Source organism: Drosophila rhopaloa, unplaced genomic scaffold, assembly GCF_018152115.1.
Source record: "Drosophila rhopaloa isolate 14029-0021.01 unplaced genomic scaffold, ASM1815211v1 contig_155, whole genome shotgun sequence".
NCBI lineage: Eukaryota > Metazoa > Arthropoda > Insecta > Diptera > Drosophilidae > Drosophila > Drosophila rhopaloa.
In genome coordinates this window covers 1-64883 of record NW_025335034.1, presented here as the reverse complement: position 1 = coordinate 64883, position 64883 = coordinate 1, and the positions used below count along the sequence as shown (strand labels likewise).

General features: G+C 40.3%; 5 protein-coding genes across 6 annotated transcripts in view; 2 read left to right on the top strand and 3 right to left on the bottom strand.

Moving 5' to 3' along the window:
* Nucleotides 1-440, top strand: part of LOC108050218 — a 1047-nt gene extending 607 nt beyond the window's left edge. The window contains exons 3-4 of one of the 2 annotated variants that reach the window (XR_001769578.2): nt 1-184; nt 252-440. The exon at nt 1-184 is cut by the window's left edge and continues 202 nt beyond it. Coding sequence is in view for 1 of the 2 variants with exons in the window: in XM_017131781.2 (XP_016987270.1) it covers nt 1-74 (74 nt within the window). In the remaining variant the exon portion in view is untranslated. The other variant, XM_017131781.2, reaches the window with a different exon arrangement.
* Nucleotides 441-2712: 2272 nt separating this feature from the next.
* LOC108050217 lies at nt 2713-3762 on the top strand. The gene is made up of 2 exons (XM_044457202.1): nt 2713-2905; nt 2967-3762. Exons 1-2 carry the CDS (start codon nt 2770-2772, stop codon nt 3635-3637), a joined length of 807 nt encoding a protein of 268 aa, XP_044313137.1. The 5' UTR covers nt 2713-2769; the 3' UTR covers nt 3638-3762.
* Nucleotides 3763-22302: 18540 nt separating this feature from the next.
* LOC108050216 (scoloptoxin SSD552) lies at nt 22303-28101 on the bottom strand. The gene is made up of 4 exons (XM_017131779.2): nt 27732-28101; nt 24534-24734; nt 23676-23934; nt 22303-23314 (listed from the first exon to the last, which is right to left on the bottom strand). The coding sequence occupies exons 1-4, from the start codon at nt 27814-27816 to the stop codon at nt 22681-22683; spliced, it is 1179 nt and encodes a 392-aa protein (XP_016987268.1). The 5' UTR covers nt 27817-28101; the 3' UTR covers nt 22303-22680.
* A 5663-nt stretch (nt 28102-33764) lies between these two features.
* LOC108050219 (chaperone protein DnaJ 2) lies at nt 33765-34696 on the bottom strand. The gene has a single exon (XM_017131782.1). It carries the CDS (start codon nt 34580-34582, stop codon nt 33887-33889), a length of 696 nt encoding a protein of 231 aa, XP_016987271.1. The 5' UTR covers nt 34583-34696; the 3' UTR covers nt 33765-33886.
* A 4313-nt stretch (nt 34697-39009) lies between these two features.
* LOC108050215 (acetylcholinesterase) lies at nt 39010-63529 on the bottom strand. Its single transcript, XM_044457316.1, has 7 exons — nt 62988-63529; nt 60220-60427; nt 54224-54366; nt 53102-53251; nt 47333-47496; nt 47049-47212; nt 39010-44144 (listed from the first exon to the last, which is right to left on the bottom strand). Exons 1-7 carry the CDS (start codon nt 63423-63425, stop codon nt 44035-44037), a joined length of 1377 nt encoding a protein of 458 aa, XP_044313251.1. The 5' UTR covers nt 63426-63529; the 3' UTR covers nt 39010-44034.
* Nucleotides 63530-64883: the final 1354 nt, after the last annotated feature.

The following is a 64883-nucleotide window of genomic DNA, read 5'->3' as shown; positions in this document are numbered from 1 at the left end:
TACTAACCATCTTCCGGAAACGCAAACAGCACAATCTCGAGGATAAACTGCAGAATATCGAGTCGCAGAAGTAATAAGCTCACCGTCGTGGGAGGGCACATTAAGTTTGGTTTTCATGCAACGCCAAACATTTCATGTCGCTGCAATGTGGCGCCGCAGTTGCAATAATATAAATATTATACTCGTACGTCGTTTGGCCCAGACAAACACGAACTGCTCACCTCCTTTTTATTTTCACCCATGACACACAGATTCTGCCTGGGTGCTTTCTTCGCAGGTGATATAAAAAAATATATAAAAGGACCTCTTCCATTGATTTTCAAGTCGCACTCTGCAGGCTCTTTTCGTTCGAAAACTTGTTAAATACTTTATATACTTTATGTAACAAATTTTATGTAAATTACTAAATAAAATTCTAGAGATTATCAGTTGAACACATATATATATTTAAAAGGTTTTCTTTTTTCTTAGTATTATTCGTACGGGATAGGTACAAAATTGTGACTACTTCTTCCTTGAAGAGTATGGAAAATGCCATCAGACGGATGCAGTTGATGTGTGAGTGCTTGGGCACCTTCTGAGCCCGAAAAAAGCAATCCGCCCAGGGTAAGTCTGAGCAGTGAAACTCATAAGGAAGACAAGCAGCCTCTTCACTTCGTCGTGTGTACTATTGCATTTTGCATAATGAAACCGGCAGACAGTGCAATTTTCAGCGGCAGACAAACGAAGTTAAACAACAACTTAAAGGCTTGGCAGCAGCAACTTGCCAAGCGTAAAAGTTAAAGTTAGCTTTTCAAGAAGGACTTCTGGGAAATGGACTTTCGGCATGGTTTGTAAGGGGTGTGCGTAGTAGCCTAATTACGCTCCAATGGGTGCCCATCAAAAGTGACAGTTGGCAAGGCAGGGGCTTACAATAAAATTTCCAGTTAAGTTATTGCCGCGCCGCTGCCAAAAGCAACGCAGAATACTCAGTTAAAAGTAATTCCAAATTTAATTGCGCACAATTTAGAATGGCGAAATGTTGGCGTGCGTTTAATTAACTGAAAAATAACATAAAAAGCAAAACGAAAACAAAGCAGAGTGACAGCCGCGGCGCCAGTGGAAATGCTTAATGTTAAATGCCAACTAATTAAATTTCGGGCATGCCAACGGAGTCGACGGAAACTGAACTGCCGAATTTATTGTTGCATTTAATGGCCAGCGCAGGCGGTTGTCCCATTCGCTTTGGCCATCTCTTGCCTTTACCACTTTTTATTGCGTATACGCAACGCAGTCGCCAACGCGTATACGCAGTGTATTACGCCCCCAATGCAAATAGCCATAGTAAAGGCAAAGGCAAAGGCTTCGCTTTGTGGACAGGGATATAGGATGCCAAATGACGCAGAACCACAGGCATTGCGATTGTAATTCCGATTGGGCAAACGTCAGTTCCTCTGCGGTCCGTCGCCAAATGAAGCCAATAAAATGGCCTTGTTCGCACGCAAACGTGCGAAAGTGATTCATGTAAACTGATAAAAATTTAATCATATTTCACGTATTAACACGTAATTATTAATGCCTGATAAATGTCGGCAGTTGGTAAAACGTGAAAAAGTCGCAATTAATATGCATTATTTCCCCCTTAGTTGTCAAGTTACTGGCCAAATTAAATGTGACCTGGTGAGTCCACCAGTTTAAGAGCAAGTTTATTTCTCCTAACCAATTGCAATATATACGTTTAATACAAACCTTTTCTTATGGTATTTTATAAAGCCTTTTATTAAGTATTTTACTACAAAAACTACGACACATTTTAAAGCCATACAGGGTATTTTACATCTCCATCAACACTTAATCATAATTTATTTAATAGTGAACAAGCATGTTATTCCGCTGTGAAGCTTCACTTTTATTATTATTATCATTGTCAAGTGTGCGAACGCCTGTCTGTGGGTTTATTTGGTTCGGCTCGCGCTTTATTTTCTTTTAATTATGTACTCCGATCACAAATGTGGGTCAATTAACAAGCAGCCATCGGCCCCCATCGATGTCGAAAAATCGGGATTAAACAATGCCGCAGACGTGCTGCCAGGACAATGCAAACAATTGTCAGAATTTAAATGCAGCAGCACCGGACCGCAAAGTTTCCACTCGCTATCCGGTTCAATGTTCGCATAAATTATGCCGCCATATGTCCGACATCTGGCGAATGAACGCGCTTGCTCCGAATTTCGAATTTCTCCAGTTTTTTTCGGTAAATTGTCGCTATTTCACTATTCTGGGCGGGTTGCAACAGCTTACGTCTAATTGCCGTTGGCATTAAGCCAAGTGCAGGGCTAAATTTAATTCTTCTCACCCAACTGCTGCTGCACCCAACGAAATCAGGCATAAACTACGACGGAATAGTGTCATCAATCATTTTACCAGAAAGTGTCAATCACTGAAAATGTCTTGCCATATGACTTTGATTTAAGATTAATTTATTGAAGAGAACATTAAAATTTAAGCTTAAACTTTGTTATTGCAACACTGTTAGGTATGTTTAAGTCATAGCAAAAAGTCATTGATAAAAATTGTTGGATTGGATCAACCATAGGAAAAGATAAAATCACTCTGTTAATTAATTTAGTTTATTTTAGTTTGCCAGACTCTATCGATCGAAAAAAATAACTAAGGAACCTCTGGAAATAATTCTAAGTTGATGTAAGGTTTGCAAAGAAATCTCTGTCATAATCAGTTATCAGTCAGTCACTGAGATTTGTTTTTAATGTTCGATAAATTCAAGGATAAATGGAGAGTGTTGCTTTAAAAAATACAATTCCTAATCAACGCAAAATGAATAAAGACGAAAATGGCAGTGAGAACCAAGGCCATGGAGACACTAGTGCAGCAGCAGAATTTCAACACAATGAGGTTCCAGATCACGGTATTAATGGTGGAAGATCGGGGAGTAATTGTTTATACAAATTATTTATCTTAAATTTTAGAAGTGGAGCAGAAAGTGGTTAAACATATTTCGAGGGGTTCCCAAGTAAATGTTTCCGACTTGGGACTGCGCAGTCTGATGAATTTGAGCCACCGATCGATCGATGGCGCAGTTAACGAAGACAGCTATGATGACTTTATGGCAGCTCGAATTAACGCTCGTCGTCATCGCAGGAATAGATTCCTGCTGCCCTATGTGTGCAATGAGTGCCGAAACCTTGTGCGCGAAGGTGTGATCACCATCTGCGGTCACCTATTTTGCTGGACCTGCTTGTGGCCCCGCCTTAGTGATAATTTCTATCCGAAGTGCCCTCGCTGTCATCACCGTTTGATCCTGCACGAGGATATCGTGCCCTTCCACGGCGAAGGACCCAATGCCAACCCCAATGACGATAACTTCCTGGCCCAGCCGGGTTCGGTGCCCCGGCCCACGGGCCTGTATCTCTGCGACCAGCAGTATCCGGGCTGGTTCATGGTCAACGAGCCCACCGAGGTGCGCCGTGGCCAACTGGCCCTGCAGGAACTGACCCGGGAGCGGGATCTCTTCTCCGTGGTGTCTCGTCTGCCCGTTCAGCATCCGCGGGTGGGCACTCAGCTCCGCTTCCTCAAGGGCTTCCAACTGGGCTGCGCCATCCTGATGTGCCTCCTCTGGGGCATGGTCTCACTGACCTAAGATTTTGCTGTATTGAATTTTTTGAATTGTTTGATTTACTTCGTTGTTTACGGGAGGCCAAGATAATACTAAATCGATGTCGGGACAAACTCGGCAAGGCCGCAATAAATTTCTGTAACTATTAATAGGTTGAGAATTACCAAGTGGTTTTTATATCCGTGACTGTAGAGTTAAGGCGAAAAGTATGTAACAGGTGATATTGTAATTTATTTAAGGAAGCGTTTCTATAATTTTTATGACCATAGAGATATTAAAAACTTTACGATTTACCATGCAGCTATGCCTACGCAGCTCAAGTCTGTTTCAAAATTTAGCCCCGCCTTTAACGCCATAAAATCTTAAGTGACATGGTTGATAAATGATAAATTTGTTAACGAATTCAACGAGGTATGACATTCTAACATTTGACCAATATTTACCAGCGTTTTGATCAAAAAGCCGAAAACTAAGTTTATTTTATAGGTATTTTTACCATTTTTTTATGGTTTTTGTTCGATTTTAGCCAAAAATTAAAATAATGTCTGTTTTGTGCAGCTGAGGACTTTTCTATCAGTTTCATGTTTATTTAAAAGAAAGGTCTTTTTTTTATAATGGGTTACATTATAAAATTTGGTAAAAATTGGCCGACGATGAAATTCTTCAGAAATGAATACCAAAGGATTGGACATTTTATAGCAAATTCAACTATGTATAATATTCCAACATTTTATTGTTATTTCCCAGAATTTTTTATTTGGATGCCATTTAATTTAAAATAATTTGTATTTTTGTATATAAATTTTCACATCATAGTTTTAACTTTTCCAATAAAAAAGATTATCGCAATTTATATTATATTTTATGACTTGGGTCTATCCTACGAAAATTGTGTATAATTATTGCTATTATTCGACAGAAAGAAACTTTCAAGATAGTTTGCTGCTAAGCCATTTTCCTCAGACTCGCTTTGCAACTTGGAAAAAACACGGAAATATTTTATGAACTCTCCGGCCAAGTCAAAGTTGTTGCATGCAACATCGCAGCAAAGTCCCGGAGCGTCCTGCCAGCTGAAACAAAACATTCCAGAGGCAGTTGGGAGTCCAGACAAACTATGGCTGAGAGTAAGCAGCTTTAAAGTCGAAATTTAAAGAGCTTATACCTGAGAAGATTCCAAAGAGCCGAACCGAACACTTTGGCTAATGAACCCCGGTCAACCGAATATTCCGGGGATTGGGTTAGCAGCCCAATTGAGTTGTTATCCGGCTTTTGTCGGGACGAGCAGTCGATGACAGCTCCGTGGGGTATTGCGTGGCTTGGCTCGAAGCAATATTTATCATTAATTAAGCGAGTGCCGAGAAATCCGTAAGGATATGCGTATATGCGAAAGCCAAGCGTCAGAAGTTAATGCCACGGCTATGAGGAGAAAGCGACACGGGCATCGAAAGCAAGCGGATGCAGATGCATCCTGTGATTCAGCTTTATTATTGCAGCTTAAATGGCATTTGCCGGCAGAATGTGTGCTCGTGGGGATATTTTCATTCTCCGCCTTTGCCAGGACATGGCAGTGTCCGCTGCAGCAACACAGAAAATTGATGCGTTTTAAATTGCATTAAATTCCATGGAACGTAATCCCAGCCACTGGCACACAGACACGCTCACGAAAGCCAGCACTGTGTGCAAATTAAATTAATTTTGTTTGCCTTGTTCTCGGGGCGTCTGGCGTTATGACGCTAGCCCGGAGTTACGTGTATCGATTTCCAGACAACTTTCGGCTCTAGTCTGTGCCGTTCTGGTCGATTTTAGCGGCGTCTGCGATCGCCGACTGCAGCCAGAGCAAATATTTAGTAGTAATTAATTTAAATCAGCAATGGCTGCAGGAAACGCCAAATGCCGGCGACTCCTGCCTCTGGTGGCATCATTAAAATCTTCCGCCTGCTGAACAACAAAACGCTAGTAAATTGCTCGTCACGAGCGCTACTTTGTTCCCTTTCGCCTTGCGCCTTTCACCGAAATACTACCGAGCTTTGGCAGACATTTCAACTTAAATTATGCCGCCATGTAACACATGACGTATACGTAATTACGTATACGGACTAACCAGTGCACTTCACTCGGCTATTTTATATCGAAATCTAGCTATTTTGTTAGTTTTTAACAAATATATTTTGAATATATGAAAGTGAATTGCTAATTTAAAAGTAATTCAATAAATAGGTACACTGAACATTGTACAATTTTGTATGTCATTCACAAAGGACTTAAATGAAAAAATACTACAGTTTTTGATTAAATCATTGTTGTTAAGTTTAATATACATCAGCACGCATGATTAAATCAATATTTTTTCTTCTTTACCAATATTTTTTAAGTGGGTTAATAATATTTTTTAAATAATATTTTAGCTTGGTTATTTCAAAAAATTGTTCATTCTCCAATTGGTAGTTCTGAAGGGTGGTGAGACCATAACACCATAATTTCCATTGCAATTACAGTATCTGGCGCCTAGGCATTTGAAAAGAACGGCACACACGACAAGCGCCATTTAGGGACCTCGCCACATCCCTCTGCCAGGATGCAACGGTGAATGTGGCTTTTATTCATTGCATAATTACTGTTGTGTTTGCACTGTGGCAAGCAGCAGTCGCCCCTGGGGCAAAGGTTAGTGCAACCAGCAGTGATTATGAGTAATTGTCAAGGTTAGTTGGGAATGTCGTTAGCCGGGGGATTACTATTGCATTTAAATGGTATGTGTTGAGGTTCGGACGGGTTTTAAAACGGTTACCTATTATTCCATTCACTGCTAAAGGCGAAAAACTGGGTTTAAATTGAAAAAAAATGGATTTTTTTTAAGGGTTTTCATGGGTAAATATTTTAGATACATGAACATTAAAAGTGAACATCGAGAAAAATCGAATTGAATTAATTTAAGGCAAACTTACTTGATAAAAAACAATTCCTTTTAAACCACTTAATTCAAGTAGTTAAATATGTTATAATCTCGTTCCTTATTTCACCTGTTCCGTTCTTTTAATTAGTGTAGGTAACTTTTATTATTTAAGTTAATTTTTATTTTTTTGCCCAAATCAACTTCTTATTCTGTTGACCAAAGATACAAGCTGAGGAGGGCCCTGAACCTCGAGGGCGCAACTACTTCCAAGTAGCCATAAATAAATGCTCTTCACAATAACAACTACCTAGCAGACACAATACATAATGGTGGTAGTGGCAGTGGCGGCCCAGACGATTCCCCCCGCCCCTGCGCACATTTGTGCAAATAGCATGCACTATGCACGTTTCCGTTTCCGCTCTTTCGGGCTTTACAGGCGTTGCAATTGTCGCTTGTTGCAACGACAGCCTCCGCCATTTTGTCTCCGTGTGGGTGTGGGTGTAACGGTGTGGGTGTGCCACAGTCTGGCGCACATGGCGCATACTTTATGCATAACAAATGGCTGCTTAGTATATTGTTTAATTTATCAAGCATGAATTATTTATGTCGATCTGCGTGTCATGCAATGATATAAAGTGCAATGCAAAACTTGAACTTTGCTGCAGAGTTTGCCAACAGTAGCTTTTATCGTGCACAGTAAAATACTAAGTAAAGTAATTTGTAAAAGAAAATAAATGTATAAGGTAGAATTTGGTCTATAGAATTAAATATTTTAAAAATGGACCTTAGTATCTCAAAAACATCGAATAAGGACTACTTTAGTAAAGTTTACCAAATAAACTACACTTAAATAATTAATTTTTTTAGGAATAAGTACATTTTTTTTTAATGTGTAGCATCTACTATTTTCGTTGTAGGCTTGTCGAACAAATCAAATTTATGTGTTACGAAATACAGAGGCATGCATTCCCAGTTGTATTTTCTGTTCAGGTAAACTTCCCTTTGGCAATAAAATATTGCATTGTTGTGGCCGCCCAGGACCAACTTATTTCAACTTGTTGAAATGAAAATTTCAATTGAATTCGGTGCGTTGTGCTGGTGTCAAGAGCTCTAATTTAGATTTATTTCGGTTGATTAATTTGCATTCGAGTAGGTGAGTGTGGGAATTTGGCAGTTGATAATTGCCGGCAAAGCTCAAGCGGCCGAAAGTTTCAGGCACTTCTGAACAAATGGGAAATGGCTTTGCCAGATATTGTGTGAGCACAATGGCACGTCTTCGGCAGAGACACAAAATGGGAACTGAAAAACACAAAAGAAGTGCCCGACATTGTGTTAAGCTCCATGGGGTTGGGGTGCAGTCGGTGGGGAGTATCATTCAAACGTGCCTTCGCCGAGCTCACTTTAAGCCATATTGTGTATAGATAACGTGTCTATTCAGACGAGAACTGATACGGAGCCACAACACCGATGGCGGCAGCCAGGAGCAGCAAACTTGACTTCCTTGTGGCTTGAGTAACAAGTTGGGCATAATGCGGAAGCTAAAAACTGTTGCATACTTTTATGCGCTGCCACAAGGCATCGGCGTCGGGACCTCAGAAATACCACCACCACCAGCTCCATCTCCACCAGCCCGAAAGGACGACGCTTATCACCGCAAAACTTTTTACCACTTTTAAGAGTCGATGTCTGCAGCCGAGAGACACTTTGCCGTCGAGCTGTCAACGCTCGAACTTTGCAGCCGGAGCGGAACTCGAGCTTTAAAAACTACCCATCAAATTACATACAGGGCAGACAGTCCAACATTTGTTGGACCAAGCTTTTATCAGTTTTAATTGCTATTATCACTAATTACAACTGCCACACATCAAAGAGTCATATTCCATACATCCTGTGCGTCTTCGAGTTCCTGACTGAAAACTGATGGACAAACATGTGGCTGTTGATAGTTATTATTTTTCATACATCCTGGTTGAAAGATGGCTAACATAAGATAGTGTAGAATATAGGTAGACAATACAAATTTGTTCAATTAAAAATATTGTGCTTTGTAATACAGATTTTAATATTAATATGATAAGAGCGCTTTGTCTTAACTTTACAATCAAATTGTATGAATTTGACTTATTTTTGCAGCTGTTTAAGACAACTTTTAATGAGTTGAAACAAAATTGAGCTCAGATTAGGTGCCATGCTGCAGAAATCAGTGAATCGAAAGCCCGGCCATAGCCGCTAATTTTGCATGAAACTTTTTCAGTTTTTATTCGCTGTGCAATTGAACAGCCAGTGACTGGAAAATGTAAAATCTCCCGCGGGGCTCTCGGCGCAACCATTTAACTTTTAATCCATCAAAATGCTTTCGACAGCGCTGCAGCGCCCGTCGATTTCAATGAGAATGGGAAAATTGTTTTAGCAAACGGACAAAAAAAAACTCTCAAACCGAAAGCAGGCAAATAACAAAAAAGGAAAATCCAGACAGTCTGTCTGCGGCATCCCATCGAATCCCGAATGCTTTTCATTATTCTTTATACGTTTCACATTTTAAGCAAATGAATACTGGTTCCCCAGAGACAAAGAACGGCGCGACTTGCTGAAATGTTATAAATCTACGCGTAATTGTGTAAAGATCCCCACTCGTTGGACCCTTTTTTCGAATAAATTGGATTATAATTTATTTTAATTGGCAAAGGCCAAATGCAGGCATAAAACAAACAAACAGACGAGGGCAACCCAAACGAAAATTAGCCACAAAATTACGCAGTCTGATGCCGCTTTCATTAGTCTAATTGTGACTCTTGGGCGGGCGTGCGTTCATTTCGACCCATCTCAGTGATTAGGCCTGGCCTTTACCTTTTGGCCAGAAGTCGGCACGAAACCATGCGTGACAGTGTTAAACTGGGAGCCAAGTCTCCGTTTTGGCCCCATATGTGTGGCTTTTAATTAGAGGCAAACAATGCCAGGCGCCCACCTTTCCACCTTTCGCCCCGCATATTAACATATGAACGGCAACTAAAATTTCAGTGGGCCGACTGCAAAGTCGGTGACAAAATCCACGAACCCCGCACAGCCAATGTCCAAGGATACACGTGGGCCCCCGAAATCCTGGCCACAATTAAGCAACTCAGCCAGGTGCTTTTGTGCCGTTGTGGTGCCACTTGCAGCCCAACCCACTCCGCTTAACCCATTCAAGAAGGCAAACAACCAGGGCAGCCAGTGGGCAAACAAACTTACGAGTTTCCCCAAAGTTCCTGTTGCTTTTCAGCGCGACTGGGTGTGTACATACATGTCTGCGAGGAAAGTGCCCACGTTTGACTCCTGACCTCCGCCCACATTTGTTTTCCTTGTGTGCGAGTACGTAAATTGTGGTGCTCTGTTATTTTTGCTAACGATTTGTTGGCCAGTTATGTGTGCGACTCAGGAGTGCTATAATCCATCATTTCAATGGTCAGCTAAGAATAAAGAGGGCGAACTTTTGCTCTGCGAAATCATCATTTATCTTTTCCACTACTTGTGAGTTGGTAAGAAAATTGGAGTGATTTCTATCATCTTTGAATTAAAAATCTGTTGATGGTGTGTGAGATTTGGAACCTTTGCAAATCAATAATCACACATAATAATTCATAATAATTACCTAATTTCTTTAATAAATAATATAACTTCTTGTTACCTGCAAAACAGATTCAGCAGAATAATTGCTTGAAGTTAAGACGTGAGTATTTTTCAATCATTGTCTTATTATTTAGCAATACTATTCTGTAATATCAATTTTACTTTTACCGATTTTTTTCCTTGAGCTATATTTAATAACTGATAAAAATAATCCTGATTTAGAACGTCATTCCACAGAGCATTGTCGTTATCTTTAAGTACAAGTCAGCCATTCCCCCATATCATGAACATTTAATTAACAGCACACACACTTGCCATAACATCATGGCTTATGGGGTTCTTAAGAACATTCATATGCTCCTCCAAGATTCGGGCAAAATGCTCAGGCAACCACACTGAATTTCTTACGACCATTCTGCATTCCCCAAGCCCTGCAAATATTACTCTCAAAACGCATACTGAATCTTTTAAAACTGAAGCCTTTTGCCATATTATTTATTTTAAATTGTCACACAATAATTTCACTGCTGATTGCTGACATAAATAATAAGTACATAAAAAGCTATTTATTGTGCTATTTCAATATTTATTCAAAAACGTAAATACAAGACCAAATTAAGCAGAGAAATAAATAAAATTCACTCTTCTGCATAAATTCGTATAATTTTACAATTGACTTATAAAGTTTATTATATTGAAATTCGGTTATAAAATAGCTGAAGTTTTCGAGTAGTTATACCAAATTTATTCAATAGCAGCCAAGTAAGTTAATTATTCATATCAATATATTTGTATAGCTTGCCAACAGTCACTTGTACCCACTGAGCATCTGAAAGCACTCATTCGCCCCATTGCGAATATCATGAGCCCTAATTGAAAATCTTTCTCCCCTCGCAGGCGAATCTGCTGGAATCAATTAAAAATTCAACATTTATGCGTGCATATGCCACTTAAATAACAAAGTCGAGCCAACCCACAGCGACACACCCTCGCCCTTATATTTTCATAAATTTATGCACCCCTTGAACTAATTTCTGCCAATACGAGTACATGATGGGGTGTGTTTTTCCCAGAGCATTTCTGTTATTTTTTGCATATTCTGTGGGCGATGCTTGACCCGAAAGTGGATAGAGTGACCTCGACCAATATTTTTGCCCTTTTCTGGAAAAGAGAGAGAGACAGAGGGCTTGAGTTTTCCCAGCTGGCATTTAAATGCTGCAGACAGCATTTCTCCCTGCCACCTTACATGTGGGCCAGGTATTGAGCCTGGAGTTGGCGCCATAAATTCCGAGAGTTGCCATTAAAAATTACAAGTGCTGACAACGTCACGTTTTCCATCAGTGTGTGAGGGAAAATGCTCTTTATTTTCCCGTAGCTCAGCGTGTGTAGGACTCAGTGTTTGCTTTGTCATACGTGCGCACAAATAAATATTTGCAATTACATATCGTATTTATAAAAAAATGTGTGTCATCAAAGGCGTCCCGTCAGGCTTTCGATTTAGCCGTGCCTCATAATTGTTTGCTCTCAACTTGGCCCAAACCCAAGCCCAAACACCATACCAAAACCTGGCCCACATGAATGCAAATAAATCTGCGCAAATTCCGCGACGTCTGCCTGCAATATCTCAGCACTCGCACAATACATTATTTGATTTGGAGTACATTTGCATTTTCATTCCAAAACACATGGCGAATTGATTGCTGTTACGGCTCATTTTGCCGACGTACTTCAGTGCCGCTCTCGGCTCGTTAAGATATTTATTTCACCTTTACTGCCACATAAAGATAGCGTCCCTTCATCCGCGAATCGCAAATAGAATATGGCAGCCCGAGGAGTTTATACATTTGTTGGAGGTTGATGGCCTGTTTGTGTTTCCTGTCTGTCAGATAAGTGTTGTTCGCGATGCTCAATGGTGGGTAACTTTAAATTTACGGACTCATAAAGATTGTTTTTTTTATAAATTTCTGGATATGAAATGTTCGCACAGTATGATTTAAAACCAGGTTCGTTAGATTCCATTTCACCTGTTCAAGTACTCTGAAAAGTTTGGATTTCGGATACAGCCGTGAAGTGTTTTAAATCGATAATTATCTGACACAGTCGTTAGAAAGAATCGAATGAATGTATTAAAGTAAAATATCTTATAGTATTATTGTTTTAATTTATTAAAATAATTCAATCAACCTTCTATTTATTTAATATTATTGATATTTATTTTATTTTAGAAGGCTCTGATGTGTAAGTTCTATGGCAGTTATGGCCTAACTCATAACCATTAAACTTGCATAAAATTGTGTCAATTTAAATTTAAATCTGTCATGTAACTCTTGGGATGCCCACAATTGAACCAGCGGAACACACAACCCCATTGAGAACATATCAACCTATTTAGTTCCATTGTTGGGCTCAAGAAATCAAATCAGGACTAAACTGTTCACACCTTCCGTCTCCACTTCCAAGGAAAGGTGTGCGTGAGTCATAAATTGATTTTCCACACTGCGCCCGACGGCGTCTTTTGTGCGGTGCTTCGCTCGACTTAATCGCGCCTTTTGTCGCCTCGTTAATGCCCTCCACCGCGGGGCTTCCACCACCTCTCGAGAATCCGGTGCCATTGCACTTGGGCCGCAGTGGCCACTCCTCCGTGTTCCACCCCCACACCCGACCCTCGAGTTGCGTGTGGTGCGCAATTTATTGCACCGCTGTAAACACCTTTTCGACATGCCCTTCCATTTCGCAGAGCCCAACCACTCATCAGCACACTTTGTAGTTCAATTTCAATTGCAAAGCACACGCACATAGCAGTGCGTTTCGGGGCAAAGGTGGCAAAGGGCGGCAAACATCAAATTAGTTTACATGTTCTTTTTGTACGAATGCACTGTGCAAAACAATGTAATTTGAAAAGTATAAAAAAGGGTTTTATTTATTACAAACCCTTTTTATAAATATTTATAATGATTTATATACAAAATAGAGCATTCATTGCATTATTTATAGATCGTAACATAGTAGAAGAATTAATTTTAGCAAAGCACATAGACTACAAAATATGTTTTTGAATGTTGTATAATAATTTGATTTTTTTTAATATTTTACCTGAGATTCTGATGCTCTGCTTCCATCCGCGTAGATAGCTGCTGAGTCTGAAAATTTAGCTATGTCCTTTCATAGTCGGCTTTATTAAATGTGATGTATAAGTAATTAAATCGATGTGTTATAGAATTAAAATATTACCAACTTTCCTCGAGTAATTCAATAACACTACAATTACCTGAGGTATAAATATAAAAATCAATTAGTTTGTCTTCAAATATAATTGGTTTTAGAATCAAAAGAAATGATTTGAAAGTCCTATTTAATAGCAATTGACAAATAATTTAGACTAATTGTCTTCTGCTTTTATTTAATGAAAACATTTACTTAGAATACATAACCTTCATGAAAAACCTTTTTTTGGACTAAGCAGTTTTGAATATAAGGTGTCCTCAGTAGTTTTTCCGCCAAGTGTAGTTGCGCCCTGAAAAGTATGCAGCAAACGAGGCAGAAGCGCAAAGAACAGAAAAGCAGACGAGCACACGCCCCGAAAACCAATCCTGGTCAGGAATTTCCTTTGCGGGGTTGCTGCCTTTGCCCTTTCATCCGCACGCAGCGCACACGAAAATGATTTAATGGCCGTAATGTTAGTTGAATGGTTAATTCACTTACGTTTATGGGCACCGAACCCAGGACGCAGGGCGCAGAGCCCAAAACCCGAGTCCCGGACACGGAAACGGACATGAATACGGCGGGGCAGCTCCTCCCGGGAGCCATCGCCGGAACATATGCTGTGCTGCAGTCGCATGTGTAATTATTGTTTAGATTTTATGCTGCCACCGCGGCGGCGTCGTCTTTAATGTGTTTATAACGTATGAGTAATGTGGCTCTTTGGGCCCGCTTCATTTGAGGCCCTTGTGCTTTTTAATTAGACACGAAAGCCTCGGGCTGATGATGCTCCGCCTTGGGCGGGAATTTGAAGAGTGTCATCAATCTCCGGGCGGCGAATACATCTCAGGTCCTGGCCACGCCCTAGGCGCTTCATTTATTATTCGAGGTCGTCCCTCATAGTTTTCGCCGGCACATTTCTTATGCGCGTATGTGTCTCTGACGTGGCAATAAAAACTTTTTCATTAAGTCACAGAAAGCGAGCAGTTTTGCCAGTAGGGATGGCAATTCTCAACGCCAGGCCACATCCGCTTGGAGGAATGGCCTCCGGCAGCTGCCCACAAATTCCGGAGCGTAGTTTATGAAAAACATTTCACGTCAGTGTCAGTCAACAAAAGTGACAATTGGCAATGCATACATCACTCGTCCTTCCCCCAGATATATCTTTGTCTGTATCCGACGTACCGGCGGTGTTGATGTGACAAACGCTTCGTGCATGACAAATCAACTTCCAATACGGACAGATTACGAGTGTATGCAACCACTTGAGACTTGCGGTCTGTCTGCGGCCATATCCTCGAAAAGGTCCTTGTGTTGAGACTAAATATACATTTTTAAGCTTTATATCAAAATTCATAGGACTTTATTGTCTTTTAAAATTGTTAAGAGAGTCTTTTCAACCCTTTCTGCCCAATAATTCGTGGATTAATTATTTATTTTTGTTTTCAATGGCTTGTAATGTGTATTATTTCACTCGTTTTATTATGTTCATTACAATCTGTTTTCATGTAAATCCGTGTTGAGTCCATATGGAGCTTAAAAACATACACGTATAGGTTGAATATCGGGTAAATAATTCGGTCCTCCCGCTGGCATATTGCAAATTCAATAAGACTTTTATTAGGCACAATTTACATGCCTTGCCATATTTTTGCCATTTTTTTATTGAATTTTAAACAGCTGCCGTGGCAAGTGACATCAGAGAGTATGCAAACTGACGGCAAAAATGGTTCTGTGTCAGCTGTATAAAATGGCGGCAATATAAGTACGAATGTTTAAACGTTGCCCCAGAAAATTGAGAAATAATGCAAATATTGCGAGCAATAAAGTTGCTTAAATGCGCACTGAAAACGGTTCTATTTAAATCCGAGTGTGTTTAAGTTTTTGCCAGCAGATTTGCGATTTTGTTGAATTTTTTTAATTGACATGCCACAATGCCGGCCATTATTTGGGGGCATTTTTGGGGAATTTCGCATCACCGGATGCGGATGCGCACAATTAGCATATGGATGAGGGGCATCTGGCGGGGGCAGAAGCATCCGCTTTCGGCGCCGCTTCAAATTAATTACGCCAATGCACACGAACAAGAACTGAGACAACAAATGCGGCACATGTGTCACTTTTTCAATTGAGCCCGATTCAAGCATACAACCAGTGGCAAAAGTTTGCTTGCCGCCTGGCTAAACTGAAGAATCTTGTCCGTTGTTCTGGCATTTGCAACATCCGCTGCAGACTTGCGGCAACACCAACCACACAGCAACACCAGCTAGAATAAGGATATTTCAAAAGTTGGAAGACACCCTTGCAGACAAATAAATTAACTACAGATATATTTATTTTAAACTTATAGTTATATTTCTATATTACTTTAAATAAATAACTATAAATGTAGTTCATTTGAATTTTAAGAGAAGTACATATGATTATTAACTAGAAATCGATTGTCGGACGTCTTGACAATGTTATGATTATGTTATTTAACTTGTGTTATCCGATTTAAATTTAAAGTGCATTGCTTGGACTTAATAATGTCGAAAAATTGCATAATTATAACGTCATAAATTTATCACAAACGAAGGAACCCAACCAAACAGCAAGTGTCACATAGCTATGAAATGCACCTTATCAACCAAAGCAGAATCAAACTTTAAGGTCGGTCTTAGCCAGAGAAATGTAATTATTTACTGTTCAACAAGTCTGTCGGGTCTCAATAAACTGCCAAGTGGAAAGTAAAAGGTCCGGCATTAGCCAAACACATTGCGAACAGGCAATTAATGCTAAAATAATGTTTCCATCTGACCCAGAGTCAACAGTTTTTGGGCGAATGGCGATGCAGCATCGAAGATATTCGTATATATACATATGTATGTAATGAAAATGTTGGATAAAAGACGCATTCCTTGGGGCAGAGCACATAATTCAGGAATTAATTAATCAACTTGATATGTGGCAGTCTCTGTGAGTGTGTGCTAAAGTGGAAAAAGCAATAAGCCAAGAAACCATGGTATTTAGCAATAAAACAAATATGCAATCTATATCGGTAAATTGTGTTGGCGGCAAAGGAGGAGGTCAGTCAGATTTCAACTGAATCGGTTGCATTAAACGAATCAGCATGGAGCAAATGTGTGGGATACTTCATCGCCAGTTCCCCAGCCCCGTTAATGAGTCATTGATGCGCACACAGGATAAATACCAACAGCCAGGACCCCGGGAATCCGGGATTCGAGGGATCGGGAATCGGAGAAGGTTGGAGTAATCGCAGTGAGCTACTCCTAGATGAAAACGAGCAAAGCCGCACAACAGCCATACATATGCAATAAATTGCTCCATGGCACGTTGCATGTTTTCATTTTAATTGGTTTTTCTTGTACAAGTCAATGCCTGATCCGAAGGATGAGCTCCTTCCTGGGGCCAATACCGTTTCTCAATACCAAGTGCAAATGGCTGTAACAATGATACAGGGAGGAGGCAGTTACACTGGGAGAAAATATGTAAATATATGTACGTGCGTTAAAATTTAAAAGAAAATTTAAGAATAATTTTATAGCTTTTAACAATTCGATGAATATTGCTCGAAGTTAGAGAGATAAGATTGGAGTACATATCTTAAGTTTTGAACTATTTAAAAACGTAAAATGAATTTTAAAATATCGGTTTACTAAATGAAAGTGTTAATGAGAATATGTTATGTAAATAGAATAAAACCTATAAATAAGAAATTCAAATAAATAGGTTATTTTCAGTGAGCATACTTAAAAATACAATCCAAATTTACTTTCCACTTCCCCAACTGATTAAAAATTGAATTTTTCCAAGTGCAGGCGTAACTCAGAGACTTTCAGAAAAGTGCCAGATTAAACAATTAATTGATGGAATCTGTGAATACTGGCTTGCATCACAAACCGCTTTAAGCAGCAAAAACCTGCCACTGAAAGTCCAATCTAAAATCGCATTCTAATTGATGAAGGATTTCCCCAGCCGAGCTGGCAGTTGCACTCGGCTCTGTCATAAATCCTCAAAAATCAACGCACTGATTAACGGACGACAAATGCGTCGACTACGTGTTGCGAATGCGGATGTGGATGAGGATGAGGATGAGGATGTGGATGCGGATGATGGAAGGCTGCCATCCAGCCATCGGGCAGGAGCGGCGGAGCTAAATGAGAAATGAGATTTGGCCGGAACGAGAATGAACGGATGCTGGCCACAAAACTAGCCAAAACTCTGTTTCGTTACAATCCGTGCGGTTGACCTTTGATTAGCAACAATAAAAGTGCTGATTGCCGGACTGATTGAACCACCTACCATTCTGTGGGTCGAATTATGTAGATTTGATGAACAAATTTTAGATTGAAAACGGACACCCGCAACAATATTTTGTGCAATCAAGGCGCCCGTAACAGGGCAATGGAATGGGCTTGCCCAGGTAGCACGGCCCACCAATCTGGCCAGCAAACATAACTAACCTGCGGGACCAGCAACGGCAGCTTGTTGTGCAATTTTGATGGCCCATAAAGCTGACTTTGTTCGGTTTAGTGGCCGTTGCTATGCGTTACTCTCCACAGTTTTCCGACTCTGACTCTGGGTTTTATGTGTGATTTAACGGCAGTTCGAAGCTGTCGTTTCGTGTTTGCTTTCCATTTGGCCCGGTTGCCAGGCAGGGACAGTTCATCCGATACGATACTATTCGGTGCCAAGAATCCCACTCCGCCCACAGTCACAGTCCAATCTACAACGCTCGCCCAGAAGTGTGCTGCGAATTTTTCAAAGTAAACGTTTTCCTTCGCACTGGGAAAATAAAGATTTATGTAAAATTTGACGCGTAAAGTTCAACAAAAGCAGACCGTATTCCCACCAGTTCTTCCAGCAAATTTCGTATATTTATTTACCTTTTTTTTCTGCCATGTGCTTTGTGTTCCCGAAAATATGCAAATTCATGCAGGATTTTTACAGCGTGGACCGCACATAAATTCCCACTCATGTGGGTAAATTTCTTGCTACCAAGGCTGGTCAAAAGCGAAATCTGATGGCTTCCATCGAATCTGAGGGCGAGTGCCATAGATTGCCTGACATTTGTCAGGAGTCAAGGGCAGGAAAGTGAAAGGACTTAACATTTATATAAATGCCAGAGTTTCCTTCAATTCTTGTGAAAATCACACTCAACAGTTGTCTGGCTAAAAATGAGACTTCTTTCCGGCAATGCATCAGGGCTAAAAGTTGAAATGGCTAATGGCATTGTCCATGTCTGATGACTGCACTGCAAAAAATAAACAACATTTTAAATCTCATCAAAATTCACCACTCATGACAATTTCTTGAATTGAAAATTTGCTTACTTTAGACATTTTGTTTAAAAACCTATCTGTATAATTAAGTTTCTGACTAGAGTGCCTTTTTAGTACAGAGAAAATATATTTAACTTATTTTAATGTTTTTTAAAATATCAAATCCTAACCTTTTAAGGGTTTTTAAAGGATTGGATACAAAAAATGCATCTTGTAAAAGAAATTTAATGCTTTCTCTCGTGATACATGCTGCTCTATTTTTTGCCTGTGCTTTTGGTCAAAGTGTTTCGCATGAATTATTCGCATGCTGCCAATTTACAGAGCCAGGTCCGAATTAAAAATGATTTACAGGCTGGCAGCACTCCAGATTCAATGTGTATTTAACGACAGTCGCAGAGATCGGCCCTTAAGGTCCAGGGCCTAATTAAAGAGTGGGAGGTGGAAAGCCCTCGGTGGCAACTGGGTGGGAAAACGGCGCTTAGTCACCGCAGACGTTCATAAATAAAGGAGCAACTCTATAACACGCTTCGTCTGCGCGAGTTTTGCTCTTTTGATTCTATTTCCCGGATACGGATACGGGGTTTTTCGGTAATTTTCAGCTTATGCTGGCCTTCGTTTTCCATTTCATGGCCAACTGCGTTGCGGCATGCAAAATTCCACTCCCAACTGCATAACGAGTACAAATACCAGTGCCGATGAGAATGGGGAATGGAAATGGATATGCGAATGGAAATGGAGATGAAGATGGAGATGGGATAATGGGGGAAGGGCAAGTGGAGGGGGCGTGGATACGGGGGAGTTGGCCACCAATAATACTCGGAAAATGCTTTTTCGGTTTGATTTCGCTTTCCTCTCGTTGGCCATTCATGAGTTTTCATTTCATTTTCGCTTATTGCTTACATTTTGCGTTCTGTTGCTGGGTTTCCCATTTCTAATTTTGTATTTTCTATGGGGATGTGTGAGGATTTCTCTTTCACAACAAAATAGTTTTGGTTTACCCGCCTGCACTTGGCCCCAATGGAGATAAGAGGAGGGAGACGGGAAAACGATTTTCCGAGGTGCAAGTGTGTGAGTGCGGGATCTTTGCATGTAAAATAAAAGCTTTGCTGAAATTGAAAAACTTTTCCAATATCAGCTTTTTCTTGCTTTCGTTACCCATTTTATTATTGCATTATATTCGTATGGGAATGCAGCTTTGCGGATATTTTTATTGTTTCATTCCAGTGGCTCCTTGTGGGCGGGGGGCGTGTCATTTATGATTTGCAGCTGCACTCCTAATCCCTATTCAAATTGAAACTCAACGATTTTTGCCAATCCTGTCAAGTCAGGTGAGACGTATGCAAATTGAAAATAAAGTCCTACATGTCACCCAAAATCAGAGAACTTAAAACAGAGAAGTGCAATTTTCGGGGAAATCCATTTAGCCAGTCGGAAATCCGATAATGGCACGTTTTAATGGCCACTTTTTGCCAGCCGAGTCAAAAGCTGGCCAAAGTTTTTCGCTAATTATCCCAAAGGCAAGAGTGTAATTCCCTTTTTTTTTGGCAACAATCAAAACTGACACTTGGCAGCGGAAAAGTGGCCACATTGGGGATAAACAAAGGAGGAAAAAAAGAAGGCCGCATAAAGGGTACGAAAATTAAGGGAAATAAAATTAATGCGTGGAAATTCATAAGCCCCGGACGTTTTTCTGGCCCAAGCGAGTTGGCAATTTGAGGCACATTAAGCGACTTAATTACATGCGGCCATTTAATTTTATTTTTCTTGGCCATGGAAATGGCCCTGGAAATGGCTTTTGCACGCATTTAACTCGCAGATTGCACTTCCGCTGCAGTGACAGCTGCATCAAATTGACGTTTGTATGAAAAACCATAAATCAGCCCGGACAAACGCGAAGTCCTCCGAGCTGCGGGTCAAGTCCCGACTCATATACAGATACTGCTACGGATTCCGGTCCAGATTCAGAAATCAGGACATCTTCTTGGCCTGACAGCGAAAAAGGACACTCGCCGCCTCTCGGGCCTTGCGTCATATTTAAATGTATGACTGCGTATAAATAAAAAGTTGTCCTGCCAAGGACTCTGTCAGTTAATTTCACGCTGCCAGGATCTGCGAGTAGGCCGGGATGATGAAGTGTGACTGCCCACGGGGAGGCATTATATAAATGCACAGCGAAAATTTACTTTGCCTCATTGCACGTTTAGTTGTACATAGATGTCGCCGGTACATAAATTTTTATTTAACCGATATATTTTTTATCAACAAACATTTAAAGTTTACATTGTTTTATTGATATCTTTTATAAAAGCAATGTTAAATAAATTAAATGATGTGAATGAAATTTGAATTTCGAAGTTACAGTATCCTTTCTGCACAAAATAATGTTCCGTGCATGAACGGAGAAATATAAACCGAACATATTGCGACGTAGAGCTCAAACATAACTGCAAGTTAACCCTTTGGCATATGCGTATATGTTTTACGACTGTCATAGGGGCGGCCCAACACCAATTGACAGCCATATTTGCCTATCTTAATTCCTTGTCACAAGCGAAATTGGCACTTCCAGTGCGAGCTGTGGGTGGGAGTGTTACTTTGGGGACAGCTAACTGGCCGATAACAGGGAACAATTAAAACCGGAAACAAAGTCACCGCATGCGGCGAAAATCACCACATTCCGCAGAAGGTTTATCGCCAAGTACTTCTTCGGCAGGAAAAGGAAGTAAATGGGCAGCTATCTGAGGGAAACTTTCTGCTGTGCAGCCCAACAAAGTGGGTGGGTGGGCGAGAGACACCTGGACGACCTTGAGCGGGTGCAAGGTTCCCAAAATTCTGCGCAGCAAACACACACACACACAGATACATTCGCCCCAAATCGCAATCTAAATTGGCCAAAACACTTGAATTCGATACATCACCAATTGTAGCTCATTAGCTCATTGTTGGTTTGCTCTTTTGATATCCGGCTTTAATTGTGAGTTGGCATTGTTGCATTTAACGCATTAGGCGAACAGGCTGCCCATTTCCCCTTCATTTTCCTGAAATTTCGCATAAAAGCTCTCTTTAATTCAGCGGAGCACCCTATTCGCAACGCCTGCGCTCTCTTAAGAGCTGCTCTTAGTTAATTTTGATTAAAAAACAAGTTCTCTTTGGTTTAGCATGAAGATTCGGGTTATAAAGCAACCAGCTGTTGTCAGTAGAGATACAACTCGATTTCAAAAAGCTTTTGTCACTCAACTATAATTTCAGCTCACGTTATGATTAAGCCATCTTTTCTTTTAGAACGAATTTAGATGCCACTGTAATCTTATTTTAAGTATAATAAGATTTATTGAGAAGCCATAAGTTTTACTCAAAAGTCGTTGCTTATTTCTTGTGATTGACTCACTAACTTAAAATAATAAAGCTATTGGGAATACAAAACCATTATATAAAATAGAAAAAGTTTACTCGTTCCTATCAAATTTTCTTGGATGAGAGACCTTTATATTTTTTGATGCTATAATATTTTTGTAGCTCTTTTAGTCTTTTTAAGAGCCATTAGGTTGCTCGCATTGTCACAAAACATATCTTCTTGTATGCCTTCAATAAACCACAGACATAAATTTGAATCGTCCTAATGGGAATGTATGGCTTAAAACAAAATTTCATTCAAGTGCCTACCATAATTAGCATCCCAAAATCAAACAAAATGCACATTTCATTTACAAATCAATATTCTTGTTTTATTGAACACAATACTACAACTAGCTGATCGATGTTGAATGCCGATTGGTTGGTTTAACAGGATGACAATTTTAGGTGGGTGGCAAACATTTGATACAAATATTCGTCTGAGGCATGAATAGTCCGCCGCCTAAGCTTCTTTTCTTTATAATCAGAAATTTACAAGGAATTTACAACACATATGGCATTTGTTGGGTATTTAAATAAGATTCGCTAGGGTTCTCGCGGCGACAGAAGAGGTGATGATGATGAATCCTGGTGGTTGGCTAATGGCACTACACAGTAGCTAATAATGGCCTAATACATTGAGCGGCATTTTGGATTGGCGAATGGGACGGGAGAGGGGGCGGGGGGCTGGACATTCAACCGCGCCACGTCAACAGGCTCCATCCACGACTGGGTTTCTTGGTGCTGGTGGGCACCTCGTCCTGCTGCTGCTCCTGCTGCGGATCCTGCTGCTGATCCTGCCGCTGCTGATTCTGCTCTATATAGGTGCGTAGTATGGTATGCTTGTGTACGGACTTCTCGAACTCGGCCGCACTTGGCCGATACGCCTCGAACTTGTGCTGGTAGCGGCCTGCCGACTGCGATGGCTCCGTTGTGTAGGCGTGGCTGCCGCCCCTCGAGGCGCTGCCAAACGAACTGCCGCCGGTCGTCGATGGGGATGCTGGTGGTGCCGCTGCCTGTGGGTTGAAGGGGGAGGGACGGAAGGGTTGCGGGGTTTTGGGATTACTGAGCGGTCGGTTGTTGTAGCTGAGCTGGCCATTGTTAATGTTGTTAGTCGGCGGGTTGTTATTGGCGGTTTGAGTTTGACTGGGGCTGCTCTTGTAGCCGTACTCATACGTTTCAATGCTGTTGGCTCCATAAACGCTGTTGGCCGCAGGCGAAGCTCCTGGAGCGGCGCAGAGTCCTTGGTAGCGGGACGAGGGCTTCATGCCGTATGTGGAGCACGAGGGCTTGCCCACCTCGTAAGGATTGTAGCCCACCACGTTGCCACTGCAAGGATAAAAAGCACAGATCATTAGCATTTGCCATTAAGTTTTTTAATAAATTAGAAATTGTGAAATTTTTAGGTGGACAGAACTGTCTAAATTATAACCGCAAAAAAATGGTAAAAAATAAAAAAAATTGTATTTCCAAAATTGAAATAGCTTTTAGATCTTTTTACATAATTATAGCGATTGGTGGCATAGAATCGAGATTTACAATATACAAATGTAAGCTAAATTTGATTTCAAGGGATAAAGAACTTATTTATTGTTAGGTTATTAAATAGATTTTATATATTTAATTGACGAAAGATATATAAATTAGTTACGATTTGCCTAACAAACAATGAGATTGATAGCTAACTTACCCCGGTCCGTAGTTGCAGACGTAGAGCTTGTTGTATTTGCTGGTGTCCTTGTACTCCGCGTATCCACATCCCACCAAGCTGGTCTCGCCCCAAACGAGCTGCGAATAGTGACCAGTTTTGGGGGACCAGGCGTCGCCGAAGGAGTACTTCTGCACCTCGTTGAACCAACTCTGGATGCGCGAGGGGAAGTCCCCGTCATCGGCGTCCAGTGGCGCCGTACTCCAGATGATAGCCAGATTCTGGCCCATCGTGAAGCGATCTGTTGATAAATAGCATTAACATATTAGCGTTGCTTTTATTTTATATTTTAGAAATTGATTTTTGGGAGATGCAGGTGCTTGGTATGCAAGGTTAGTCTTAGTGTTTTAAAAGCTCTTCGTGCAGGCAGGAAATGAGAAATATAATGAATCTTAAAACTAGACGAATTGGGATGGCCATTAATTACTTCTCGAATTTTAATAACTTTCAAAATATTTGATCTCTAGTCAAATGAGTAAGATTTACTTTAAAATCGCTGTGATTAGTCATTTAAATTTTAGGCAGATCAAACTGATTCATTTCGTAGGGTATTCCCAAGTGATTAATCAAAGAACTTCGTTTTAATTGGCAGTGAAAGGTGTCATAAAAGTTGACGTTTATATATTAGTCTTTCAAGTTAATATCGATGTTCTGTCAAAGAAAGCTACGTCTAAGGGTTTAATGACCATCCCAATGAGCGTTACCGTATCAAGTAGACCTCGAACCGAAAGATACGCGCCACATGCTTTGCGCGAATTCGGTTCAACTCCTGGATTTAAGGTGTGGGGATGGGATAAAGAATGGGGGGGGGGAGGGGGTCTATAGAACCGGACGACTTACTTATTGTGCGGTGCGGATCGTGTCGGAACTGGCAGTTATCGGCCCACTTCTGGGCTCGGGCGGCCAGCTCGTCGTCCCAGACGATCTCGCGCATGTTCTCGGCACCCGGCTGACCCGGATAGCGTCCCGTGGCCACGATCTGCCGGAGGCGATTGTGCTCCTGCAAGATGATTGATCTCTCTTCCGTGGTGATGCCCGATGCTGAAATGATTAGGTCGAGATTTGCATAAATTAAAAGAGTCGCCGAGAAGAGGAATTATGGGGGAATATGCATGAGACACGCAGCTGGGTGGAGAATGTTATCATTTCTATTTTTGTTTGCATTAAAATGCTTGGGTTTTTGGAGATTTCTTCGGGCTGGTGTTTCTCCTTTAAACGTGGAGAGTTGGAGCCGGTTTCTATCGAGCTAATATTTGTTGAAATCTCAGTCGCTTTGGCTCTGCCTCACAGAAATCCCAAGTGGGGTTGCCAATTTACATTGGCTTTTGTTTTACATATATTTTAATTATTGGCCCAGCGACATAATATTCCACACATACGTGTGCTCCAAATTGTCGTCGGCGATCATTGTTTTATGTAACCCAGCCGGTTGGCCGGATCACAAGACATCTGTGTCACTTTCCTTAAAGCGTTTGGCTCCCCGAATCCAACCGGTTTCGATAGTGTTTGCCCGTTAAAATAGAACACAGAACGAAACAAAGGGAAATAAAATCGAATGAAATGCAAAAAGCGAGCGGCGCGTGCTGTGTTCTAAGGCGTCAATTAGAAGTCGCACTGATAGCCATTAGCCGAATTTGAATTAATGCCAAAGTCATGGTCCTACGGCGCCTGACTCATGACGTTGCTCTGAAGTGTGTCAGCCAATCAGCCACGAAAAGTGGACGCAGTTTAAGCCGAATTGCCCCGGGGTGTTAATTACCCGGAGATCGGCCGAAAAGGGGCTGAGACGGAAGTGGATCCCTGGGGAGTGGCCCCATTTCATTTAAATAATTACGCGCGCTTAATAATTTTTAATAATTATAATAATGGAGCAGGCGATGGGCGCTGATTGCCCAGCGCGACGTGATAGCATTTAAGCCAGGCTTCCAGGCTTCCAGACTACCGACTCCAACTGCCAACTGCCAACTGCCAACTGCCGACTGCCAACTTGACCATGGCTTTTGCCGGCCGGTCAAGTGCTGGGACGTGTCTGTCGGAATCAGATTTAAAGTCAGACAACTTGACGCGCCCCAAGTAAATAAATTGGCAGCTTCGCCGCCGCCGCCGCTCACTCAAATATATGGGTCTAGATGTCAAACAAAAGCCGAGAATGCTAAACACGGCGTTTGCCTCGACTTAATCTTAATATGCTCCCAAGGCTGGGACTAAAAATAGCCCATGAGCGATCAGAAGACCGAGGAGTCAAAACTCAAAGCACCAGCCAGGCCGCAGCTGTCAAATTATGCTACATTTGTATCAATGCGAAAACCGGTAGGCGAAAGCCAAAACCCAAAACCAAAAACTAAAAACCAAAAGCCAAAAGCCAAAAACCAAAAACCAGGCCCAGAGCTGTGTGTTTAAGTCAGAGCGGGCATCAATCATCCGGCAAAGCCTCGTACTTCTCGTGTTTCTCGTGTTTTGTGTATCGATGGTGCGGTTGCATTGTGGCGGGCGCTATGCAAATTTGTGAACTACCTTCGCTGACAAATTGCACATAAAGCTGTCGATCAGTTTCCGCTTACGGACGAAACAAACCGCTGAGATAATGTTGACAACGAAACGTCAACAGCTCGCAGTCACTTCTGCTCGCTGGCCCGAAACGAAACGAAAGACTCAAGCAACGAACTTGCAGTGAAACGAGACCGCTCAGCCAAATGCCGACAATATGTTAACAAGTGCTTAACTGCAGCCCGTCGTGGCCAGGCGTTGACTTCACCTTGAACAGAATTAAATAGGGAGCCAGGGAGGGGGGATAAGTGGCAAGGACCCCGCCGCATTTAGCGCGAGTTAATTTTCATAGTTATGCTTTATGTTTCGTTTCATTTTCATTTATCATTTACTGATTATCACTACAACTAGCCTTGTGCCCCTCCACATATTTAATTACATTATTAGCACGGCCGGCTTTTGATTGATGCCGCAGCAAAACGCTGCGCTTAACAGCCATGATACCAGTGACATGCGATTAACTCGGGTCCCCAAAGGGACCACCATTTAATCCAGCCGATATCGAAGACAAAGCATAAAAGCAATCATCAATCAGCAACGCACACGCGCACTATAAAAATCTTTTTTGTTTTCATTTCGCCTTTTTTATGGCAGATTGGGAATTTTTGGGTGTTTAAGCGCCGCGTGTGCAGAACAAAGAACATTAAAACGATTGTTTTTTTTTTTTACCATTTCCAGCTATTTCTATTCCCAAACCGCATAAGTGTGGCTCGATCAGCTCAATGACCCATTCAAAATCGAGTGTTTTGTATAATTTTGCAAGCGCATTTGTGACGCCTGGTAACTTAATTTGTTTACAAAAATTTTAGCTCGCCTTCGTGTGGCAATTAAAATACCAAAGACAGTTCAATGAGCGCTTTTTACACGCCTGATTATTAGACGCCACTAATCGTTTTCAAGGGTTCTACGAGGCTCCTGCTCTGATCTCATTCGATTTGAGACGAAGTTGAGTTGAGTGGCCTTTTACTGGATGAGCCCCCAGTTGACGGGTCAGCCACCTAATATACTTTTAATTCATTTGGGCACTGACAAATATTATATAAATTATATAAACCCGATATTTGAACCGGTTTCCATCCCGGTCCAAGTTTAAGTAATATGCCGCTCGTGCTTGTTGTTTTTCTAAACTATTTATTATGCAATAAATACACAATTTAAAACTGGAAAATGAAGAAAGGTGACACGTTTGCGCGTCTATTTTTGGTTAGACCTGCCAAACTGGCCGACAAAGAAGCATTTACATATTGCCCAAATGGCACACAAGTTCTCGAGCGGCCCTCGCTAAAAAAAATAAGTTTACGGGCAAATATTTGCACTTCACTGTATTCATTCACGCAGTAAATGGCTGAAACGTGTACTTAAAATGGACTAGAAAAAAACCTCAATAGTCATGCTAGACATGCCCTGAAATTCTATTTTCTATACACCCAAAATTCCTGAGCTGCATATAGATTTTTCGGGACCTTGGGGTGAATTACTCGGATTACTTACCAATTATCTTTCCATTGCAGGCGAATGCCACTCCGCAGGAGATGATCATGATGGTTGTTAGTAATAGCGCACTTGGCTGCATCATTTTGGTTATGTAATTTTAGATTTTAAACAACACGTTGATTTGATTTATATTTTGGGCACTTTCTTAATTTTTCAAATATAACCTTTTCATAAATGACAGTGTTATATTTGGTATTCCATACACTTTAACTTTGAATTTTGCTAGCAATTTTTTATCACAATTTTGGACGGTTGGGGAGGTGGGTGAAAAGTAGCCGCCGTTTGCCAGAAACCGAAAAAAGAGCGCCACGAAAAAAAGCCGACGACTCCAACTCCACTCTCGTGTACGTGCAGCTAGACTTGAAGGCGTCGCCTGTTTGGTAAACCGCTCGGCGGCGCCAACGTTTTTATACCGCCGAGCAGCGGCAGCAGCGGCGGCGGCAGCGGTAAAACCAGCAGCGGCAGCAACAGGTAAAGAAGCTACCGATCGGATTCCCCCACCTGCGAAGTGAGAAAAGTGAGAGAGCGATGCTAAGATCGCCGCGCAGTCGCAATTTGCCCGCCAGCAACTTGTTGCCGACACACCAGCAACATGTTGCTGCTGCTGCTTCTGCTGCTGCTTCTGCCGTGACGTTTTGTGTTCTTTAACCGGCGTAATTGAAGATTGAACTTTATATTAATCATCCGGCTGGTTCGGCAACAATCACTCGCCTTCCCTTCGCAAGGGGGCGTGGCAGCTGGCCGGGTCGCTGGGAAAACTGCGAAAACGGCGAGCAGGTGCCCTGAGGGCAGGCAGTCGAAGCTTCGATCATTTCGCGTATCATTAAAAACCAATAAAAACACCCAATTAAATGCACAGTCGCGGCGCACAAGAACAAATGCCACTTGATCCTTTCACCATCATCATCGCTAGTGGGGCATTCACATATGTACTGGCCCTGTTCGCTGTTGCTCCGCGCATTTCCGCTTCGCGCTGGCTTCTTGCCAAAATAATTACGCGTACAAAGCCATTAACAAGTACAAACGATTGCGCCGGCCCAGCAGAGCCTTCTTTAAACCAAAAGAGCCCTATCGATGCACTGAGAAAAAATTGAAGCCCCAAAAATATTTAGGAATTCAACAATGCAAAAATATTTATTTTCTAAGAACTTGTGATTTTGTTGATGTTCTGATGATGAATTGGCGGAACCAAGCTTTGATTGAAAACTTAAAGTTTTCTTAATGCTTATATATTTCTTGAAAAAATTAAATTTATTGAGTCTATGATATGAAAAATAGATTAAGTCACGCCATGGAGCTAGGATAAACATTCATTAAATTCAAATATTTCTTAATTTAAGACCATACTCTTTGAGAAAAAATTGATTGGAATTTTTAAAATAACATATATTTAAAAAATAATATATAATTAAAATAATAATATATTTTATATATATATGTTTTCTTTAGTGTGGCAATTGCTAACTGGTTCTGTTTATTTCACCTCGTTTTAGTGCCGCTGATGCCGCTGACCATGTTGATGCCACACATGACGTTTTGGGTGAGGGTCCCAATCTCGGGCTCGGACTCGGACTCGGGCTCGGTCTCATTCCCATTCCCAGATTCGGGCCCAATCCCAGTGGCAGTGACAGTTGCAGTTGCCAATCCCAGGGACCAGTAACCAACCACCAACATCCAAAAACCAACGAGCAAAAACCGGCGATCGGCGATCGGAGGTAAGTGATCAGCGATCGGGCACCGGCAGTGACGTCTCCGCTGGTCTGCTGATTTATTTTATTTCGCGAAAACTACATAAATATTAAAAATTATGCTTTACAGAAATATGAAATAAACATATGCCCGATACATGTTCTTTGATGTTCCTCTTCGCTGTTGCTGTTGCTGTTGCTCCCCAGGTTGTCGATGTTTTTGTTTCGCGGGTAGTTTACATTTCCTACTCGAGTGCGATTTTATTTGTGCTGGAACAATACCCATGCAGCTGAGATTTAAGCAAACATTATTGGCCTTCGATTGTCGGTGTTTGCATTTCAATAAACCTGCGTGAATCTGTCCGATCTGTCTGCGTACATTCATGCATGTTAAGCGAAGTAAAAAATTCCCAACACCTCATTTAACTCAATTTAACAGCACTTGGCATCATCTGCCGGTTATCGTTGTTGTTTCTGCTGTTTCTGTAGTTGTTCCTCCGATTTGCCTTTGTGTAGTTTTATGACTCAATTTAATGTCTTTCTTGCGTTGCGCGTGTGCTGTCCATTTGGACATCGGATGCCACCCACCGGACCAACATGTTTCATTCTCTTATTTTCATTCTTTATTTTGGCCATTCGGTTGGTTTCCCCTGTTTCAACTTATCGCAAGTCGGAAGAGGTGAGTACTTTCCACTGACGGGTGCATTTTAATTTTTATAAAGTCATCGCTACACTTTTGTGACTCATGCGACCCAGTTGTTTTTAATCGATGCAAGGAAAGTGAATCGTCCACTGATTCATTTGGATGGAGAAATATCACTGGATTTCAGTTAATAAATGCCGTGAAAGCATTTCTTGGAAATTAAGTAAGCAACATGACTATTACACCGCCAATCCTAAGAGACATCCAAGATTGGAAAGAAATAATTGATCAATTTCTATAAATACCACTAACATTATATGTATTATGTCAAATTAATGGAAAAAATCAAACAAATTAGGGGTTAATATACCAATTTTATGGAACTGTGGGAGATAATTGGGAGTGCCGAAAACAATTTAATTTAAGATAACGTTTATAGCACACGCTTATATTCTACTATCCGAAAATAGACAATTTAATGGCTTCAAAAAACGAGTTTCTCTTTGGACCCCCGCATGCTGAGTATATGTTTTTCTATATTTTATACTTCTAGATAAAGAAAGTAAAACAAGACACCGGCGATGGCTGAATAAATTGGTGGCTAAATTTAGCTAATGAATATGCAATACCAATTGCCCACAATCGGTTAGAAAGTCAGAATGCCGTCCATAAGGTCATCAGCCATGTCATCGCAAATCGGAGATCGGGACGAACACGGGTTTTCCATTTGATGATATAACTATATAACGAACGAAGGTTGCTGATAATTTCTCTAATCAGTCACTTGGCCGCCGTTTGTTTATCGCGGAGATCGCCTTGCGGAACCACTCGTATCGTCTATCGCAGCTTGCGAATATGATTGCCAATTGACATTTGCTCATAACTACACAGGTTCCGCCCCTGGCGCTGTCATTGGGTCCGATATCGTTATTATTATTGTTGTCAATGCGCCACTTGGCAATGCAGGTGTCAAGTGTCGGCGGCGCATCCTTGTTGTGGAGGTGCTATCGCTTCCGCTGCCATAAATCTTCCCCAACTGACTAATGATCAACACTGGCTTAGGCAAAATACATAATAAATAAAGAGCACATTTGGGACAAACCCGGAGGCAGAGATAAATGAGGGTGCGGCAGGTGATCTTGTTGATAAGTCAATCGAAACATTTTTATTAAACCAAATTCAGTGAGGGATCTTAACCCCCTTTTTAATCCATTTGACAAAACATTTCCATTAGCACTTCAGTTTTTTGCTCTCGACGGGGACAACGACTATTATTAAAATATAATTAATTGCAATTGAAAGCTGGCTGCCAGCCAGTCTGGCTGACAGACGAATAATTAAAATGTCATACAATAAAGTTGTGAGTGGCGAGAGCAGCTCCATTAACAAATTACGGAATTGGAATCGAAATCGAAATCAAATTCGGAATGATAATGGTAATGGGAGCTGCTCCATCATTTTGTTTTTCACCACCAAACAGGCGAAATAAGTCAATAAGCCAAGAGCAACACGTGTTTGAATGAATGAATGGCCGGTGTCGTAAAACCATAAACAATTTTCATTAGAGAAACGTTTTCATTCTTATGCTAAATCGATTCATATGCTGATCAATCTGCGCTTGTGATTCTTTCTTAATTTTTTTGAACTTGTGCCGGCACAGAAATTGACAAGGGTCTCGGCGGGGGAGAAGGGCAGTAGGGAACTGGGAACTGGGATATATGCGCACACACCTTCATTAATTCGCTTTGGTAGCCATCGTTTTTTCATTAAAAAGCCGTCAGCGTACAATAAATTTTGACCATTTTTTGTGATCTGGTGATTTTTTTTCACTTTGCGCCTGCTGAGCCGATTTCGCCCCGGCTCTTTATAGGCTTCATTATGGGCCCGATCGCTGTATGTATTTATTTTGCGCAGCCAGGCGACAGAACATAATTTTAACGCTCTTTATCGCGCCGCTCCGCTGCGCATGCGCGGCGTTCGACACTCGATGCGAATATTGATTTATGCCTCGCTTTTTGCACTTTATTTGCCGTCTTGGAATGGAAATCTCGAAACTGGCATTCGAACTCGGTGGCTAACTATATCAGCGCATTTGATCTTTTGCCTCTGCTGCTTTTGACATCCGATGAATTCATAAGAGCGACACGACAACTTAATCAAAGCTAAGCACCTATCATAATTTATCAATTTCTGTCAGCCGGAAAAAAACAAAACAACCCGAAAGACAGGAGAATACAATACTCAAATTAACAAAACTATTATTACTGCCTGACTAACGGTGCCACGCTGGAACCATTGGTGGTCCGCCGGTTCTAACAAGCCCGGAATACACATATATATTTCATATACATATCTCCTCTGATTGGAGCCCCCGACTTGTGAGCCGCCACTCGCTCGCCTTGAGAGCGTCTTGCTGCTTTTCGGCTGCCACTGTACGTTCCATTTAATGGCATCATAATAGAGCATACTTAAGCCAAACGTATCTATTATCTGGGGATCGTCTGCCTGCTGGCTCAGCAAAGGTCAAAGCGCGGAAGTTCAGCGAAACCCGAACGGGATCGCGATGAATAGATACGGCATCAGATATAATCCAAATGTGAGAGGAGTTTCGAGCCACATAACACTGTGGGAAAAATAGCAATTATAATATTGAGCTAAAAATTGTATAAAAATTTTAGGAAAAATTACCTTCAATCAATCTTAAAACAGTCAGAACAGAGCAGTTAAATTCTAGCAAATATTTCAAATGTTGCATACTATTGAACAAAAGATTGAACCCGCTCATAGCTTATGGTTTTTTTTTTATATTTTGGGTGATCCTACTCTGTAAACCTTAGAAATAAGTTTCAGGGACAGATTTCCTTAAGATATAGTGGCCCGATTGGATCTATTTTTTGGTTTACCCTCCCCTTTAAACTATAAGAAGACATATGAAATATTTTAGCCATAAATCTCAAAATCAAAGGCATATGTCTAAATAGAAAGTCAGTCATAAGATTTACCGAAATCATCTTTTTAAGAAATAAAATAAAACAAATATAATGCTAAAAAAAAATCATATATTGAATTTGTATACTGCATCGAAACTGTTTTAGTAATAGTTTTGAATTTTCAATAATACATTGTTATTAAAGGAGTTTTGCCCAGTGATTATTAATAGTTTTGCGGCAGAGTAGGGGAAGTACGGAAGCTTAGCGATGTTTACGTACAATAACTTGAAAGGTTTAATCTTATTAGGTTTAACCTGTTCGAAAACGTTTCAGAGAAAATACTGGACGTCATAAATTTTGAATGTCTTTGCAAACATATAACCAGGGGAACTTATCATAACTAATTACAAAATTACAGAAGCTTAAATGCCACCAATGTTCTTAAATACGTCATTGATCAACCTGTTTGGGAAACTAAAACCAGCTAATAAAAAAGTTTACATAAGCTTTACCGTTATTGACGTTTTTTAATACATCATAAAAAAAGGCGAAAATCTTTAACGTCATCATTGTATCTTAATACCCCTTTTCCTAGGGTAGAATAAAAAGCAAAAGCGCTAAACTTCATAATTCTTAATTAGCGTGGACACTGAACTAGAAGTGAGTCGCGAAACTTGTTTGCACGATCCGATCGGTTATGCTGAAATGACAAATTATGCATAATCAGCCTGCCAGACGAAGTTGTAGTTTCACAGAGAGATTCACACAATTAACGAACAGATTTATATATTTTTCTTTCAAACGAGACCAGGGAGTACAACAATGGCCGATTCGACAGAAAAACAAAATGACGCAGGTGGTTGGATGTTTGGATATATGATTGTTGAGGCCTCAGGATCTGTTGGGGGACTCCGTCTCGCCCTCTGGAGATGGTGGCTGCTCTTGGAGTCGGCCGATCACATCCACAAGGATCAATCCGCCCACGAAGCAGAATCCGGCTGCGTAGAGGTAGAAGATGGGGCTGTTGGGAAAGGAGTACTCCTCGTCCTGCCAGGACCCCTTGAAACTCATCCGCTGCAGGTCGACCAGGGCCGTTCGCATGGGCAGCCACTTGTTGACCATCACCTTCCCCTTGAAGATGATGGGCTTGCCGGCCCCGAACCGCCGGGATCCCCTTCCCATCTGCTTGTTCCGCACGGCGGACTGGTACTGCGACCACACCGTGTACACATGCCGCCCCGTGAACGCCGTCTCCGGCGGAGGGGTGGACTGGTGCTGCATCCGCAGGCGGGAGTCGTACAGCTGCCGGGAATTGTGCCGGTGGAGCGTCTGGTAAGCCTCGCAGACCTTCATGAAGACCGCCGGGTCGCGGGTCTCGCAGTTCGCATCCGGATGGTACTTCTTCGACAGCTCGATGAAGGCCCGCTTGATCTCCCGCTCGCTGGAGCCCACCGGCACGTTCAGCACCTGGTAGTAGTTCTCGATGCGGGGCTGCGACATCGGGTGGCTCTGGTACGTGAATCTGGAGCCGTAGCTGGCCAGGTGGCGCACCGGTTGGCCGGCACAGGTCTGTATCGCCCTCAACATTCACGTGAATTTTGCAAATCCCAAATCGTTACTGTAAAAATTCTAAATTTTTAAACCTCTTACTCTCGCATGAAAAAGAAAAATGTATTTATTTGACTGTTCGACAGCCGTCAACTAATCTGATCTGGATGTGTAGTGAGTTTTGAGTATACATGAATTTCACCTGATCGAGGTTAACTTAAGTTTAGTATCTGAGCAAATTAGTATTGTGCAAAAAACAAAAACTTAGAATTATATTATAAAGTTTTAAATCCCATTTTAAGATTGAAAAAAAGGAGGTCGTAACGACTTATTAATTTCGTAACTAATAAAGTTTTAGTGATTTATAAATAGAATAGGGGACTAGGAAGAGTCCTATTAATTTGCATTTCAAATTGAATAATTGTTTTATATCTAACTTTAGTGTATAAATGATTTATATTTTTCATATTCATTTATTCTCATTTCTTGAGTTTTATTTCATAACTTGACAAGTAAAACTTGTTCTCTGAGTTTTATTTTCCGCTTTAAAAATAACAGTTAATTTTTGAGTTTTATAATCAAAAAATAAATTTAAATTTAAATAATTAACAAGGTGAAGAGCGCAAATTCGGAACCCCAATAACGTAACCTGACTCAGCATCAGGGCGTGTTAAATGCCCCATATTTGGCCAGGGGGCGACAAACTTTTTTGTCAACAGCCCCGAGCGATAAAAGATCGACCCTGGGCTATATAAGCGACCCCATGGCCAATTCTGTAAACAGTTGTGGTATGATTTGTGGGCCATTATCTCTTTGTCTGACCTTCCGGAAGTGCCAACGAACTTGGCAATGAATCTTCCACGCTTGGAGCGACGCGTGTGCTCTGCATTTAGCTTGATAACCTGATAACTCATTTTATAGAGCTCACTCAAAGATTTGGCCAAGAAGTGTCGCATGTGTGGGTGGAATCGTCGAGGCAAGTGGGTCATTTCTCTCGCCGCTGGAGATATAAACAATTCCATTGAACTCGCATTTTGCCCACTGCGTCAGCGGTGATGGGTTTGGATTACGTCGAAGGTGGCTAAAAATATTTGCACAACACATTACTATAATTGTTTTTGATGGCGCATTATACGCAGTTTGACAATTTCAAGCGAATCACAATATTTGCCCACCCAGTCATTCATTCACCTACGAATTAGTGTGGCCATAAATGGGCTTATAAATAGAGATGCTGCTGTTTATTGCTTCCCGGGAAGATGCACATCTACAAACCACTTTTTTCAGTTGGAAAAACCTGCCAATAAATTTCTTTGTTTTTTTCAGCAGACTCTGACTAACATCGGTTAGTATTCATAAATATATGATTGAAATGGGTTTGAAATAAATACATACCTATTTAGCTACACAATTCCTAAACACAAATTATATTCACCTAAAAACTTCAAAATATAATATTTCCTTAATAATGCAAAATTTTATTTGTTTTTAAATTATTTTTAAGAATTATTTCTCCCATAAAAATTAAATTTAATTAATAATTATCCACAATAAAGACATTTGGGTAAAATTAAAAATACTTTCAAAACAATTCTTCAGTGTAATACCCCATAAGTTTGTTCCAACCTCCGACTTGACTTCATTTGTATCTTGGTCGGGAATGGAACCCCACCTGCTAATTGGTTTCGGTTGAACTGGCAGCTTCTTGGAGTCCCAGGAACAGTGACCTCGAGGCGGTGAGATCCCAAAACATTTCGCGAAAAGCTGTGAACATTTAATTGGAATTGATTAAGCCGCCGGGCCGGTTGTGGATGGGCAGGTCATTAGCGATTGGCGACTTTAAATGGTTTCAAGTCGCCGGAATCCCCATCTATTTATACTAGATCAAAGGGCTGAACTGAACCAACGGCCATTATCATCGTTCGCGCGTCACTGTATTGCTGGGTTGGGTGTATTTTGGCAGCATCATTTGGCCACAGCCCATATGTTAATTGACACTAACAATTTGTTTCACCAAGACGAGGCATCTAGCCACGTTTCCGTCGAAATTACCATAGCCAAACGCAGTTTGCCGGCGAGAAAGCCTGATGGCCCGGCCAAATGCAAAATGAAAATTGGAAACAGGTTCTGTTTCTATTGAAGAATTAGCTGGCCCATCCCATCCCATCCCATCCCCGCAGCAACCCAAACCGAAGCGAACAGAAGATTTACGACGGGTGGTGACTGGTTGTCTCCGCCGAACGCTGGCTCATTTATCTGGCCAAATAAAAGATGCGGCCGCCCCTTTCTCCCCGACTTATTTTGACGGGCCAAGAGTTTTTCATTGGCCTGTCTGATGGCCAGTTTACGACGGTTTCTTTCGGGGCCGGGGCTCCATGCTGGGTCAATGGACAGGAACGTTGCCAAGAAGTCTGCGCCGGCTATGGCTCATCGATTCAATTCGGTTCGATTCGATTCGATTCAATTCGAGTTGGTTTATCGAGTCGCAACACGGCATTCGGCGAAATTTAAATTATTCATATGTCAGGTTGAAGGCTGCTGCTGCTGCCTTTCGCGTGTAAAAACCTATTTGATCGCAAGATTAACTCCGTTCGGCGATTGTCCGCGGATCAATTAAAACTAAGTAATGGCGTGTGTGAAACCGGCTAGAAACGGAAATACACAAACTTCGCAAATAGCCAGAGTTTGCATCAATCAAGTGGAACAGTTTTATTAGTATATTTGTTGAATATTTTAATGGGGGAAGTACGAGTTTCCGATGTGCGAGAAGGTGTCCAGCCCTTGTCCTCAATCGATTTCTTACTAAACTACTCAGTTTCAAACTGCGTTTCGAAGCCCTGGGATTTTCGTTCCTAAATTCGTCTTGTTCCTCCTTGTCTCCTTTAAATTATTATCTCAGTTTCCATTTCCTTAGCCTAACTATCCTTCAATCAGACTTTCCGTTGCTTTCCGAGGAAGTGATATGAATGGTGCCCTGATTAACTATTAACTTTAAGTGAGAGGTATTTAAAAGGACACCTTTTTAGCCACTAATGAGCCAGGTCTTCAGGTAGACAAACGTTGAGGTGACCACCTCGGTTATCTGGTGCGCAAATTCTGCAAGAGAAGACACAGAAACATCATAAACTTTACTAAATATGCCGCGCACAAAGAGACTTAACGATTGTGTACTCAAATACTCAAATAAAGTGCCCGCCAACTGCATTCCTAATTTGCATTTACAGACCTGTGGGCTTTTCTCTTTAGTACCAGCAACCATTTTGGAACCAAGCCCTAATGACAATGCATCGTCTTCCTATACTCTAGCTTTTAATGGAGTCCCCCAATTGTGTTTATATCTTAAGTTTTTAAAAAATATTTTTAACTTTAAAACTTATCTGGTTAGATCTTCTTTTTACTAGTGGTTAACCAAACTCACAACTGGCTTGAAAGCGAATTATTTAAAAGAGTTTAGTTCATCAAACATGTGAAAAAATAATATGCGATTTTATTTACACGCTAACTATGACCAATTTCATTATTCCGAAAATTATTTTAGTTAAATAAGATCGAATGCTTGACTGATAATAAAAAAGCTACCCTTTGATGAAATCAAATTTGATAATTGTTATGTTCTTTTTAATTTAGCATTATAAGAATAAAAGACCACTCCTAAACTGCTATAAGTTTTCGCACCATAATCATTTTCAAAATCATCATAATAATATTTCTTTGAATAATACAAAAAATTTTTTTCTATTAGAATTCTAGATATTGGAATCAAAATATTTGACATTGGTATGTTATTATAGATAAGAAGATTAAAGATTAAGATAGATTAAATGAACAGAAATAAAATAATTTGTAGATAATTTTAATATTGAAACAGATTTTATTTCTATGAATCTAAGATAGAGCATGACATATTCGTTGTTCAGCTGAGACCAGATAGACTTTCTACAATGCTCATGCTTAGTCTCGGGTAGGGGACACTTTAAGTTTTATTACGGGCGCGAAATGGTGACCATAAAAAGCAACCCTGAACCAAAACCCTGGGCAAATTGACAAATGTTGGCACGCAAATTAGGGGGACTTGGGGAACGGGGGAGCACGATGGTGGGCATTTATGGGGCACCTTTCGTTTTAATTTGCCGTGATTAATTTGCATATTTCGGCCTGCACTCGGCATGCGGAAATGGCGGCATAATTGTGGATTTATAAGCATCATAAATTAAGTTTTCTGCACTTCGGCTTAGTGAGCCGTAAATATGCGATTTTATTTGGTGTTTATCATTTCAGTTTTTATTGATTTAATGCAAATGCAAAGTGCCGTGTAATTAGCAGCCAATAAGTTGGGAATGATGGAGCTGTTGTCTCAGTTGAGAGGCGCTTCCTGAAGATGATGACTTACTGAAAACGCGGAGAGATGTGCAAATGCCATTGACAAATGATCGACGGCCGGGGCGGGAAATAAAAGCGGATTGCTGTTTGTTTAGTACATGATACATGAGTTTTATTTGTATTTTACTTGTATCCATCTTGTATCGATATACAATATATTTCGTAATATAATTTCACTTAAATTTGTGTATTCTTTATGCTGCTTCAATGCGGTTTTCAATTGTTTACACATTACATTTCCTCTTGGTAGTTTCTTACTTTCTCTTGAGTTTCAGTAATCGTATTACATTTAGCATTCAATTGTGTTTTTTATTTTTTCCTTTGTTTAGCAGAATTTTGGTTTCGATTATATGTAGTAGTATGTATATAATATTCAGTAAAATGATCCCTACATTTTGTATGCTCATGTCATATTTTTCAATCTAGATGTATGTCTGTATATATATATATTTATATATAGTTAATATCTTAAAACAGCAATTATGTTTTGCATATGTTATCTGTCGTCTGCGCAAGGTCTGCACCTCGTGAAATGAACTTTCATTTCGTCTTCCTTGAATTTAAAGTAAGTTCTGCGACAATAATAATTATAATTAAATCGGTAACAAGGTTCCGTCATTGACACACAAACAAACATCGTCTTACACATTAAATAGAATTCTGCTTTAATTTTTGGTTTGTATTTGCTTACTGTTTTGCTGAACACTAAAGCGTCGCCATCAAATGATATATTCAAATTTGGAACACAAGATGAGGACTTGGAGCTGCCATTGTACTAACTGTATGTGTATGGGTGTATCCACTGTATCCACTTTTATGAGTCTCGATTTATTAATTTTCGATTTGCTCTTGACTTTTGCTCTTTTGCGTGAACAAAAGTTGTCTTATTTGTTATTTTTAGCTACCTTTTAACTTTATTTGCATTAGTGATGCCTGATGAGTGTGTTTGTTTGCTATTAAGTAGTTTCATAGCCATTACACATTACTCAAACGGGAATTCGTATGTGTGTGTGTGGGTGTTCTCATGGGTGTGTTTAGTGTGTGTGTGTTGGGCAACTACAACTTGCAATATAAGCTAATCGGTGTGTTCTAAGTGAAAACATATTTTCAAGCGAGTTTGTCAAACGAAAGTCGAGGAATTCAACGGAAAATGCTTGGCATGATTAAAAGCTAACAGTTATAATTACAGTATTTTTGCTTATTTTGTTTGTTATACTTTTACTTTTGTTTTATTACCACTAACAAGTAAGAACACATATTTAACCACAATTTGTTTTTGTTTTCCGTTCTCTGGCTTGTTTCTGCTTGTATTGTGTTTGCTTGCTGCTTAATTTTTACAAATTGCCTACTTAAAAAGTCATAAATCAGAGCCTTACTGCACACCTGCTGCTTTCGAGTGTATTATTCATAATATATAATTAAACTAAATAAACAATAGGCCATATATTGATATGTATTTGATTTTTATACATAAAAGACTCTGTATTTAATTTACTAAACGTCATCTCTGCCTTTAAACTCTAATTGTGAAAATTGTTATAATGTCAAATGCATATCTGTGCCTGGTTTCTTCAGATTTTATCGTATTATATATTTTTATTTCATCAGATTCAGATTTAGATTCTGTTTGTGTGAGTGTGTACTTTGTATTGTATTCTATTGTATAGCATTCAACATATTTATTACATTGTACAGAGAGTTTTGTCTACCACCTAGATTTCGATTTTATTATCAGATGTCGTAGCTGATACAATTTTTAACTTGTCTTTAATACACAATAAACAAAAACATGAACTATGTTTTTTTTTCATTTAGGTTTTATCTTTGTTTTTTTATACAAAACACAAACACAATAACCGTCTAAGGATTCTGCACATGTATTTTCTATTCCTACGATTCGTCCTTCTATGAAGTGTGAGTGTGGGTGTATTTGTGGGGGTATGCGTGTGTGTTTGTGACCAGCATGCTTTCATTATTATCATAGATTAGAATATGAGTGTTTCCGTTTCCGTTTCGGTTTCGATTCGTTTATATATAAATTCTTTTACAATTGGCAGACTACTACAGCAAAAGCACACTGAGATGTGTTTGTGTGTGAGAGTGGGTGCGTGTGTGTGGTTGTCCTATCGTATAAATATATAAATATATTTTATTAAGATGACCTGGAAGAACCGCAACGAAAGCCATAATCTATACAAATCATACGAGTAGCGATTAGTGCACGTTCACCAAAAAATGAGACGACGAAGTGTCCATGTCCATGTCCATGTATAAAAATTTAGATCTATAAGCATAACACTTGGAATTTGTCTTTCATTCGTTTGCTCCTTTTGCTTCTAAGGCGAAATATTATATTGTCAATTCTTTGGCTTGAGCCGAAAACCATGCAAAATGACAAAAAATATTCCTAATTTCGGGTGAGACGAAAATAAGGGAGGAAAATGCATATCAATGGTAACAACGTAGTCGTAGAATGAGTACTTTCACTTCTCTATATTTTTTGAAGGCAGAAGGCATAATACACGGTAAACACATGTACTTTCTTTTTGATATTCATTAACTCTATGCTCGCTGTGAGTGGACGCACAGTTAACACTGCCCAATAGTGACCTCTGACCCTCTGATCCCACCTGACCTTGGAGGCCGGCCAAGTGGGCGTGGCCCCGTCACAGGCAGCACTCGCTTTGGCCCACTCGCCTCTACAGAATTACAGGATTAACTATCAAGTCTAGTCTTGGAATCGGTTACTTTATATATATAGTACCTAGCTTTAATTACTTTTTGGTTTCGGTTAAGAGGCGAACGTGGTGCAATCATAGGGAGAGGGGATAGGGATTAAAGCTAGTTATCTTGGAGTTCGTCTCACACTTTTTCGTGTCCACGGTTTTAGACAATGGCTTAGTACAAAATTTTAAAGTTATTCATCGTTTGTTAATATCTCCATTTTACGCAATTTCGGTTTTTGCTTTGTTTTTGTTTTCATTTCGCTTCTTGCATGGTATAAAAATATAAATGTTCCACATATACTTAAAAAATCCTTTTGTTTAAGTTATTATTTCGCATCATGCAGTGTTATTATTTGTTTCGTTATGTTAGTTTCTTGTTTGTCCCTTTAAGAAGTATTTAAAGTAATGCATAACTTAGGAATGCCTTGTGGATCTGCTGCTTCTGCATCTGCTTCCGATTCGCTTCTCGCTCAATTGTAGAATTATTCGTTAATCGCGGTGCAATTGTCGTATAACTATGGGGAGTTTTCTAAGTAAGTGGCTTGCTATCGTTGCTTGCATTGGTGTTGAGTACGAGTAGTATCAGATATAACGATCAGATATACAGTGTCCTAAGTGCATTCGTCACCTGGCTAGAGGGTCACATTAATTTTCCTAGATGCTACAGTTGAAAGCGAACATCGCTCAGTAGGCCTCGACCACAGTTCATACCTAATACAATACAATAATTGTTTATTTATTTGGGATTCGCTTGGTTTTTGTTTTTGGTTTTGGTTTTGGTTTAAGGGTTTTCTCGTTTATTGGTTGGTTTTAAAACTTTCAAATGTTAGCAAACAGTTAATGTTGTTGTTGTTGTTCGTAAGTCTAATACTTGCTGAATCTATGTATTATCAGATAGTGTGTGGTATTATAATAATTGTTGATAAAAATAACTTAATTAATATCAGTGTGGCTTACCTTAGTAAATTTCGAAAGGTTTTCGATTTCCATAGTTAATACATATTGATATGCCTTTAATACGATTACAGAGTACGGTTACGATTACAGATTACAATTACGATTACTCATTAGTTCTCATTTAGTCTGCGACACACACTGAACTCTAGGGTTGACAATGATCTTTCATTTTCTGGATTTACGTTTTGAACAATATTTATTTATAGATATAGACATACCAAGTACATATACGTTACTCATTATACAATACGTTTGTGTTAATCATTGATCCAATTTCGCTATGTGTATAAAATTTCTAATTACCATTATTCAGTATTAAATCATTTCATTTTTCTTCCGTCCAAGCTCTCCTTAAGCCAATTTGTAAAACGTTTAGTACAAATACAATAATATACTGATATGTTTTGCATTATAAATATCGTCATTGCCCCGAACTATGCTTAAACCTCAATTTTCGATCGATTCTTTATTACAATTTATCAATTTGCTTCGCTTTGTTCGCTTCGAAAAAATTTGTCTTGGGTAGTGCTTGACTTGGGGGTATATTTACTTTTTCTTTCGTCCCTCCTAATAAACCAATGCCAATTTTTGTACAATACAATTGTTGATTTTCCGAAAATTTCCATTTGGGTTTGTTCATAAGATTCTTGTGTGGTTACAAATTTCGTGTGTGGGTTTTCCTTGGGAATGTAAATCGAAATCAAACGAACCCTCAACCTAAGCATGAAACCAATGCAATTTGGCCAAATATCGTTAGGCAACAAGGACTTTTTCGAACTGAAAGCTAAAATTGTGCCATTAAATGCGCTCAAAGATCGCTCATTAATGTGGGCGTGGCAAAAAGTGTCTGTCATCTGAGCGAGTTTTCCGTTTGGTAAACGTATCTGTAAACTTTGTTTCTTTTTGGCTGCCCCCTGAAGGCATGACAAACATTTGTTTCTATTTTCGTTAATATTTATCAAAAAATTCCGTCCATCCTTTGGCCAATTTCTTTCAAATTAAGCAATTTAGCGTTGTGCTACACAAAACAATTTGGTTTGGGCCTGGCCTATGGCGCGTGGCGTGTGGCTTGTGGCTACAGTGGTCTCTGGATACGGGAGTCCGGCCGGGAAGCGCAGGGTCCTGCGAAGGACTCTGGCCGACCCTCTGACTGCCTGGGGCGTGCGTGGAGCTCTAAGTTCAATTTACAAATGTTCAGCAATTGCCATCGACTTGCTCAAACCGATCCTACTTAATTCCGTAAACAAATCTCCTGCTGCTCCTACACAAATGTCTGCGCCTACAAAAAATTTTGTTTCCTTCCGTTTGCTAAATTTTATTAATATACGTGTTCTAACTTTAGGTGTGTGTGTGTGTGGGGTGTGGCGTGGATGTGGATGTTGTGTGTGTTCCAGTGTGTGTGGGGCTTCTGCCGGCAGTGGTTTTCTTTTAGAAAACCCCCTTGGTTCGCAATGCGGCGCAGATGTAGATCAGAGCAGCGATTCCCAGGAGCGGCAGTCTCGGGGATATGGAAGCACTTCCCGAATCGCCATCGCAGCCTGTTCCTATTGAAAAAGAAAGTAAAAGGAGTTTATATTCAAACACAATTATCAGACAGGTTAATAATGATTGTTTATGTATGTGGGCGGTTCTTGAAAAGGTTGTTCTTCAAGCCATGAACTTCTATCCTTCTCTACAAATTGCCATTTTCTCTGATCTACTGCTCTGTTGTCGTTCAAAAGCCATAAAATAATAAGGATTTATGGGGTACACTCAAAAATAAGAAAAGCAAGCGTTTGGTTTTCGGTGCGAGTTTCGGTGCATTGGTAACGAAAGAAAGGATTTCACGCGAACTTACCTTGGAGCGCAAAAGTGCCTCAGAACGGCCTGCTTTGCATTGTCGTATCATAATTTTTACATTTATGCAAACATTGGTTCAGTCAAAATTCGTGTGCTAATTCATTCGAAAGTTGTTTGGCCACAACAAAAACCAGACAAGATACAAACTTCAAATGGCCCGGCCGGCGATCAAATTTCAACACGCCAAACCAGGCCCAAAGACCCGCAAAGTTTTATTTTTATTTTATTTTTCTCTCTGCCGCCCGAAGTACAGGGATAACTTGCTCAACGACTTATAATTTATAATCCCCTCATGTGAAGTGCAAGTGTGCAAAATGACTTAAAATCAAGCGAGGCAATAAAACAATGCGAGGCAAATCAATTTCGAAATCAATCTTCGGCTATAGCTGGGCCATAAATCGCCTTTATAATATAGGAATTGTTCATATTTCTTGAGCCACGCTGTCGCGTGCATTTAATTTTTGCTAATTTGAATTTAAAAGGCTGACCAAACCATAGATTATACGCTCAGATAATGAAGAAATAAATTGGCACAGCCGCAACAAAAACCACATACAAATTAAACACGGCGAACATTTGAAACACGTGTCGCTAAAAGCCAAAATCCAAGATCCAAAAACGAAACGAAACGAAGCGAAGCGACGCGAAAGAGAAAAGGCCATACAAATGCAAAAGATATTGTATCTACAAGCGGTCTTTAATCCGTATCCCAACGCGTGCGCCTGAGTTATGACACTATGATCATTTATTTATCGCGGCCGGTGACATTTCTCGATTGCGGCGGTGCCAGCGTGTCTGGTGGAAACAGCAGGACGACCGCCGACCAGTTCCAGTTCCCATTGTATAAGATTAATACAAACTAGATCTTGGGTGAAATTTTAAATGGCCATTAAGGCAAATGGGAAGCATTGTTGGCAAGCGCGCTGTTGGCCATAAATAATAAACCGCTACATATACACATGCAAATTAATTAATTTGCCAAAAACCCGTTTGCTTTGCATCGCAAAGGGGAGCGGGAATAGATCTTTTGGTGCTAAGTGGCAACTTTTACCGCAGCCAGATCAAAAGTGGAGCTGTAGCTGGAGCTGGAGCTGGAGTTTGTCATATATCCAAAAGCCGTCGATTGATCGATTGGAGAGATATCTGCATTAGGAGACTGCAACACCCGCTCTCCCTAGATCCCCAGTTCGTTTCCCCCAGCCTCATTTGCATACTCGATCGATCGGCTTTATGTAAAACCAAAATTAGCCCCTTAAACCAACAGCAACTCCAACACGGTTAATTAGCATAAATTAAGTTTTTATTAATTTGTGAGACAGTAATTTTCTTTTGTGCCACTCATCAATTTGTGGTGCTTTGGTGGTTGCGAGCCAGACTTGGTGGCGCGGTGCTCTGCGATAGTGATCTTTCACCCAAACCCATAAACTTGTCCACTCGCTTTAATGGCTCTACGACTTTTACAATTTTAAGTGCAAACGTATAAAGCCGCGACGCCCACCGACTCACAGTTTAAACTACTTATAAACCTAGAGACATTCGGCTTTTACGGGGCTCGTCATTGATCATTGTCAGGGCCAGGCTTATGGCACATATGCATATTTACATTTCTTTCTCGGTCAGTCGTCCGATCTGCCTCGCAACTCATTTCCCTGATTGATGCGCACATTTTGAAAAGCTGACAGGGCCATAAATAAAAAACGTGGACGGATAAATGAAATAAATTCAAAAGCATAACTATAAAATCTTTCACCGAAACAGTCGCGTCAGACCCTCTGACTCACGATGGCCACTAAGTAAAAAGGAAGGAACTAAACGGGAATTTACTGTATAGCATACAGAAAGAAAAAGTATTTGTAGTTATTGAATTTCCCTTTTTTAACAAAACTATATACAAATTTTCGTTATATACCTCTAAAATTAAACTTGAGGAAATAATAACTTTTATATGCCAAACTAAATTTTAAAATAAATTCTGAAAACTCCAAAAAATGCAAGCGAAAGGCAGAAAAGAAGTTAATCATTTTACGGAATGACATTAAAAAACTTTGTTATTTTACCTCACATTTTAAATACTAAGAATGTTGGTCATAAGTTGAAAATATATTTTTCCTTCATATAAATTGTCCACAAGTGGTTGCAAAATTTGGCTATATTTCTCTCTGTGCAGCTTTAAGCCATCATTAATCATTCGAGCCGTAAGTGTAAACCTTATCGATTGACACTTGCTCTTTGTCCAGAGATTCCCGAAAGAAAGTCTTGGGATAGGTTGGCACTTCAAACGTCGTTACCCATATGTTTTGCTTGACCAGTTTGAACCTCAGAGCAGACCCAATCCCAGCTCGACTTGAGGTGTGGCTTGGATGATGCCGACAGCCATTAGCGGACTTAATGCCACTTTTTACGATATATCGTAGCGAATACGAAATTTATGTTAATTGTATGCCAAACTTACACACAAACGAAAACGACACAACGCAACGCAAGAAAAAAGAACACAGATAGCGCAACACTATGGCAAATAAAACCCCCAACGATGACTGTACTTTCATTCACTTTTCAGATTAGAGTGTGCCAGACATCCATATAGTTCTGTCATTACTCACTTGCCCAACTCCTGACTTTCGGCAAGTAATCGTTCCAGAAAGAGCACCTGGCCGCCAAAGGACCTCTGGCCAATTTCTCGATCTTGTCGTCCGTGCTGAAAATGTAGTAGACGGGGTCCTCCTTGGAGAAGTTGGGCCACTCCTCGCCATCCTGAGCGGGATTTCTGAAAGTGGAAGACGGTATATGAAGCTTTTCTTATGGCAAAAACGGGTGGGAAACTCGGCTATGGCCGCCATAAAGGCAGGAAAAGCTCGAGGTGAAAAGCTTGAACCAGGAAACTCACCCTGTCTTGGCGAACTCGATGACCGCACTCAGCATACGCTTGCCCAGCTCACGCTCCACAGGTCGATACTGCAGGGAGTTGTTCAGCGGCTGGCCAAAGAAGTACTCAATCTCGTCGCCGTGCAGCACGCCCATCCATTCGCCCCACAACGAGGTGCTCGTGCGCTGGAAAAGCCAACAAAAATGCGAGGGGAAAACCGTGAAAATGGGGCCGTCAAAAAAAGGAGAACAGTGCCGCGACACTGTCGTAAACTCAGCCAGAAATTATGCAGATAAACATCTACCCTTTTTATTTATTTATTTGATTTTGCTCGCTGGCTGCCTGACTGGCTGGCGCTCCCTGTAAATTGTAAATATTGTCGCAGCATGCCGCGCACTGGAGCGGCGAAGAAAAAACGAATGAATAAATAAGTAAATGCCTGGTCGACTGCCAGTTCAGAGTTCAGCATTCAACATACAGCGCTCAGCCCGAAACTCTGTCGCCCTTGACAAGCAACGGCATTAAATGCTCTCGTGTGGCGCCGTTTTCACGTATCTCACAGCAGCTTGTACTGCAACTGCATCTGGGGACGCCGAATTGCAGGACAGGCTGTTGCAATGGGTACGTGCATGCACGACCACATTGCGTATACGTCCTGTTATACAGCAGACCACGTCCGCCGTATAGATAAGCCCAACAACCTGATAGAAATACACAGGTTGTATTATGTTGGGTTTACTTTTTAAGTTACATCTTTAATTTGAAACTTTTTATAAGAAGTTGGCAACCGACAAAAATTATTAAGAGCTCTACAAAGATTAATATTATATTTTTATAAGGCAACTTGGGAGAGAAAACCAAAATAGGAAGAATTCCAACTTATTTTAACTCCTCAGTCAGAATCGAAAAATTAAGACCACTTTTAATATAAAATTAATTATATGCTTATAATTCATTTGAATTTGCAAAAAAAAATGAGCTGTAGTACCTAAAGACTTATACTCAGTTTAATAAGGTACTTTACGAAATGAAAAATTCTATATAATAATGATTTTTGTTTAAATTTATTTAAGGCCAAAAGCACTAAACTGAGAATAACCATTTGGCTATAGTGACAGTGCTATTTGAGCTATTTGAGATGCAAAACTTTATTGAAATGCTTGATTGTTGACTTATAATTGACAAATCAAATTTGAATGTTTGTAGCTTCTTCAAGCTTATTAGACTTGACCATTTGCGAAGCATACTTCTTGGCTTTAATTAAAAGCTAGTAGCAGACCTTTCCCGTTGCTACTATCTGCTGATTTACATTTCATGGCAGAGCCAGCTACTCCATCCGAAATGCTAATTAGGCAATCCCAATCCCCTTGTAAAATGCAATCTCATGCAAAGCGAAAAACCAAAGCCCGCCAATGCGATTCCGCTGACCATTAGGCCTAGCCAGGAGTTGAAAGCTGAAAGCTGAAAGCTGGGGCTAACCACTTAACCATTCAACTTGAGTTGGCCGCAGTCGGGCTCTGGCTGAGCTGCACCTTGACAGGCTGGCAGCCAAGTGCCAAGTCGCATAATGAATAGTGTCCGGGATATGCCAAGGGTAATTCTGGTAATGCGGGGCTTCTGCTCCTTTGCTCCTTCTGCTCCTGCCAAGTTGTTGGAAATTTATGCGACTTGGTCGTTGGCTGTCAGGACACACGTCCCCTATCCGAGTGTATGTACACTCACATAACATAAAAGTCCTGCAGTCCTTACGCCTTTTCGTGCAAATAATGAAAAATTGTACGCAGCCGGAGCAGAGAGCTAAACTTTTTTGATTTAAGCGCAAAATTGCAAACAGCGCTGAGAAACTTGGACTCGGAGGTCATAATGAGAAACGCCATGGTCGAGTCGAGAGGAGTAGTGGACTACAGTGGAGTAGAGTACAGTGGAGTGTGGCCGAGGCGGAAAGTGAGGGGTAATGGGAAGCAGGAGGAGCAGTTGAGAAGAAAAACTTATTTAAGTGCCAGGCACGTTGCACGCTGCAGTAGTCAGCGGCGAATGGCGAAATGAAATAGAAACAGGAGCCGGAAAAAGGGGCGGGAAAACGGGGGGAAAATGGAGGAAAGCTGGTCAGTCAAGCATGTGGCCAGTGGCCATTGGGGGACGGACCCGCCCCCTTGGTCACCAGCCAAGCAGATAGACAATCTGGCAGGCACTTTAGCAGCTGGCGACCCCATTCGCCATGCTTCGTCGCCCCATCGCGGCCCCGTTTATGGGCAAAGTGAGTTACGAGTTCTGCTGCTGCAACTTGACGGCTGTAATTAAAACTAATTTCATTTGCTTTCATTTCCATTTCGGAGGCGCCAGTCAGCCAGCCAGTCAACCAGCCATCCAGCAAGCTGGGCTATTGGATTATTAACGGGCGATTTGGTATAAACAATGCAGTCCAACTGGCACCCCGCACGCACTCAGTTTGCATATTGTGCAATCAGCCGGAAGAAGCAACGACTCAACGGGATAACAGTTTAATTATCAGTGTAAACTGACGCAAGAATCGACCATAGATCGAAAGTGAAGAGCATATTGTGCACCATGCTGTGTAGTGATTTGTCAAGCTACTCGAAAGAACTAACTAGTGATGTGGAAACAGCATGATTAATAAGCCAAAACACTATAACTTGTATTTATTATTCTCATTGACGCTATCGCACTAGGTTCCACGCTGCGTATGCGTAATATTTATCTACCTGCTGCAGTGATTTGTTCAGTCAAATTACCACTTATCATCGGTCAATATCGACTATAATTCGTAGCCATTAGTATATGTGTGTTCAAGGAATCGAAGCCCTCGAACGAAAATCAATATATTATACAGAGGCCTCACTGCGTATACGCATTGTGCGAGCTGCGTATTTGTTAATCATTAGGCCGTTCCAACTGGGCCTGCAACCAGCCGATATCAATCGACGGCAACAAGGCACCGCAGCCAAAGTCGTTTAAACAAATAACTGACTGAAATTATGCCCCACACGTGCAGGGCATGCGGGCCGTGACCTCGTAAATTGAAGTTTCATTAGTCGACTTGGCCACCCTGCTCCTGCTCCTTCCACCACAGGTCGTGATCCAGTAACGATTGCCGGTCCTGTTCCCGCACAGTAAAGTAGTTGTGTGGATGTGTAGTTGTTGTGTCTGCCCGCAGAAAACCTCCTTGTGCGAGTGCGTGTGCGTATAGTTTAATTGGCGCCCAACGTGGGGCTTTTGTGTGTGTCTGTACGAGGGTTCTTCACTCGCTGGTGGGCGTGTGTTGCGTGAAACTTTTGGTTACCATAATTATGGCGGCCAAGGTTGCCTGCCCTGCCAACTCAACAACAGCAAGAACAACTGCGACAACCACAACGACAACAGCGACCCTTGCCCCCGATAGGTGTGACATTATGAAGTCCAATTAAATGGATTGCACGTATTCAGCCCGGCTCTCTGCAACAAATTGCTGGATTAATTGAAAAATACACATGGACTGGTCGGACACGCTAAGCAAAATGGCACTTGGCAAGGGACTTCATCCGCTGACAGTGATTTTTCAATCACACAGTCGTTTCAAATACTGTAATTACGCGGAAAATATCACATAAGGTTGACGAATCAATTGGCTAATAAAATCGTTACCTCAGCTTTTACTCATCTTCGGTTGGATATATATTGCACGCGATTATAATCGACGCAATAGTCTAGCCAGTTGAGAAGTAATAATTAAACGAAATCCTTTAATCGACGACAGAATCACTTTTAGAGGGTGAGGAGGAGACTACGGACAGGACGGAATTGATTTAACTAAAGAGATTGCATACTAAGACTGAGAAAAATAGGAGAGATAGCGGTTGAAGTGTATTAATACCAATTGAGAAAATTTGATCTGTTGGGGCCGGGGGGCGTTGAATGGTACCCAATATACTATGAATCCGATGCTGCGGTACAATAGTATTTAAAAATTAAAATTTTTTATATTTCTATAGTTAAAAAAAAATTTGGAATTAATTTTACGTTTAAAGGGTATATTTAAGGACTATTTGCTTCTTTTTGACATCATTTCTTGAAGTTAAATAATCAAGAATTGGTAGCTAAAAATTAGTTATTAGCGATTTTTTGAGAACGCTATTGGCGGTTTCTTTCTATTCTCGAGTCTTTCATGCTTTTAGAATTAGACAACTTTTGATTTAAAACACATTGAAATGTTGGCAAAAATGTAATTCTTTGTTAAAGAGGCGCGAAGGAGAGAATTCTATCAGGTGTATTTATAAAGTTAAATACTTATTCAAGTTTCGCCACAAAATTGTATATCAGAATGTGCGATCATCACGAGTTTATTACCTCGTAAGGTGTTGTATTTGTTTGAAATAAAATAAGCTGATAACATAATTCACGCTTTTATATATTCCGACGCTTTGAATAGTTCAAAACATCAGTATTTACAGTTTATCTCAACTTGTTTAAACTTTTTATTTAAAACCGATATTTAAATGCCCAAATGAAAACGAATAAAATTAGGTAAGCCTGAATATTTGGTGTTAATTACCATCTCAACTCTAACCTTTACATATGCCTGTTCATGAACTTTTCATTACCGAATAATTATAGACTATGAAACAACACTGGCTTGTCTTCATGTTCGAGCTATTCTCGACTAAAAGCAATCATCTAGGGTCTGCTCCTGACCTCATTCTGGTAAAAGAACTTTCACTTTCTGTATTTCAGATTAGCCGCAAGCGCTGCTTTCAGGCAGCTCAGCCCCTCAACCCCCGCTTCCCCTCATCAGACTTTGGAAACGCCCCGCCATCATTCAGACATTAATTATTAAGGTTCACACAGTCGCGTTGACATTTGACGCAGCCGTAGCTTCTTCTGCAGGAGATGCAGCGACAGTTCAGTACATGTAGAGAAACACCACATATTAATGGTTTCCTTTTTAAATATTCCCTTGCTTTGTAATATTGATTTTATTTGAAGGAAAAACTAAGACTAAACTAAAAAATTTTCCTCTTTATAACAACTTATGTTTGTAAAAGAATAAAATGTTTTCCTGAAAGCTTAACATAAAATCTCTTCAGCCTCTCAACCAATTTTAAATGTATTTTTTAATTCAAATTTGAATGTTTATCTAGCTATGCACTTAAATATTCGTTTCTCAACTTAGAATACATATTGTAAATTTGCATGTGATTTCAAACGTTAAATATTGATAGCATATTCGAATTTAAATTGAAAAGCAATGATACGTTTGAATTTCATACATTTTAGAGTATTAAAATATGTGTCGATATTTTTTGTGAACACAATACTTTCTTTTTAAGCTTCCAATGATAGGATATTTTATCCAGCTAAAATCTTTCAGACAGCAGGTCTTCTCTTGTTAGCAAAATACTATTTGTTTAATCCGTCTATGACAAAATATATTTTCGAGCTGAAATCTCTAAGACTGCAAAAATGAGAAGCTTGCGGTCTTTGGAATCAATTTTGCCAGTGTCGAATACCTGCGACAGTTATCCACTTTGGGGCTGAGCTGGACTGCGCCTGCCATTAGCCTTGTGTGCAATTTTAATGACACGCAAATTGCAGTTGCCTGCGTTGCAGTGGCTTCAGCGTGGATTTTTACGCCGTTGCGCCACTTGCGCCCCATTTGACCGCATTACGATTGGACGCACGCGCTTCAACGCCATCTTACGTGTCAGAGCCTGAGAAATATTTAATGGCCGCCAGCCGTGCAGTCCTTTCACGTCCTTTCACGGCTACAGTGGACACCCCCGTTGTGGTACTCACGTGAGTGAAGTAGTAGTAGTGCACGGAGGCGCCTCGCTCCGCCAGAGCCTGGGCGTACTCGTTGGTGGGGCAGGTGAAGAAGTGATCGCCCACGGCGCGTCCGATTTGCTGCTGGTTCTGATAGCCCGGATTACCCTCCCAGCTGGTGTACTGAAAAGGAAGGGAAATATATATTTTTAATAATCCAGTTCATACGAAAGACAAGTCGGAAGCGTCCAAAAAATTAATTCAATTACAAATTTAAATGTTTAATATGCGTATTGGTCTTCAATAAATACTTTTAATGGTCCTTGAACTGTATTTTCCTTTTATGTATAATATGTAAAAAAGGCACGTTACTTTGACTTTAATTAATTTATTAATTAAGATTTTAAGGAATCAAATTCAAAAGTAACAAATAAAGAAACTAAAGAAGGCTTGAATGAAGATTGGCTTAAAATAAATATATAAAGTTATCGAAAGTGGTAAGATATGTAGCTGTTGGCCTTAAATAAATCCCCCAACCTGCAATTGAAAATAATTCGAAGTTATTCCCAGCGTCACGGGAAGTCCCCAGTCAATCATGAAATGAAGTTAGCTGTCAGTTTCAATTTCCGTTCGAATAGTTCAGGGGCTTCGGTTCGTTGAGAATCTCCTGGGCCAGCTAATCCCGGATTCTGTCCTGGATGTCAAATGCATATCCACTGCTGACGCAGAACGCCGCAAAATGAAATTTCCCGGCGACAGAACAGAGTAAATGAATAAAGCCACTAAATGCAATTCAATCAGCCAGCCGTCGCCGTTGACGTCCCATTTAACGTGTTTAGGACATGCAGCGAATCTGCAGCTGACATTGAATAGTCGCACGTTGCACTAATGTACTTTAAGGGATTTGGCCGATGCACTTGGAGCAATTTATAAATTTTTGAGTCCGGTTTTATAAGTTTTAATTGATTGTAACATGTGCAATGTATTTAATAAAAATGTAGTTCTCATCAGTCAAAATGTAAGGTATAAAATTGAATGATTTTCGTAAGTTAAACTTTTTAATGAAATAATTTTTCAGTGTACATGTCAGGTGCAGTCGCAAGTGCACCACATATGGTTTTTTCGGAAGAATGCAGATGCGTAGTGGAAAGTTACCTGGAAAATGATGGCCTCGCGTTCCGCCTGCGTTGCCTTGCCGAAAATGTTGTTCATAATTTCCAGATATTTGTCCCGTGGCAGGGCCGTGGCATCGTCCTTATCGAAGTAATCGATGAAATCGTACAGCAAGAAGTATGTGCCTGTCAAATAGGGAGGGAAAAATGGTTTAACCCGTGCCATTCGAGGTCATGTCATAACAATGCTGGGTGAGAAGTGACGCGAAGAGGGATGTTGGCCAATCTGGGAAAACAATTACCACTACAGGCGGCGCTTCAAGATGCCGACTTACAATGGAGGGGCCGTGCCAAGGACACCGCGCTCAGGATTAACCCCAAGTCCTTAGTCCCAGCAGCAACACCAACAGCAATAGCAGTCGCAGCAGCAACACCAACGGCAGCAACAGCAATCACAACAGTTTCAGAAGCCGAGGAGAAGTAAGTGAAAGAGTGCAAAATAGAATAAACCAAAAACTTGTGCCCCCTACAAAAACAGAAGACCGAAACACTGAAAATCTGGTTTTATAGAATGCAGATGCAGACTTAAGAATGGTACTCTGACTTTAACCTCGAAATACTAGCTTTACTTTAATTTAACATATTAATTTTCGATCGTGAATTTTTAATGCAAGCCATAAGAAATACCCTTATTATTATTTCATCAAAATAATAATTTTCAAACTAAAATGATTTGAGAATACAAAAACCAAAAAGGCTTTAAATCTTCAATAAAATTAAAAAAAAAAAAATTTGAACAAGCATAAAAAACTGTATTATAGCAAGCTAACCAGGTGTCCATTGCTATAACTTGTAACCTTTTAAGAATCCCAAGAAGGAGTTAGGAAGTAGGTGATTATTAGTATACAATGATTGTCCAATTGATGTTAATTCATCATCTGTGGACTAAGTGATTGGCAATAGTTAAGATCATATACGTTGGGAAAATATATTAAGGTAGTTTTTATGCACCAATGTATAAACAATAAACCCTTACATTCTTGTAATACAGGGTACAACAGGCAGGACGGGTGAACAAAGCGGCTCGTCGTTGCCTTTTATTAACTTAATTTTTATGGCACTTGTTGTTGGCCCAGTTGTTGTTCTCGGGCTTTTGTCTTTGTCGCACACTTCAAATACGGGCCACACTAACGAACCATAATTGCTGCCTATGAGCGACGACAGCAGCAACACAGCAGCAACACGACCACAACAGTAACAGCAGCAACAGCAGGAGCAGCAGTAGCACCAACACTTACAGCGGCAACATCAGGACATGTAGTCGAGTATCTGTGTTTGTGTTGGCCGAGGGCACGTGCAACCCATTCCCAATTTATCTTGCTGGCCCACTGTGTTTATGTTTGCTTCGATTCCATTAAGGTCAAAACCTTATGCAAAGCCTGGCACGAGGAGCTTTGACTTGAATTGCAAACAATCTTGAAAGAGCTGCCTGAAACTGTCGCTTACTAAAGTCGATAAGTGTTCCCCAGAAAAAGGGGAGAGTCAAGAAATACATTAACATTAAGGATTGGATCGTGTTACTTTTGCAAAAACCATTTAAACAGCTATAAAACTTAGAGGTCAGCCAAATGAAGTTATTCTCTAATTATAAATGTTTAGTTACATTTATGTTAATTTGTTATTCAAGACTTTCTTAATAACGAAACACAAATATTCAAACTCTTTGAATGTACTTTTATTGAAAGAGTAATGGGAAAAATATTGATTTATATACTTAATTCAAAAGTTTTGTAGAGGCATATAGTTTGCACAACTATGTTAATATTTTCCACTACATGGCAAAACGACCTTGCGTTATTCAACTATTACTGGATGTCGGGCATACGCTTTTAATTAAATTGCCAACAACACACTCACTCTGTGGCCACAAATTTCTCTGGTTTTTTTGAGGGAAATCACACTCCCTCACACACACATAAACGAAATGTAAATACGGTTTTAATGAGTGTATAATTGAGTTAGCAGCAACAACAAAAACACCGGCTGGAGGCGGAATTCAGGACTCAGGACTATAACTACGGAGCCGGCGATAAGTTGGCCGTCTCGGAACGCGAAGCAATTAACGAGCAAACAAGCTGTCTTACACACACACAAGCAAAGGAAGCACAACCACTCACACATACACACACCCAGGAACACATACATACTCAAGTCGAGAAGCATGCAATCGCGAGTCTGAAGGAACTGCCACCAAAAATGAATTATTTAAGCACCGAAAAGTTACCGCCTTGCCTTCATTGCACACTTTTTGGCTGCACTTCAGAAATCCTTAGCCCAAAGAAAACTCTTAACTTTTTCAAATTGCTTATAACAGTTCATTCAGTCCATATTTGAGTGTCATGCGAAAATGTAAATGCATTTGGTATTTGATTTAAATAAAATCATTAAAAATTAAATTATTGAAACTTTAAATTAACTGTTCTCTATCCTTTTGTTGGCAGTACTTTGACTATAGTACTGTATAGTGCTTGAAACGATCTTATAAACTATATTAATACAAATTTAATGAATTAAGTTATAATCTTTGATTTAGAAATTAAAATATGAATACCCAATGTATGAAAATTTTTAGTAAGTCTGATAAAAAAGAAACAGACATTAGCTTTGCCCAGAATGTCATTATATATTCAGTATATCATAGAAATGTATCATTCCAGGAATTTTATGTTTTTGCATTTTATACATTTGAAAATCCATTCCAAATGAATTATGAATACTAACAAATATCCCAAAAACCAAAGGCAGGCCAATTAGGTGAACTAGCCAGATAGTTTATTGAGTATAAACGTTAAGTGCGCACGTACAAATGTAAATAAATATAAATATATGTTTATATAATATGTAGGTAGGGACGAAGGGCGTTTGAATTTGTCAAAAACAAACAGAAAAGGATGCTTTTATGTGCGCGGCTCATCGTAATGTATTTGAATTTGTATTCGTATTGTTGCAAATGCTAGATGACCTTGAACTCACAAATACAAACACAGACACACAAACACGCAAACACACACGCACACTCGCTCAGCTGAGTAACGGTACTTTTGTACCCATGGAAAATGGTGGCAGTTGCCTGGCGGCCATGCACGCACACCTTTTTGGCCAAGAGAAAATAGAAAAGAGAACGGAGAGCGAACTGGAGAGAGTCAGGAGCTGAGAGAAAGCGGTAAGCAGCAGCTGTGAGCAATGAGTGAAAGTGAGCAGAAAAGCACACGTGTCTGCTGGCTTATTCTGCTCCTGGCAAGACAGCCGCAACAACAGCAACTAGCAATGCCAACACCAGCAACAGCAACAGCAACAGCAATAGAAACAGAAACGGCAACGGCAGCAACATCCATCGCCCAACAGCAACAAGAAAATCGAAAGGAAAGAAGGGACAGCCAAAGCCAAAGCCAAAGCACGAACTGGCACAAAAGCCCTGAGAATCTTCTTCTTTAATCTGTTATACGAAAAACACAACCCACGAAAAGGACCACCCACCCAAAACACCCAACGACATCCTGCGGTGGCGGCTCGCGAAATAATAAGAAAAGGAAAACGCAAACGGAAAATTTGTTACAAGTGCGCCACTTACACGGCCTGGCACGGAAAAGCTGGCAAACACAATGCACACAAAGGGTTACGCACCAGATTGAGAAGAATAACAGCCAGTGGAAGGATATGAAAAATGAGGGGAAAATTATGGGAGAATCAACAGCAGCATTTCGCAGAAGGGAAAATTCCCATCAAGCCAAAATGCGATTTGTCTAATGCGAATTAGAATTTAAAATTTAATTGTGAGAGCTAGAAAGCTTGATAAGTTTTCTATTTTACTAGTTTCTGTTTGTGGAAAATATGTTTAAATATAAAATTAAATATAATGAACAACAAAATCGACCACTATATTTTCAATAAGTTAATTTGTTTACTTACCAAATAAACAAGATTACGAAAAAAAAACATATGAAGCTAAACTAAAAAAACCTCCTCTTCTTTCATCTTATTTTATTTTTTTTTGTACCAAGTTTTTGGTTTATTTAAAACTCTTTAATTTAATTATAAGGCAGACCTGGCTAAAAACATAACGCTAAACTAATTACTCGTATTCTAATTGAACAAAGCATTAGCCGTTATTTAAAACAAACAATAAAACCAAAAATAATAGTCAAAACAACTAAGAGCTTTTTATTTGTAAAGCAATTAGGAAAACAGAACTCCGCATTATCAAAACTATGTAAATATATTTCTCGTTGCAATGTTCTCCTCATTTAAATACAAACCATATGTATGTGCAAATACCTACGGAAAGGTGAATTATATTTAATCAACAGATTTCAACCTGCTGCTGTTATTTTTTTATGATTTATATTGATTATTTTCATTGCAAACATTTTGGTTTTTGCTATTGATTTAATATAATACAATTCAGTGAGGTCTAATAAATTTTGTGGCTAAACGATATTTATCAAATCTAAAAGATTTCAATCGTGTTACAATTTATGGGGAATTTCTATGATGAATTATGGCCTGGGTAATAAAAAATAATTACAACGGAACTTTAACTCAACTTTGAGCGGTAATAGTTTGCAGTCCCCTATTTAATAAAAACCGCCCCTCCAGCCACCACCCCCTCTAACCATTCGATTTTGCTGCGGCACGTGTGGCACTCACGCGTCCCGTTCCGCCCATCAAGTTGAGGGCTCGCTTTTTGCTTTCGTTTTTCCACCCCCCTCTCACTACCCACCGCCCCCCGCTGTCACCTGAGCGAAATATATTTAAATAATTTATGATGCCGTCCCGCACAGCTGAGCGCCATATCTGAGTGCGTGTGTGTGTAGGTGTGTGTGTGTGGGTACGGAAGTTTTTCCTTTTTTCCCGGGGTCACCGCAATTTGCGTGGGCGAGTCTGGCAAGGTTTGGCGGCTTTTTGTGTTTTTCTGTATTTTGACTCCGGCAATTCCGGTGCGTTGACACATGCCTCGCACTCGGATTTTTAAGCAAGCATTTGCTTTGTGAAGCTGGGAAAAAACCATAGACAACAAAGCAAAGTCCAGAGACGCTTTTTTTGCAAGCTGATAAAGAGCTTATACAAATATTTAAAATACTAAAACTTCTAAACATTTTTCAGCTCTTTGTTGGTTGGAATTTTACAAAATTTAAAATCATTCTTAATTAAATGTAATAAAATGGACTCTTATTTTGAATAAATATATGCTTTTAAGAATTAAAATTACTAATAAATAAAAAAGTTTTCCCCTATCTCAACTGGCATTCCACTTACACTTGCGGCATTCGAAATTTAAAGTTTACAAAATACGTAATTTGTGTGTGCAGCTAAGAGGGTAAAAAACAAAAGGCAAAGCCGGAAAAGCCAACAATACAGGACATTAAACAAAGTGCAGTTTTGCGACAGCCAAGCCAGAACTAAGCCGAGCACAATGTAACCCGCAGAACCACTGGAACTACCACTGCCACTACCACTACCAGCCCCCAAAACCCACTAAACCCCTCGATTCGCCGCTCAGTGTCATGCAATAAACCATAAAAATTAAGCACTCGAGCCAACCGAAAGTACCGAATGCATTACGAGTGCTCGAAATGTGCAGAGGAAATTTTTGAAAAGCAGCGAGGCTAAGCCACCTTCCCATTACCCATGAAACGACAAGAATAAAATGCATTTTGTCTGCCATCCAGGCCACAACAAAAAGTGTATATAAATATATGTATAGTTGCAGAAAAGTAATAAAATCTGAAATGGATGTAGAGCTGCTAGCTGCAGCGCAAATGTTTTTAGGGCACGGAGGAAGGAAGCTGGGCTAAAAAGCTTGGCAAACAACATTGGCAATGGGTAGTACTTTGTTTTGGATAAAGTTTAGCGCTGACGTCAGCCGCAGAGGATGCAACAATGGAGGCAAGGACGACCCAGAAAAGGGGAGATAGGATGGTCGTGATGAAGTCACTGGCGGGAGGAAATTTCAGCGGGTCCTCAGGCAAGCACACTCACCCTCATCCCTGACATTTCCCATCAGGATGTCGTAGTCCTTCAGATCCGCCGTCTTCATTAGCGTCATGGGATCCGCCGGCAGGAAGGCTCCGTCGATGGTGGGTGCCGATGGGAAGCTGAGGATGCCGGAGTAGGAGTTCCACTGCTGCACCGATATGGTCTTGGCGTCCACCGACCGCATGCAGCTCATCACGTGAGCGGGATTGGTCTGGAATCGGAAGACAAATTAATCACTCAAATCCTGTTTATAAATTCGTTTAATGAAGGGCCAAACATATTTAAGCTCAAAACATTAAGGGGGGGTATAGTATTAAATTTTTTTTTTCTGAATGCACAACATCTTGAGAACATTGTGTTAAAGTTTTAGATCGATCCGAGTAAAGCTTCACAACTTATGGGCAGTCTAACGTAGGTAAGTTAGCTCGTTTTGTATGGGTGTCCAAAACTTTAAAACGCTCTCCTGAAAAGTTACCCTTTTCAAAGTCGGTGTACACGATCCTGCAAAATCTATCCGACGGATCGTTTTGAAATTTTGCACAGTTGTTCACAACTAAATTCCTCGAGTAACGCTGTCGATTTTTTTTTTTTAAATTTATTATTTTTAGAGCAACAAATATCTCGACGTTTTAGGCAAAAATGGGTGTTTTTGACTTTCAAGTGCCTTAAAAAATCGAAAAAAAATAAAAAAAATAAAAAATAAAGACATCGTTACCTGAGGAATCTTGTTCTTTAACTAATGCATTTGAATTTTTTTATTTCGGATGATTTTGTGAGCGGTTATCGTGTGCACCGCAAAACATCTTTTTTTCGAGGCGCCGCCGGAGATTGCCTGTATCTCAGTCAATTTTTAATATTTTTGGAAAAAAAAATCACACATATTGTTTAAATGTTGCCCAATCACATGCAAAAAACAAGAAAGGAAAGCTAACTTCGGGCGGAGCCGAAGTTGATATACCCTTGCAGAATACTCTGTAAATTATATTCTCCAAAATTATTCATATGATGCATTTTTAATACTCATAAAAAATCCCAACTTCCTAACTTTAAAAACACCAAAGTTATGACATTTCCAATCGTTCAGTTATATGGCAGCTATAGGATATAATCGGCCGATCCTTATGAAATTTGGTAGGTCGGATTGGCTGGCCAAATATAACACCCATAGAAAATGCCGACTTCCTAACTTTACAAACACCAAAGTTATGGCATTTCCGATCAATCAGTTATATGGCAGCTATAGGATATAGTCGGCCGATCCTTATGAAATTTGGTAGGTCGGATTGGCTGGCCAAATATAACACCCATAGAAAATGCCGACTTCCTAACTTTACAAACACCAAAGTTATGGCATTTCCGATCAATCAGTTATATGGCAGCTATAGGATATAGTCGGCCGATCCTTATGAAATTCGGCATGTCGGATTGATTAGCCAAATATAAAACCCATAGAAAATCCCAACATTCTAACTTTACAAACACCAAAGTTATGGCATTTCCGATCAATCAGTTATATGGAAGCTATAGGATATAGTCGGCCGATCCTTATGAAATTCGGCATGTCGGATTGATTAGCCAAATACAAAACCCATAGAAAATCCCAACTTCCTAACTTTACAAACACCAAAGTTATGGCATTTCCGATCGTTCAGTTATATGGCAGCTATAGGATATAGTCGGCCGATCCCGGCCGTTCCGACTTATATACTGCGTGCAAAGGAAAGAAGGGTGTGTGCAAAGTTTCAATTCGATATCTTTAAAACTGAGAGACTAGTTCGCGTAGAAACAGACAGACGGACAGACAGACGGACAGACGGACAGACGGACAGACGGACAGACGGACATGGCTATATCAACTCAGGAGGTGATCCAGATCAAGAATATATATACTTTATAGGGTCGGAGATGTCTCCTTCACTGCGTTGCACACTTTTGACCAAAATTATAATACCCTCTGCAAGGGTATAAAAAAACAAAATTGGGCTGAGACTATCCGTATCGCCAATAAATTTTTTTTAAAAATGCTGGATTTTTCACCGAATTAACTATCTTAAACATACTTAAAACAAGAGAGAACGCTATAGTCGGGTGCCCCGACTATCAGATACCCGTTACTCAGGTAAAGGGAGTGCGAGGGAGATGGAGATAGAAACTTTGATCACGCATAACTTTTTAACGAATGGTCCGATTTGAAAAATTTCGATAGGTATTGATAAACACAATAAAACTGCATTTTTACTTTTCCGAAATATTTAAATTTTTAAAATCGTATATAGGCGATTGTGGGCGTTAAAGGGGGCGTGGCACCATTTTGAAACAAACTTGCGCTGCGTAGGAACTCCTAGAATCTGCTTGCAAAATGCCAATCTTCTAGCTTTTATAGTTTCCGAGATCTCAGCGTTCATACGGACAGACAGACGGACAGACGGACAGACGGACAGACAGACGGACAGACAGACGGACAGACGGACATGGCTAGATCGACTCGGCTAGTGATCCTGAACAAGAATATATATACTTTATAGGGTCGGAAACGCTTCCTTCTAGCTGTTACATACTTTTGCACGAATACAATATACCCTTTTACTCTACGAGTAACGGGTATAAATATGTTCTTGTTTTTGTAACCTCTATACCAAGAGGTTAACTGATATTATAGATTCAAAATGCAAAGCCAAAGACAAGGAGAATCCTTTTAAGCAACATTAATGTATATATTTTTCCATCTTAAACATACTTAAAAATATTCCCCTTTCCATCAGTGAACTCACCTTCAGCATGGAGGCGTTGCAGTTGCAGTCGTTGATCAGCGCCTTGCCAATCTCCACGGCCTTCTCGGAAGTCATGTGGCTCCAGGGGGCGTTCATGGTGCCCGACTGCATCATGCCCCTCTTGACCAGGCCCCTGGTCACCGGCGACATGAGCTGCGCGTTCACCGAACTGGAGCCCGCCGACTCCCCGAACAGGGTCATCCACTCCGGATTTCCGCCGAACGCATGTGCGTTGTCCTTCAGCCAGCGAATGGCCAGAGCCTGATCCCAGAGGCCCACGTTTCCGGGCGCCTCCTCCGCGAAATCCGACGGCATCTCCGGCGCCAAGTGCAGGAATCCGAAGGCACCCACTCGATACTGGAAGGAGGCCACTATCACATTGCCCACGGCGGCCATGATGTCCGCATTGTAGATGTCCAGGGTGGCCGATCCGGTCATGAAGCCACCGCCGTAGATCCAGATCAGAATGGGCAGGCCGTTGGTCGTGTTCTGCGGATTACCGTTGTGGATCAGGTGGTCCGTGTCCGCCTGTTTGCCATTGGAGTGCTACGGAAACAGACGTGAAAAGGTTATATAATATACCTGATTCCTTATAAATCCCACATTGACTTAATATTGGGTCAGACAAAAATGCACCAGAGAGCATTATATTATTATAAGCAGATTGAAGTAGAAACTTAAATTTGTAAGGTGCCAAATGACTCTATCTAAAATGTTTTCTTGAAGCTTCTTATAAAAAGTCAATTATTAACTTATCAGTCAAATAAATCCCACTTAACAAATTTTTTGAATCTATGTTTTTCTTTAAAAGTTGGTACCAAAAATATATGATATCAAAAGATTGTTCAATTGTATGTGTTATTGTTTTTGTTAACTTTTTTTTCAAATAAAGATAAATTAATTTTTGTTAAATTCTGTTTAACGAAATTTTATTTTAATCATCTAAATATATTTTTTGTTTAATATATTTGCAAAAAATTTGATCTATTAAATGGTTAATTTACAATCCAATTTTTACTGTTAAAGCTTTGGATACCAAAAAATACAATTTAAAAAAAAATATATTTTTTTTTTAAAGCACAAGTGCCTACACTTACCTCGCCCCCGTTGGCACCCCGCCCATGGCGGAGACGGGCCTTTGCCGGTGCCCAGACGTTTATGTAGAGGCAGTCCTCGGACACGTTGGTATTGGGGTTCCAGATCTCCTCGCCGGAGAAGCCCGGGAAGTACTCGTAACTGGGTTCCGGAAAGGAAAAGAGAAGAGAAGAGAGTTCTTGATTAGCTAGTGACCCATATGCAAATCAAAGGCCGTTTGTCCCCCATCTGGAATTCGGTCATGCCAATTACGATATACTAACCGGCTGTGTTATTTATTTTTATTCGGTCTCTCTTCCGTTTTGCTAGCACTGCTCTTACCCTGAGCTTCCCCACAAGCACTGGCACACACACCTCGTACTCCCCCACAATTTGACATAGTTTTTCCGCTTTATAAATGTTGAATCGCTCGAATCGATATCCCTACGCATTCGTACAAAGCTCAGCATTTGTCTGCCCGTCTCTATAGATACCTTTATACATTTTGATATGCTTGTGTATGCTTAGGTGTGTTTGGCTTCGTGTCCATTAAAATTAACTTTGCCGTTTCGCATAAAAGTAATTTATCACAGACGAAGAGAAGAGGCGATTTCTGTTTCCTACGCCAGCTGCCATTCGCCTTTATCACTATATTTTTCTAATTTCCTTTTGCCTCACACACTTTGATGACTTTCCCTTTGGGGTGCGGAAAAACTTTGGTTCTCTATTTCAAGAGCAAAAGTAAATCAAACCAAATGAGTTTGATTAAATAAATGGAGAAGGAAACAGGTACAATTTTTTGGTGGTGGCTATTTAATAAAT

Coding starts and splice junctions, on each gene's coding strand:
- LOC108050215 (XM_044457316.1), bottom strand. CDS start 63,425: ATGACCGGATCGGCCACCCTGGACATCTACAATGCGGACATCATGGCC. Junction 47,213..47,332: donor ATCGAGTTCGCCAAGACAGG/GTGAGTTTCCTG, acceptor TTCCACTTTCAG/AAATCCCGCTCAGGATGGCG. Junction 44,145..47,048: donor GAAAGTCAGGAGTTGGGCAA/GTGAGTAATGAC, acceptor CAATAGGAACAG/GCTGCGATGGCGATTCGGGA.
- LOC108050216 (XM_017131779.2), bottom strand. CDS start 27,816: ATGATGCAGCCAAGTGCGCTATTACTAACAACCATCATGATCATCTCC. Junction 23,935..24,533: donor CGATCCGCACCGCACAATAA/GTAAGTCGTCCG, acceptor ATTTATCAACAG/ATCGCTTCACGATGGGCCAG. Junction 23,315..23,675: donor GTCTGCAACTACGGACCGGG/GTAAGTTAGCTA, acceptor TTATCCTTGCAG/TGGCAACGTGGTGGGCTACA.
- LOC108050219 (XM_017131782.1), bottom strand. CDS start 34,582: ATGTTGAGGGCGATACAGACCTGTGCCGGCCAACCGGTGCGCCACCTG.
- LOC108050217 (XM_044457202.1), top strand. CDS start 2,770: ATGGAGAGTGTTGCTTTAAAAAATACAATTCCTAATCAACGCAAAATG. Junction 2,906..2,966: donor CAATGAGGTTCCAGATCACG/GTATTAATGGTG, acceptor CTTAAATTTTAG/AAGTGGAGCAGAAAGTGGTT.